This window comes from Meriones unguiculatus, chromosome 10 (assembly GCF_030254825.1).
Source record: "Meriones unguiculatus strain TT.TT164.6M chromosome 10, Bangor_MerUng_6.1, whole genome shotgun sequence".
NCBI lineage: Eukaryota > Metazoa > Chordata > Mammalia > Rodentia > Muridae > Meriones > Meriones unguiculatus.
In genome coordinates this window covers 3,980,514-4,034,757 of record NC_083358.1, presented here as the reverse complement: position 1 = coordinate 4,034,757, position 54,244 = coordinate 3,980,514, and the positions used below count along the sequence as shown (strand labels likewise).

Below are 54,244 nucleotides of genomic sequence, written 5' to 3'. Positions count from 1 at the left end.
CTCTTCCCAGTCCCCTCCGTACCAGCACAGACAGACTCTGCAGTGCTCCTGTGGAAACTCCCCTAAGCAACCAGCACTAACGGGAAGAAAGAGATGAAGGTAGACCCGGGCTGAGCTGGGGTTAGCCTCTGCCAACCCTGAGTGGGGAGAACAGCCGGGAGACAGGACAAGTTCTGTTTTGTCAAAATGGCATTCCCACATCAGAAGGGAGCCACACTTCTCACGACTCTTCTCCTCTCACGACTCTTCTCCTCAAGCTCTCTTCTCACACACTCGGTGAGGCTGCACACGCAGATGACTCCTGGGGCCAGCTGGCCACCGGAGTCTCAGGAGAACCACAGATTCGGCCGACACATCTGTTCATGACAATGCCGTGTCGTGGTGTCAGAAGTTGGACAGACCTGGTTTCCCAATGCCACGGTGATTACCGGAGCCCTGGGCCCCACTATGGCACCTTCTGTTGGCCAAGAAAGCTAATTCTTCGTGTCTGGCAGGCTCCAGGGTCCACCTCCCCCTAAGAACTGCCCCAATCCTGGAAGTGGACATTGATCCACACTCATTCTTCTAGAGTAAAAAGGATTGGGGTTTTTAGTTTTGTTTTGGTTTGGTTTTTGGTTTTGGTTTGGATTGGCTTGGGGTTTTGGGTTTTTTTTTTAATAGGATCTCTTTGTGCAGCCTTGGCTGTCCTGGAACTTGCTCTATAGACCAGGCTGGCCTGGAACTCACAGAGCTCTGCCTGCCTCTGCCTCCCTCATGCTGGGATCACGGGCGTGCACCACCATGTCTGGGTCCAGACTTCCTCCTGAGAATCCAGCTGTGCCACACATTCCCACCATCCTCTTCCTGTGCACACGGGGACCTTGCTTCCTGGTTTGCTTCTGTCTGAACAAGAAGAGGCAGTGGGTCCTCAGCTGCTGCCTCTGAGACTGGCCTCCTCTATCCCCGTAAGTCATGCCCACCCCCAACCACGCTGCAACACCCACGCCCACTGTGATGCCCTGCTTCTAATCTCTGCACTTATTTCTGACCCACTAGACCTCCCAAGGAGGCTTTAACGTCTGTGAGTTTGCTCCTGAGTCCTTGACTGACATTTATCCAGTAAGGATATGCTCAATGTGCTGGCCATAGTGCATGGGTTCTCTACAGCTGTGCAACAAATTACCTTAGAACTTAGCAACCTCAAACCACGAGTCACTGTCACTGTTTCTGGTCACTGACGCACCGGCAGTCAGCTGGCTGACTCCCTCTCAGGGTCTCCTGTGAGGTGCTGTCAAAATGCCTGTGGAAGTTGGATGCCTCCATCCAAGCTCACTGTGTGATTGCCAGCGAGCCCCCGTTCTCTGCAGGCTGAAGGGCCTCAGCTGCTCACCAGAGAGGCTCCTACAGGACTGGCAGCCTCCTCAGAAGCTGACATGAACCAGGGTTCTCTCTTTCACCCTCTTTCTCTCCCTCTCCTTCTACACACACACACACACACACACACACACACACACACACACAGAGGGTGGAGAGGGAGAGAGATTGAGAAGGTGGCAGCACAGTGTCCTTTAGCTTGAGGTGACCTCCTGTCTGCCACACCCAGTGTGGACAGCACCCTATGGCACTAGCTACAAGGCACAAGAACCTCTGGGGTTCTCCTGGGCCCGCTGTGTGGCTCGCGCTATCGTCTCACCAGCAAGAATGACGTGGCACACACAGGATCCTTCTGCAGTAAAGCTTTAATGCATCTTGAGAGGGAGAGCATAAGCTTACAGCGAGTAGAAACGGAGACCCCGAATGGCAGATACCCATCCCTTATATAGGAAACTGTTCTCCGCCTAGGATGTGTCAGTCCCTGATTGGCTGTTGCTCATCACCCCATATGACGCCCTGGGCTGGGCTCGTGACGACGGTTGCCCAACGGTCATAACGGTCATAATGGTTTACCAGTTTTGAGGGCGGAAGCCAGCGCCATGGCGACCAAACCCCGGCTCTCCACATCTCCCTCTTTTTTATTTTGTTTGAACAGTAAGCTTCCTACTGTCAATACAGCATTATGCCAGAAAGCCAACGTCTGAGCCTGGTGGAAGGCAATGCTTCAGCTGTTGCCCGTCATTGGAGCAACCTCCTCACTGTGAGGCTGTCCTGTCTTAGGTCGGTGAAGACTTATTTGCACTCTTCCGTCACTGACTTTCCAGATCGTTTGGCAAGAGAAAAATTGTGATTTACACCCATCCCCGTGCAATGGGAAACAGATCCCCAGGGAGTGCAAGGGCTGTAAATCCAGATTGTGGCATGTGCCTGCAAAGACAGAGGCAACCTTGTCAAACATTAATTTTTCAGCATGGATAACCAAATATCGGGGGAGGTGCCTTGCTCCAGAGCGGCTAGCGCCTGTACAATCACCACCTTGTCACGTTTTTGTTGGGTTTTGAGTTTGCAGAACAACCAGAGGACAAATATTAAACCACAGCACAGGGCAGCACCAAACATCCCAACGCCCACCCATTCCTTAAAATAAGAAAAGGCGGAAGAAACCCAGGATAATAAGCCATCTGTGAGCGATAAATCCACTTGAGTAGAATTAATAGTCGCCACCGCCGCCCTTAGCTCTTCATTTCTTCAAATCCTTCTGACCAATTTCCTGCAAGATATAGGGACAATTTCCTGGACAAATTAGCGGCTCGGGTAAGATTTTCATATTGTACACTGGTAATACAGAGTGCTCCTATTTTTCTTTCATACCCTAATTGAGCCAATTGAGATAAAATATCTATTCTTTCTTCCACAAGATCCAGACGCTGGTTAAGAACCATCAATCTGCCTTTTAATTGTGCGCTAGCAGATGCATGAAGGTTTATGGCTTCAGCCACACCTGCCATTGCCAAGCCGACTGCAGTCAGCGATGGCAGTAACAACGGCTGTGGTGATGCCAAAATCTTTCTTCTGTCTAAACAGGGAGAGGGTGGATGGAGTCTCCACAGGGATTGGGATCCACTGCGGGACTCTAACAACCAGGGCACGAGCGTAACGCCTGGCATTCCAACATTGCAACATCCAGCATGTCTCATTGGTACAATTTCTAAAAGAATTATTGGACAAAACAAGTAAAAAAGGGGAATAAACACAGACAGGACTAGGTGGAAAAACCGTTTGATTTGTATTGGACGAGAAAAATTTAGGAAAAACCAATGAATTATGTCTGACCGGCATAGGCTTTGGGAATGCAGACATGATTCCCCAACGGTGTTCCCCTGTCATGAGTGTTACCATCTGCATCATCATAACAAGATGATTCCACATTCTCATCATCTGTTCTCTTAGTGGATTCCACAATCCTCCTAGTAAGTCTTTCAGGTACCCAGAATGGATTGTCTTCACCCTGTGGAAAAACACAAACAGCTCCCCTGGATCTTATAAGAATAGGATCCAGTCCTTTCCATGTGTTACTCAGAACATCTTTCTATTTAACCATCTCTTTTGGCCTATTAGGCTCTGAGTAATGTCTTTCTGCCGCAGTATGGCCTTTATCATCCAAGTTTAAAAAATTTAGGGTAAAGAGTGCCATAGAGACGGCCACTCTTGGTACTGAGGGAAGAACATCCTCTATCCCCTTTTTGTTTTATTAAGTAAGATTTGAGCCTGCGATGTGCACGTTCTACAATCCCTGGTCCTTGAGGGTTGTAGGGAAGGCCAGTCAGATGAGTCACGTTCAGCCGACGACAGAACTGCTGAAATTTTTGTGAAGTACATGCAGGTCCATTATCAGTCTTGAGAGTCTTAGGCGTTCCCCAAGCACTCCACGCCTCAAGGCAATGTTGTATCGCATGTGAGGATTTTTCTCCTGTCAATGGTGTGGCAAATATAATGCCTGAGCATGTATCAATGGAGACATGCAGGTATTGAAGTCTTCCAAAAGAAGAGACATGAGAAACATCCATTTGCCAAATCTGTAATGGTCTTATGCCCTGTGGGTTTATTCCTACATGAGGTACGGGTAGAAACAACAGTTTTTACATTGAGTCACAATATCTCTGGCTTCCTTTCTGGTTATAGAAAAGCGGCGGCGGAGAGTCTCAGCCGTCACATGGAAGCGTTGATGAAAGTCTTTTGCCATATCTGCCTGGGAGGACAGTGCAACAGCTACAAGTCGAGTAGCTTTGTCTGCCAAATCATTGCCCCGGGACATTGGGCCTGGCAGACCCGAATGTGCCCTGACATGGGTAATGTATATGGAGTTCTTCTAGTTTGTAAGGTCGATTGTATTTGCTGAAGAATAGAAGCGACCTTACTAGAGGGTTTAATGACTCCCGCGGCCTCCAATAGGTTAACTGCATTAACCACATAACAGGAATCTGACACTATATTTAAGGGCTCTGAAAAGGTTTTTAGAACTTCTAAGACTACCAAACACTCTACCACTTGAGGTGAGGTTTCTTTATAGTCTTTAGATATTACCCTGTCATTAACCACATAAGCACCAATTCCTGTTTTTGAACCATCTGTATATACTATTAATCCATCTTTGAGTGGGGACTTAACTGTTATTTGTGGAAACACCACAGCTTGATTTAGTGCAAATTGTAGAATAGGATGTTTTGGATAATGATTATCAATTTTTCCTGTAAAGGAGGTAATCAAAACAGCCCAATCATTAGAAGTGGCCGCTAGGGTTTGAACTTGTGCAGCAGTATAGGGTACAATTAGGAGTTCGGGCTCTCGCCCAAAATAGGTAATTGCTGACTTTAATCCCCTGAGGGCTAATTGTGCAATGGCATTGGGATACCAATCTATAATCTTAGCAGGAGATGCATTTGGATGGATCCATAATAGTGGTCCATTCTGCCATAACACAGCAGTTGGCAGCTGAAACGTCTTGAAGACACATAAATTAAAAGCCTGTGTATTATCAATGCGTTGTAATTGTGCATTTTGTAAAGCTATTTCCACCTTTTGCAGGGCTTGGCTAGCTGCAGGCGTAAGACTCCTGGGAGAGGAAATATGAGGATCTCCCTCCAGGATATCAAACAAAGGCTTTAATTCAGCAGTAGGAATTTTTAAGAAAGGTCGAAGCCAATTAACATCTCCTAACAGTTTTTGAAAATCATTTAAGGTACGGAGATGATCTCTCCTTATTTCTACTTTTTGAGGCACAATTTTTGTAGAGGACACTATGGATCCCAAGAATTGTCCAGTATTGGCCATTTGCACTTTGTCTGTAGCAACATGTAGACCCCATTGTTTTAAAATTTTTAGCAAAGAAGAATAGGCTTTTTGAAGCATTGTCATATCTCTATGGCATAAAAGAATATCATCCATATAATGAAGCAGAATTAACGAAGAATATTGCTTTCTTAACGGCAGCAATGCTTCTTGAACATAAAGTTGACACATAGTGGGACTATTAGTCATTCCCTGTGGCAGGACTTTCCATTGATAGCGCTTATCAGGCTCTGCATGGTTAATGGAGGGAATGGTAAAAGCAAATCTAGGCCTATCTTTGGGAAATAGAGGTATGGAGAAAAAGCAATCTTTAATATCTACAATAATTAGGCTCCAGCCCTTAGGTAGGGCAGACAGCATAGGAAGGCCCCTCTGTACGGGGCCAAACATATTCATCTGTTCATTAATGGCTCTCAAATCATGTAACAATCTCCATTTGCCTGATTTTTTCTTAATCACAAAAATTGGAGTGTTCCATGGAGATGTAGATGGTTCAATGTGACCCAAATTTAATTGTTCTTTTACTAGCTGGGTCACCACTTCTAGCTTTTCAGAGGATAGTGGCCATTGAGGAACCCACACAGGGTCCTCTGTTTTCCATGGTATGGGTCATGCTGCCCCAATGGCCCCTAGGAAAAACCCAAACTTTGTCTGGTTTGGTTTCCTGTGGGTGAGATAGGTTCTGTTCTTCCTTGCTCTTGTTTACCCAATCCTTTTCCTATCTTGTACCCCATCTTTGACATAATGCCTTTTGCTTGCGATGAGTATCTCCCAGGAGGGGCACACTCATTTGATAGGGTCAAACCCATATGTTGCATAATGTCTCTTCCCCAAAGATTGACTGGGAGAGGGAGCACATATGGTATAAATTTTCCTTGCTGACCTTCTGGGGTTTCCCATATTAAGGCAGCAGAGCTGATTGAGGGGCAGGATTGATACCCCAGCCCTTGTAAAGAATGGGATGATTGAGTGGTGGGCCAGGCTTTAGGCCACCAATGAGAGGAGATTATGCTTTTATCTGCTCCTGTATCTAGAATACCTTCAAACGTTTTGCCATTAATTTTTAAATGGAGCCTGGGTCTCTCATGTAAAGGGACCATCAAGTAGGCCGAATCATTGCCTGAAGAGCCCACTTTGGCAATTTTTGGTCTGGAGGATCCTCCCTCTATATCGGGGAGGAGTAACAATTGAGCGATTCTGTCTCCTTTCGAGATTGAAAAAACTCCTTTTAGACTAGAGCATAAAATTTGAATTTCTGTAGAATGTTGATTATCTACAATTCCAGGGTATACTATTAGACCTTGTAAGGTAAGTGCGCCTCGACCCAGTATGAGGCCAACAGTTCCTGGAGGCAAAGGTGTTATGGTCTCTGCAGGAACTGGTTGAACACTCATTTGTGGCATCAGTAAGAAGTCGGAGGCGGCACGCAGGTCCACTCTTGTGGAGTGTCCTGAGCTGTGTCTCTGTTGTCCTCCTGGGTTCTGACAAACTGGTTCCCATATCTTTGAGGGCCCTGGGACCGAGGGCCCGACGGCCCGTTTTTTGGTGCGTCAGCAGCCTGATTATTATCAGTAGTCTGATTGTTGATGGGTGGGAGGAGTCTCCCCTGGACATCTCTCACCGAGCGGCATTGACTAGCTTTATGATATCCTTTGCCACAACGGTTGCAGAGGGTCGGTGTTTCCCCCCTCCTATTTGAATTTTTGCAATCTTTTTTAAAATGTCCAGGTTTGCCACAGTTATAGCAAGTCCTCTGGTTGGTCTTACCAGCAGGATGTTTTTGAGATTGGAGGATAGCAGCCGCTAGGCCCGCATTGGTAAGCGGTCCTCCGAGGTCTCTGCACACTCTGAGCCAATCTTGTAATCCCTTGTTCTTTCTGGGGGCTATGGCTGCCCTACATTCTTGAGTAGCTTGTTCAAATATCAGCTGTTCAATAAAAGGTTCAACTTGTTCTATATCTCCAAAAATGCGCCCTGCGGCCTCCGTCATTCTGGCCACAAAATCTGAAAATGACTCTTGAGGTCCTTGTACAATCTTTGTAAGCTGCCTATTGGCCTCTCCCTTACAAGATAGTGCCTTCCAGGCCTTAATGGCCGTTTGAGAAATTTGAACATAAGCTCCCCAATGATAATTTGTTTGGTCCGCGGTAAAGCGTCCTTGGCCTGTCAACAGATCAAAGGTCCAATCTCTCTGTTCAGGGGTAAGAGCATAGGCATTTGCTTGAGCTTGTGTTTGGGCAGCCTCAAACCAGAGGGCTCTCCATTCCATGTACTGACCCATATTTGGGAGGGCGGCCTTTGCCACCATTGGCCAATCAACAGGAGTTAACGCATTATTGGCAAGTCTATCTAATTGCACCAAAGTAAAATTTGCATTAACTCCATATTTGCGGACTGATTCAGCCAATTCTTTTAATTGATTGTAATCTACGGGTGCATGCACTCTTCCTCCATTTTCTGTTTCGAAAACAGGAAAGGTCATTTGAATCTTTTTTCTAACCTTATCTGGCACAAAAGAAAAATTTGGAGATCGTGCCTCGTAAGGCGGAGGTGCAGTAGGCACTGTTCGAGGAGGGGAGGTGCGAGGGAGTTTTTTATTTATCCCTCGCTCTCCTGGATAGTATCTCTCCTCCTCATATTTGGCCGCTTCTTCATCTAGTTCTGCCTCCTCCTCTGAATCAAGAGTCTCTGCGTCAGAGGTACCGGGGCTGGAGCTCTCAGAACTGTCGAGGTTCAGTGCTTTTAGCTCCTTTACAGGATAGAGTCCATGTGGTCTTTCCTCTAGAGGATTAAACGGGGGGCTGGACTCTTTAGGGGGTTGCACTCCTTTTTTTGGAGGGTCCTTAGCTTTTTTGTTTTTATGGGTATCCTTTTTCTTGCGCGCACCCAACCTCTCACTGCGTTCAGTTTCTGACATGCTGTCCTGAACTTCCTCAAGGGCGACCTGTCCTTCATCAACCGCCCTTTTGCAATTATCATCTTCTAAGCAGTTCTTAACAAGTTTCCAGATTGCCTTGGTGCCCAATCTCAAGTCATTGTTCGCTAGGTGGCAATCAAGATCTTTGCCTAACTTATTCCATGATGCAACTGTGAGGGACCCTGAACATGCGTACCAGGGAGCCACCCGATCCACCTCTTTTACAAAGTTCTTAAGGGTTCTGTGTGCTATCTTAATGTCCCGTTGTTTTAAGACTGCCTTGAGTGTGGTTACAACCGATTGCGTGGATCCCATGGCAGTTGCAGCTTATTTACGTCTGCCTTATGGCCACCGAGTAAAACGAAAGTAAAATTACCTCGCTGGCGGCTTATCTACGTCTGTCTTATAGGCTGCGTTCTACCCACTCTGAGAGGCTTCTCTGCTGCTCCTTTATCTACAGGAGACTTATAACAGGGTTTTAGGAGGTCTTGCCACTCATGTACCTCGGTCTTATAGACACCCTCCAAATTTAACAATAGCCACCGCGAAAACAAATGAACAAGAGAAGTACAACCATAACAGTAAATATCATAGCAAGGATCAGCTCAAAAATTTCAGAGACCTGCATACCTCTCCGAACTTAAAACCTTTCCCTGCAGTTCTGAATCCTCCTTGAAATCAAGGGGTCTCCGAAGGTGCTGACGATGTTGTGGTCAATATTCCCGGGTTTCGGCACCAGATGTGGCTCGTGCTATCATCTCGCCAGCAAGAACGATGCAGCACACACAGGATCCTTCTGCAGTAAAGCTTTAATGCATCTTGAGAGGGAGAGCATAAGCTTACAGCGAGTAGAAACGGAGACCCCAAATGGCAGATACCCATCCCTTATATAGGAAACTGTCCTCCGCCTAGGATGTGTCAGTCCCTGATTGGCTGTTGCTCATCACCCCATATGACGCCCTGGGCTGGGCTCGTGACGACGGTTGCCCAACGGTCATAACGGTTATAACGGTTTACCAGTTTTGAGGGCGGAAGCCAGCACCATTGCAACCAAACCCCGGCTCTCCACACCGCTGTGTGTTTTCCCTCCACATTCCAGAATCTCTGAAGAGAGGATACAGCTTGTGACCAATGGCAGGTCACAGTTTACCTGAGAGAGTCCCCTGGATTTGCATGTGAAGATCTTGAGTGTGTCGTGACATCCTCTCCAGGGGCCACGGCCATGCCCCTTCAGGCCCTAAGGTGTTTTGCAGACTCCCAGCTGCTCGTCAGTCTGTGGACACTGCTTTGGCCCTGAGTCTAGACTCTATGCAACCTCTTCCCAGCAGCCATCGTTCCACCTGAATAACCATCCTGGTGACAGCCATATCAGACCTAGCCCCACTGGGTATGGCCTCTGCGTCCCCGGTTCTGGGCCTCCTCTCTGTTTGTTTGGTGCTTACGGTCTCCTTCTGGCTTATGGCAACAGACAAGTTCTCATGTGTGCAAACATACTGGATACACACTCATGTACAGCATATGTTGCCATGCTTGCTTACAGCTCTGTACTTTTATTTTATTTTTTAACAGGGTCTCCTGTAGCCTAGACTGGCCCTGAACTGGCTGTGTAACTGACGATGACTTTGACCTTTTGATCCTCATCACCCACCTCCCAGGTGGTGGGACTGCCGATGTGCACCCCCATGCCTGATTGGCACAGTGTGGGGACCAGCCCAGGGCTTTATGCACGGTAGGCACGCCGCCGACTAAGCCACACCCACCTCTGAGCTCTTAACTTCTTTAAACAGAATTCTCAACTCTTCACACGGTAATGACCATCGTTTTCTGCTTCTCAGAGAAAGTTTTATAAATAATCTGATTCGCAAAATTATAAGCATCAAAAAGGTTTGGCTGTGCACAGATACATCTATTGGCAAGCGTGAGCCAAGGAGGCAGAGGGAGGTCGCGAGCAGCCAGGCTTCCCCAGCCCACCCGGCTCGTGGTGGTCTGGTCTCTGCAGCAGCCAAGGTCTCAGACATACTGAAACATGATTCCTGGTTACTCCATTATACCCCAGAATAGGAGGCGGGCTGACTGACTTTTACCCCCACCCCCAAATGAGGTTTCATCTGGCAGTAGAGTTTGAAATAAAAACTCCTGTAAGTGGTTTAATGTGTTCTAATATCTTGGGGTTTAATTTAAACAAGTAAATTGATTTGATCTGCAGAAGAGAATTGAAAAGCAAAGGGGGGTACAGAATGCATGAACTTCAATTAAAGCTAATTAGAAATCTAGTTGAGAATATTGCTAAGTTTAGGAATTTTCTCTCAGTTTCTTCTATCGCTTATCTGTATCAGGCCTCTTCAGAAGACAAATAGTACTGGAAATGGCAGGGGTCCATGTCATTGCAGAGCTGCATGGCTTTGTAGGGGTGCATGGCTTTGCAGGGGTGCGTAGGCACAGAGCTGCTGGCACCTTCTGAGCTGGCTAGTAACATCTCCTTCCTTGGGTAAGCACACAGGAATGAGTCCTCACATACACCTGCAACACTCACAAAGGTTACTAAAAGTGGACCACAGATCCACCTGGAAAACTGGAACTCTAAGGCTTCCCACGAAGCTTGGAGGGAAATTGTCCCCCTTTGCACAGGCAGAGGGCCGAGCAGAGGCCCTGCCTCTCAGCCCACGCAGGAAGGGTGGAACCTTGCTCTAGTCTCGGGGATAGGATCACTGAGCACTAAGATCCACTCATTCTGACTCCAGCATGTCTCTGTCCTCAGTCTAGGTTGATGCTTCATTGCAGAAATGACTCGGTGACTCCCCACCCTGACACCTAGCAACACACAGGACCGCCATTACTCAGGCTTCCCACATGGGTGGGAGCTGTGTTTGTGGGGTACCCTGTGCCCTGGGAGTGAAATCCTGGGACTCAGTGAGGCCTAACAGGAGCCACTCACCCTAAGGCTACTCAGCCCAAGACTAGCATGCTTTGGGGGACACATTAAAACACTTCTGGCTGGGGTCCCCACAGCCCATCTTTGACCTGTCTGGGAATTTCTGATGTCTTGGCCCATTTATGGTTGTCTTACAGAATCTGCAGGCTGCATAATTCCACACAACTGCATAACCAACAGGGATTCATACCTCACCATTCTAGAAACTGGGACATCCCAGAGGAAGGGATGCGTCCTTGTAGGCACCTTCTTGCTGTGCTGCCCCCTGGTGGAAGGCAGAGGGCAAACTGGGCAGAGACCAAAAGAAAGCCTGGCGCTTCATCTTAACTGTCTGTCACTTTGGCGGGGTTAAGAGTCGCCATGAAAACGGGCGTCTGGGTTTGCCAGGAGGGTTAACTGAGGCGGGTTAACTGAGGCGGGAAGAGCCACCCTGTGTGTAGGTGACACATTTCATGGGCTGGGGTTCTAGACTGAAGAGAAGAGAGGAAGTGAGCCAACACCAACCCTTGGCTCTGCTCACTAACTCCTACAGCCACGCCTTCCCACCACAGCCACCCTCCCTAAACCACAGCTAACTTAAACCTTTCCTCCCTAGTTTGCTTCTTGTCAGGTATTTGATTGCAGTGATGACAAAAATAACCACACACACACACACACACACACACACACACACACACACAGACCCGTCCTTCTGTGGGAACCTACTCCAGCAATTCCAGAACTACCCACCTTGAGGCTACAACCTCAGGTCCAATAGCCTCTCCCCAGGCCCCACCCCTCTCTCCCTAGACCTCCTTTTCCTCAGGCCCTGCCCCTGTCCACCCACACCCCTCTACACCCACCTGTACCAAGCATCACATCTCCAACACAGGCTTTTGGAGTACAGCTTCTGCCTTTAAACACTCCCAGGTTATTTGTGGCTTAGAGTAAGGTGATGGGCCCGCCAGCCCCCCACCTGGCCTGCAGCTCCCCACGCCGCCCCTCTCTGCTGCCCTGCTGTGTGGAGAACGAATGCCTTGAATAAAGCAATCAAAGGACTCCTGTGAGCTCGGTCCCTGTCCCTGCGTGTCAGAAGAAACAGACAACTGTGTTAGGCATGAGGAGTGACCCCAGCTTTGAGATGCACAGACCTGCCCCCATGCACCATGGGAAGCACTAATTGTACTCATTAGGGACCTGGTGGGAGAGCATACATTATGGGAGGAGGACAGGAGTGAGGAAAAACAATTACAAAGGAGCTAAAGCAATCACAGGCCGCCTGCTGAGAGCCGGGCTGGCAGGATGGAGCTGCAGAAGGGTCCAGAAGCCTCAGCACAGGTGAGTGGGCTGACACCATTTGCAAGCAGAGCCTAAAGAGGGCCTGGTGACACACCCTAGGCTGTGACCCTCCAAAATCTGAAAGCCTGGAGACCTTGTAGCAATATCCAAAAGAAGACTACTGGGAAGGATGTTGAAAGCCTTTGAGAACTTCCTAAAAATCACTGCCCTTCAGAGTGTTCCTTCCAGTGTGAGGTACATACACACACACACACACACACACACACACACACAGACACACACTTTCGAGGTGTTCGGTCTAAGTTTCCTTAGCATGTACACCCTGTGTTTGTGTATAGTTTCCAGGAAACCCACGATGTTTCAGTTATTAAGAACTTTTAAAGATTTAGAACTTTAGGGGTTTGGAGAGATGACTGAGCAGGTAGGAGTCCATAGTGCTCTTCCACAGGACCTGAGCTCTGTTTCTCACATCCGTATGGGAGCTCATAATGCCTGTGACTCCAGCTCCAAGGGGGGGGGGGGGAGTCCCTCGCCCTCTGCTGGTCAGCATGGACACTGCACTCACATGCTCAGGCCGAAAACCAGCTGGGCAAACTCCAAACTCTGCACTCCTGTCTGCTGCCAAGGCGCTCTTCGTGTCTCCAACTCCTTCCAGCTTTGACTGCAGCACACGTCTTTCTCTTGGGCTGGTTCCACACTTGCTTTGCAGCTTTTCTAGGCAGGCATCCAGGGCTCTGGCATTTCCACCATACTGGGTTTTCCAGGGTAATCCAGGTTTCACCTCCACAGCTTCACACAGTAGCCTCTCTGGGCTTCCGTGCAGGGATGCCCCTGCCACACAGGGCCTATGCTTTCCTCAGGCTTGGAGGGAGATTCCACAATCCCTTTCTTCTACCCTTGACTCTAAAGCCAGAACCACATGGCCAAAGCTGTCAAGTTCTTCTACTTGCTGGGGCTGGAACATGGCCCCCTTCTTCAGATACATTTTCACTAGTTTTCTGTTTTTGATGGTTGTCTTCACTGCCTAAACTTTTCCTTAATTCCTGTTCTCAAGATGGAAGCTTAGCTGAGTAGGATCTTGTCCTGAGATCAACACTCACATTATTCTATTTAGCATCAGACTTTCCTTTAAACGTTTTTATCTCCTTGAGAACTGGACTTAGCTCCATCATGCTTCCTGGTGCCCCCTTTCTCCTCAGACGGTACAGCTTGTATTTTTCCTTCGTCACCTGCTCCTTTAGTAAAGGTCTGCCTAAGAGTGTTCAGTAATAACCAAGCAGCAGAGTCAACACTAGGCTGTCCTGAAACCTCCTCTGCCAATGCCACCAATTCAAAAGTCTTCAATTTAGCCTCAGGCTATTTTTTTGGACAAGGGAAGAAAGTAGCCATATTCTTTGCCAAAATATCACATGAAAGGTTTTTAGGCTTCTTACTAATATTCTCCTCTGAAACCTCTTGAACCAAGTCGTCATATTCTATATTGCTCTCGACACCACTGTCTTCCACACTCCCAACAGTATGGCCCTTTAAGCCCCACTAAAAGCATTCAACTGATTCCTAGTCCACAGTCCCAAAGTCCACACTCTGCCAATAAGCAGTGTGGTCAGGCCCGTAACAGCAATGCCCCACTCCTGGTACCAATTTTTGTCTTCGTCTGTGTTCTATTGCTGTGAAGAGGTAGCATGAGCATGGCAACTCTTGTAAAGGAAAGCGTTTCATTGTGGCTGGCTTATGTTTTGGAGGTTTAACCCAGTATCATCATGGCAGGAAGCATGGCAACATGCAGGTAGACATGGTGCTGAAGAGGGAGCTGAGCTCTGAATCCAAAGGCAGCAGGAAGAGAGAGAAAGAGAGACACTGGGCCCAGCTTGAGCTTTCGAAACTCCAAAGCCCACCCCCAGTGACACACTTTTTCTCCAACAAGACAACACCTCCTAAACCCTCTCACCTCGCTAGACAGCACACCTGACAGTGTTGGTCTCATCGCTTTAGCAAAGAGTTATAATAGCAAATATTTCTGTGACTCTTGAAGGTACATTAATGTGTTGTGCTGTACACCATGAGTATAAAATAAGTCCCCACATCCACTCAACCTAAACAAAATGCCTCTAGTCCTTCCCGTCTTCCCAAAAGAGATTAAAGGTCTATAATTCCTGGGCTGTGAGTTGGGGGACTGCAGCTGCTGCCTTTGCAGGGACATTATATGCTCACGGATTATGGAACCACAAGGACAGATGGCTAAGCCTGATTAAAGGGAAAAGGCTGAAGCTGCCAGGAGAGACTGTGTGGCATTCTGGTGCTTTCACAGAGAGCTGGAAGGATGTGCACAAGATAGGGTGCCACCATGGACAAAGGAACAGTTCACCCATGCCTAGCTTGCTGAAGCAGTGAGTCCACCGGGGTTACAGAGGCTCGGACAATGCCAAGGCAGCCGCATCACCAAAAGGCATGCTGACAGCACAAACACACTGCAGCCCTCATGCTCCCTGAACAGCTAACAGGCGACTTCCCCAGGACTTCCTCTCCCCAGCAGCTGTTATTGCTTTCATAGCCTATTAGTAAAAAGTTATCATTTATTAACTTACCAAAGTAGGCTGGGCACACATGCAGACATGGGTGTATTAATCTCATAGGGGAGAAAAGCTTGAGAACTTACCAGGTCATCTGACAAAGGGTGCCACACGTAGGGCCCATACAATGGATACCTAATATTGCAATAGTGCAGTGGTTTGAAATGAAATGGCCCCCAAGGGCTCATAGGGAGTGGCTCCGTTAGGAGGTACAGCCTTGTTGAAGTAGGTGTGGTGTTGCTGGAGGAAGTGTGTCATTGAGGATGGGCTTTGAGGTCTTAGATGCTCAAGCCAGGACCAGTGTGGCACTCTCTTCCTGCTCTCTGCCAATCCAGACATAGAACTCTCAGCTACCTCTCCAGCACCACGTCTGCCTGTGTCCTGTCATGCCATCTGCCATGATAACAAAGGACCAAACCTCCGAACTGGATGCCAGCCCCAATTAAATGCTTTCCTTTATTAGAGTTGCCTGCTGTGGTCACGGAGTCTCTCCACAGCAATGGAACACTACCTAGGACAAGCAGCAGCAGCCTGGCCTGTGGCTGAGCCACCTGGTGTGTGTGTCGAGGGACTGAAGTTTTCCAGCTACCCTGGTTTCTAGCTCAGTGTGGTCCCCACTGCCTTGTGTGGTCCATTGAATTACCACCCCGCACCTCACAGGCTTGGCTCCTACATCAGGCTCCCCAGGGAGTTAAGTTTGAAGCTTAAATTGAAACGGGTAGAACTTGTGATGTCAGATATGCTAGAACTGTTGGGCAGTCTCTGACAGAAACTGCAAATAGCCTGGCTCGGTGCAGAGGCAGCATGTGCCACAGGCAGTGGGCCTGGAGAGGCCAGCTGCAGATGATGTCATTAGGAGCTCCTGGTGCCAGGAACAATCTGTGTGGCTTGGGTCTCTCCTGCTGGGCAACAGCCTCACTCTTGGCTGCTCTTGCTGGCCTGTGCTTCCTTCCTGTCAGAACGGGGAGGCTTGCTCTGTGCCGTTCGGTATTGGAAGGATATGCCTTGTTTGAAAGATTTCTTTTTCTAAATGAGTTCTGTATCTATGTTTCTGTCGTGTGTGTATGAACACATGTGAATGCAGGTCCCTCAGACATGCAGAGTGGGGCTGAACCCCCTGAAGCTGGAGTTATAGGCAATTGTGGGCTGCTTGCCCTGGGTACTGGCAACTGAGTGCAGGCTCTCTGCAGAGCAGAAAGAATGCTTAGCCACAGCCATCTCTCCCATGTCTGAAAGTGCCTTGGTTTTCCCTAACTCAGATTTACAGTTAAGAGTTTGCCTTGAGTCACAGAAGAGACTTTGGGATTTTGAACAGGGTGGCCCTATAAAAACCTGAGGAACTTTTAAAGGCTGGCTCAATGCATTTTATGTTACAAAATAATAGTAATAATAATAATAATAATAAATAAGACCAGAAGTGGAATGTTATAATTCGGAGACAGTTGATATTGATAAGGGCTGGAGTTTGTGATAGTGGCTTTCCACTGTCAATTTACTTGGATTAAGAAATTCCTAGGGTCAGGCAGTGGTGGTGCACACCTTTAGTCCCAGCGCTCAGTGCTCAGGAGGCAGAGGCAGTCAGAGTTCAGGATCTCTGAGTTCAAAGCCAGCCTGGTCTACAAAGTGAGTCCCAGGACAGCCAGGGCTACACAGAGAAAACTGTCTTGAGGGAAGAAAACAAACAATGAAAGGGAACAAGAGAGAGAGAGAGAGAGAGAGAGAGAGAGAGAGAGAGAGGAAAAGAAAAAAAGGAAAAATTAAAAACTACCAGCCACGAAAGCACGGGGCTCTGAGTTTGGATCCCCAACATCCACGAAGGTGTGCTAAGACACAGCTGTGACACGGAGGGGGTGCAGAAACAAGCAGGCGGCTCATTGGCCAGCCAGTCCAGCCAGTCAGTGATCGCCAAGTTCATAGAGAGGTCCCATCACAAAAGCAACGTGGAATGAGGAAACCAGCCATTATCAACCTCCGGCTTCCACATCACACACACACATGCATGCTTACCCAGTCGAATGTCTGCACAAATACGCACACACACATTTCCACAAATGCACTAAAAGAAGACATGCCTATGACATTAATGAGGCACGTGTTTGGGTGTGTCTATGAGGGCACCTACAGAGGGGAAGTGGTGCTATCCCATACGATTCCAGACTCAATAAAGGGGGAGTGTCCTTCGGCTCTTTCACCCACTCACATCGTCAAGAACGTTTTCTTTTTCTTAAACTATTCTGAGAGGTGGTATGGTGGGGGCGGGGGCAGGGCACAGGGCACAGAGATGGTGGGGTGGGGACAGGGGCGGGGCGGGGCGCTGAGTAGCCTGGTTGATGGCAGTCTCGGGGTGGGCGAGCACCCTCCCACTTCTCCCATCACAGCTGAGAGCCGAACTGTCTCAGCCAGGACTGACTGTCTCCTCAAACTCTTAGCCAAAATAAACTCTCCCTTCCGTGCTCCTCATCAGGGACTTGGCCACAACCGCAAGAAAACCAGCCAGTCCTCAGCTACAGCAAGTGCCGACGGTTTTCCTGTTTGTTTGTGTTTCTGAAGGTTCCTCCTCAGAGACATGGGCCCCGTAGGAGTTGCTGAGTGGCTTTAGGCACAAGGACACCGAAGGACACGTATTGTAGGATCGTCTCTGTGGAGTCTGCGTGGGGAATGGATTGATGCAGGGAGAGGCAATGGAGGCAGATGGCCGGAGGCGGGAGGCAAATTGCAAGTGCGGAGTCATTTGGCAGAGGTGGCGCTCGCCTGAACAGAAGGGGAGAGAGAATGGCTGGAAACCATTAGGCTAATGGCTAGGCTTCTCCGTGCACTTACTTCAGAGTTTAACATTAAAAAAGGTGTAAAAACTAAAAACAGTTTCATCTGGGGGCGATGACAGTGCCATGGGGAATGGGGGAGGGGGCTTTGGGGTGGGGCTAGTGGGACCTGGCTGGCAAACAGGCAACTGAAGAACAGAAAAGGACATCAGACTATTCTCACTGTGTAGGCGAGAGCTTCTTCCGTTGCTTTTCAAAAGGTTTGTTTGGCTGCTTTGTGAGAGTAGACGGGGTAGAGGCAGAGCCAAAGCAAGGAGGCTGGCCACTGGGCAGCACTGGTGGGCACCTAACGGCACCAGCTGTCACGCAGACTGCAGAGGAGGACAGGCTGGCGAGGGTCAAGGTGCCATCTGGCAGAGCTTTTATTCTATGGAGGTGTCAGACAATTGGTAAACAAACACCCATCTTTCTGTCTGGCAATCACTTACCTGTCCAGCTGTCCATCCATTATCTGTCTATCCCATTCATCTCTCTATCCATGCATTTATCTGTCTGTGCATCTGTCTGCTCACCTATTTATCCTCTATCTATCCATCTGTCCATCCATCTACCTATCCATCCACTCATCTATCAATCATCCTATCTACCTATCATCTGTCTACCATATTTTCTGTTTTGTGTGGCAGTGTTGGAGATTAAACGGAAGGCCTTAAGCAGGTCTTAAGGCCTTCTGAATGATGCCTCCAGCCCCGTCTGACATCTACTACCCTTTATGTCGCTATCTGTATATCTTTGTCTACGTATGTATGTACCTGTCTGTCTGTCTATTTCCTATCTCTCCCCTATTCAGGAGTTGAAGGGAAAGGAAAGCAGAACTCAGAGGCAGTGAGGGTGGAGCACAGAGAGCAAATAGAATGGATTTGGACGTTTCCTTCTGTGCTCCTCACACAAGGTCCCAGGGAGCTAAGGTTACGTCATCATGGTACCTGGAGGAGCACATCCCAGAGCGAGTGGCAGAGATAGGCCGGGGAAGCCTGCACGTTTGATGGAAGCCACAGAGGGCACTGCAGCAGAGACAAGGGAGCCAGAGAGACGGTCTGGGAGCAGGAAAGAGAGGAAGAAATGCCATGGAGGACACTGTGCTGATTAATCCCCAAGGGTGACGGGTGAATGGGGTGAAGGCTGCCGTGAGGGGTTAGAGTGTCCTTCAGGTTTCTGTGGAGTGCTGCCCTCCAGGGCAGGAGCTATTCGGAGTTTACCCATCTGCTATGCTATGGGACTTATGGGTCAGGCATTTTTTTCCTCAGGGGGCCTGAGCCAGGATCCCCGGCCTCTGACCTCCCAGCTGTGCTGATTCTAAACATCTCCAGTCTTTGCCCAAACTGTGGGGTAGGATAAGCTCCCGTTCCACTGAACACCCCTGATCCAAGCATCCGAGCAGCATGGAGCAGGGGCAGGAGCCACAGTGTGTGTGTGTGGGGGGGGGGGGGCGTAGATAAACAGGTTGGTGAGACTCCGGCTGTGTGCTGAAGGAGTCTCACAGAATCTGGGGACCTGTAACTAGAGGAACCTGTGCACGAACAGGGCTGGGGTGGTTTTAAGGTCTCGAGTCCTGAGACACTAGAGAAATGCAGTTTGTTTACCAAGAAGGGAAGGCCTAGGGAAGGAGCGACTACAGGGGAGGCTAGGGCTCTGTGCTGGTGACAGTTTAAGCTGGTCTTTTAAATATTTTTATTCTTTTTATCTTAAATTGTGAGTCTGTTTGGGTGTGTGTACGCAGAAGTGCAGTATCTGGAGAGGGTGTCTGGTCTCTGGGAGCTGGAGTTACAGGCAGTTGTGAGCTAGTTCTCTGTCTCTGAACCATCTCTCCACCCACTAAGGCGAGTGGGCTACAGCTTTAAACATGAGCTGTACCCTAGGGTTTGCTTCTGGGACGTGTAAGGTGAGGGTGATTTTACCACCCCAGTTCTCTCTGCCAACTGGAGGAGGAACGCTCCAGCTGGCCATGAAGAAAAGACAGGGCCATGGTGTCACTGCTGTCACCGCTGCCGGGAGGAGGGCATTGCAGGAACCACAGCTGTCAAAGAGGCGGCATGTGGACCCTGTGAACAGCCAGGGGGATTCTCGGCTCAGCCTTGAATGCCAGGATGTAATTCTGATCACCGAGGGTGTGTGGGGTCACAGTCTTTCTTGGCTGGACCTGCAGATGAGGACATGTCAGCCTCTCAGGAGCTCCCGAGTGGTTCCATTAAGCTGTGTCAAGATTCAGGATATGCAGAAACTGGGACAAGAGGTGAGTGCCAGTTCAGGCTGTGTATATAGCAGCGCAGGGAGGTCTGGGCACCCAGGGCTGAAGGGGAGTCTTAAGGGCAGGCAGCCCACAGGCAGGACGGGGGGGGGGGGGGGGGGGCTTCCAGCACCCAGGGTGGAGCCAGAAGCTAAGGAGTGTTGTTAGGAAGACGCAGTTGTTGCCGAGTCGCTGAGTGTAACCGGAACGCTGGCATTCATGCCACCCGTCATCACAAACATGGGAACTGAATCCTTGAGCTGCATTTCCGAGAGCCAGAGATCCCAGAAGGCAGTGCACCAACACCCTAACAAGTGCCTTTCAGCTCAGCTCCGGCCAGCGGGCTTTGTATGGGCGGGAACAAAGGCTGTCAATCATCTCAAAGTTTAGTCCCGCCCCCTGGTCAGGTGGTCAGCCACGGCTCTGCGATTTGAGAGCAGGAGCGCCTCCGCTCTGTGTCTTCACTGCTGCCTCTCACTTTGTGTGTGGATGGATCTGCACAGTCCTACTTGCAAAGTCCAACGCCACCTAGCCTTGGACCCTGCCCCACCCCGCAGTGCCACCAGGGGTTAATACAGAGGCATTAACTCAGGACAGATGGAACTGTTTAGGTGGTAATGTGCTGGTTCCCTCCGACGATATGAAGAAAAAGTGTGTTCTAATAGCACAGAATATGAAATACACCCCTTGCCTCCATGCTTAAGAAGGATGATTTAGGTTCTGATACAACCACGCAGAAGGCTGTACACAGCCCTTGCGGTATAGCACCAGACTGGCAGCTGCGTGGCCCCAGGAGCAGGAGGCATCCACAGTCAGGAAGCAGATGGAGACCGATGCCGGGGCTCAGCTCGCCTTGTCCGTTGTTTTCAGTCAAACCCAGCCCATAGGATGGTACCCGCACATTCAGGTTAACCCTACCTCAGTCAACCTTGTCTAGACGCTCCTCACATGCCAGGGCTTTGTCTCCAAGGTGAGTCTAGATGCTGTCAATCAACAATTGACAATACTGACTAACATAAGAAACTATTATTTTAGCAAGATGATAGGAAAAAAAATAACTTCATTGGAATAAAATGTTCCTAATATCAACCTGTATTTCAATTATTTCATTTGCTGTACCACACTGACTTTGAAAAATATAAATTGAAATTTATATGTGAATTTTTTCTACTGTATCTGAAAATACAAAATAACTCGATAGTCCCTCAAAGCGAACAAAATAATTCATTTTCATTTTGAAAGGCCACTATCTATGACCTGAATCAGAGCTCTGAATTTGCCTCTGAACTTTCAACCTGAACAAATCAGAGATGCAGAATTAGGAGCCACCAGAACTACTGCCACCCTCCAGAGCCATTTACCTCAAATGCACCTCACTTCATCCTTTGTATCAGCCCCAGGAATGAGCTGGAATGACCATGATTCTGGAAAGAGGGAGGATGATCAAGGCTTGTTCTCTAGCAAATCCCTTTGTTGTTTCTGGATTCCTTTTTTTTCTTTCTTTTTTTGAGACAAGGTCTTTCTCTGCAGTACAGGACGACCTTCAAATTCACTATGTAACTCAGTCTCAACTCCCCATTTTCCTGCCTCATCCTCCTGAACATGGCAACTACAGGTGTGTGCCACACACACACCACACACACCCAGCTTTGTTGCTGTCAGTTTTCCTGACAACCACACCTAGGATCTCAAGTGGGGCTCATGAAGTTTGTCTACACACTGGATCCTTCTGGGAGCTTGTCAAGCCCAGCTTGGCAAGGACAGCCTAGATGCCTGTTTTAACAGTTGCCCTGTGAGGAAATGGGCCGGAGGGAAATGCAGGAGTTACTGGGAAAAGGTTCAGGGTGTGCTGAGACCAGCTACTGGGGAGGTGGGGAGATCACAAGTTCTAGGCGGCCTGTGCTACACAGTGAGTTCAGGCTGGCCTTGGAAACTAGTGCAACTTTGTCTCAAATGGGGAGTTGTGGGAGTTGGAGAGACAGATCAGTAGTTAAGAATGCAAACTTCTCTTGCGGAGGACCTGTGCTCAGTTCCCAGCACTTAGCTCCCGGCACCCATGGCAGAGAGCTCTCAACTGCCTGTAACTCCAGCTCCAAGGGGGCCCGATGCCTCTAGCTTCCTTGTACCCTTTCTCTAGCCTCAGTGAGTAACTGTACTCATGTGTACTTATACCACAATTAAAAATAAGTTACTTTAAAAAGTAGAGATAAGACTGACAATATAGATACAGTGTAGTGACAGAACACATAAATTCACCAGGGCCTGATTTAATCCCCAGGGCTGGAATGGGGTGAAGACCTGGTAGGATCAAAGAAAGGCTTTTAAAATATTGATTGGATACATCCTCCTGCTTAGCTAGTCTTTGCAGACCTGGGAGCTGGGAGTGATTCTTCCTCCCCTAACAGCCCCATGTGGTGGTTTGGATAGGAATGGCCTCCATAGATTCACCTGTCTAAATGCTTGGTCAAAGGGAGCATCACTATTAGGGGTGTGGCTTTATTAGGAAGTGTGTCACTGTGGAGGCGGGGCTTTGAGGTCTTAAATGCTCAAGCTATGCCCTGGTGAAACGCACCTGGTCACCTTCCAGTCAAGACTGGAACTTGTGGCTCCTCCGGCACCATGTCCGCCTGGACGCTGCCATGTTTCCCATCACGATGATAATGGACTAAACCTCTGAAACTGTGAGCCAGCCCCACCAAATGTTTGGCTTGGTCAATGGTGTCTCTTCACAGCAAGAAAACCCTAACTAGGACACTCCATTTTGTCTCCTTTCTTCTAAGCACCCTGAGGTCAGGCTACACACTCAGTCTTCAGGGTAGGTGTGTGACCCCTTTAAAACTGGAAAGTCCTTGGCCATCAGCAATAGGCGGACCTCCCAGTTCTGTGTGGTGGCGACTAAAGAAAACGCTTACATGAGTTTCCTGAGTGTGATATTTCTCTTTGTAATTCTTGAGAGTTCTGTGGCACACATGCCAAAAAAACGGGAAACCTATAAATAGGGCAGAGTGGGAAGAAAGAAACGGGACTTGTCACGATGCCACTGGAAGTAGGGAGCAAGGAATTTTCCAGAGACAGCAAGTGGAAGCAGGGTGACTGTTTACTTAGAAATGAAGTAGCAGGTGCGTGTTCCATAAGAAAGGAGGACAGAGCGGAAGAGACTTCCTAAGACAGGAAAACGTGCCATCACAAAGTCTCCCGAGAAAAACGTAGATCAGAGAGGGACAGGAAACAAGGAGTGTCGACCACCCGCCCAGTCTGGCACTATTTGGCTTCCTTCGTGGTCGTGTCGCATTTACTCTCTCTTCAGGTTCCATGAGGGGGGCATCATTACTGGAGATAGTCCCCGCAGCCATCGATTTTCTTGTGATATTCTGTGACCAAATATGTAATAACAAGTAACTAAAGAAGGAAGTCTGAGTGTTTGCTCCATCTTGGCAGGGAAGGTGTGGTGACTGGACCACAAGGCCCTGGTCATGTCCCATCCACAGGCAGAAGGCAGAGACCAATACTGGCACTCAGCTTGCCTTCTCTTTAGTTGGTTTGGGAGCCTCACCTGTGGAACGCTAAACTAGAATTCAGGGTGGGTCTTCCCTCCTCAGCCAGCTCTCTGTGGAAAGACCATGACAGACATGCTTGGGTCATATCTTGTAGGTGACTGCAGATCCAGTCAGGTTGACAATGAAGAATTAACTTAAATATGAAGCAGGAGATGAATACCTAAAGCACCAGACAGTGGGAGGCGGGCTTGACCCCCAAGCAGCTACTCACAACAGGAAGAATGCAGCCAGCTCAGAGAGAGGCTGTTCCCTGACCTCTGAGGAGGGGCCAGACACACTGTGTGACAGGGCAGAGAATGGTCAGCTCTGAGTGGAAGCCAACACCCCGCTCTCTGGGCAGCTCTTGTCTCCACCTTCTCCCACTGTCACACGGGCTCCATCAGCACCAAAGTTGATCTGCCACTCTGGCTGGGGTGTGTTGAGACGGAATGGCAGTCCGTATGACCGGCTCCAGGATACTCCCTATCAAATCCTGGGTGGAGAACACACACCAGGACCCTTGTCCATTCTCTGGTGCCACTTGTCTTAGTCAAGGTTCTCTCTTGCTGCAGCAGAACACCATGACTGAAGAGCAAGCTGTGAAGAAAAGGGCTTATTTGACTTACAATTCCAGACCATAGTCCATTATTGGAAGAAGTCAGGACAGGACCTCAAGCAGGGCAAGAACCTGGGGGCAGGAGCTGCTGCGGAGGCCATGGCTGGATGCTGCTTACTGGCTTGCTCCCCAGGGCTTGCTCAGCCTGCTTATAGCATCCAGGACCACCTGACCAGGATGGCACCACCCACCCTGGGCTGGGCCCTCCCCCATGGATCACTAATTAAGAAAACACCTTATAGCTGGATCTCATGGAGGCATTTCCTCACCTGAGGCTCCCTCCTTTCTGATGACTGTAGCTTGTGTCAAGTTGACACACAGAACCAGCCAGTCACCACCGAATCCCTTGAGCAATCCCAGGCTTATCGCACCAGGCTGCACCTTTTCAGGTTACTTTCTTTGGTAAAGCGTGGGGAACAATGTCAGAAGGGAATGCAAGTTCTAGCTCCAGGCTTCCAAGGATCAAGCAGTTTTCCCAGGAGTCTTTGTTTCTTCCTCTGCCAGCACCGGGGGCCCTCCCTTGGTGCTTCCAGTTTGGCACTCGGGAATTACAGCAGCCAGGGCCTGAAGGCCGCACCGCTCAGTCCAGCAGCAGCAGAGAGCTCTTCATTTTGTTAGGTGTGAGGATGGTACTTTGAGCTGGCGAGAATGGTTTTGTTCTTTTACATGAGCAATCGATAAATAGGGTGATGGGGAAGTGTTCTAGCAATATCTCCCAATGACAGCTAAGACGGTGGTGGCACCCAGGGTAAAGAGGACCTGGAGATAGGCCGGGGTTACTGGAGCCTGGCGGGTGCATGGAGAGATCACGGTGTCTGACATGTGTGGGCAAAAGACTTCGTAATAAGAATAAAATATTAAAAACAAAACGAGCATATCCCCCCCCCCCCCAAACATGTTAGGGACACAGGCTGCAGCCCACTCAAGTCTTCTCTAGGCAAGTGGAGTCCCTTTTGTAAGGCCTGCCTGCCTGTCCACTGCAGGCTCTGGCAATGGCTTCTCTGAATTTTACCCCCACATTGAGTTAGAGGGATGGTTTCAAGTTTGGGGTAACCTGAAACGCAGAGGGACCATCTTCCTTTGATTATCTTCACTGCCCATCTTTAAGGGCGGTGACGTTTTCTCCTCGAAGGAGGAGGCTTGGGACTCTACCTAGCGGAAAGAAGAACAAGGCTGTTCTGGCTCTTGACCTTGCTCCAGGGACAGCGGCCTCGGAGCGTGCGTGAGGCTGCAGTACCGACTTCGGCCACCGGAGGCAGTGGCGCCCGGCCGCGAGTGTCTGGCCTGGCGCTCGCCGCTCTTGCCGCCAGCCGTGCGCCTATTGGCTGCCGCGCGTGTCCGCCATCTTGGCGGAAGCGGGGCGGACGCGGCTCAGGGGCTGGGCTGCCGCGTCCCTCGGTGCAGCCTGCGTCCTCGCCTGCCCCTGGCGGAGTCGTGGCTTGGGGCTGAGGGCCGGCGGCCGGCGTGATGGAGAGCCGCAGAATGAACCTGCCCACCGGGCCGGACACGCTGTGCTTCGACAAGGACGAGTTCATGAAGGTGAGGGGCACCCGGCAGGTCGGAGGCTCGGACGGGTCACGGGGACGCGGGTGGAAGGTGGCGCGGGGTGTCCACGCTGAACCTCACTCTGACAGCCTCGCCGCCCTGCAGTAACCCGGCTTACAAATCCAAACCGAGAACGCTTCGCTGATAGCATTTCACCAAGCTGCACAGCCTCGGAAAGGCGCAGGCTTTGCGCCGGACCCGGAGGAGTTGGCCTGTTAGTGGTGTTCCCTCCGCTGTTGTCATTTACAGCATCCCCGAGCATGTTTGCACACAGTTCCTTTCTCTTTTGAGATCTCGATCATCCCGTCTCAAGCCTCCCAAGGGTCGAGATTACAAATGTGAGCCAAGAGGTTGTGCCATTTAGTCTCTTAAAGTTGAGCTTTGCGGCACCACTTCAAAGCTGGCTTCAAGGTTCGGAAGTTAGAAATTTTGTCTCTACGGCACATAAAATATTGAGCAAATGAATGTGAGGCTTATGGGATAGTGTGTGTGTTCGCGTGTGTGCATGCACGCGCTTGTGCTCCAGACTCTCCTTTCACGTGGTAATTTTTTCCCCATGACTTAATTGACATATCTCTATTTTGGTGTTTGCATTCAGATTATATGGCCAAAGCTCCGGGTTTGGTGTCTGGTTTTAATGTACCTGTGTCTTCTTTACTGTGCCCACATACTTTTCCATGCGTGGGAGGCTCCCCTACAGCAGGATGAAGCACTCTTAGTAGTGTAATTTGGAGATTTATTATTTTATGTGTCTTTGCCTTCCTGAGTTTCTGGGCAGAAGCCCTCAGAGGCCAGAAGGCTGTCAGATCCCCAGGAACCAGGATTACAAGTGCTTGTGAGCTGCCATGTGGGTGCTGGGACCAAACTCTGGTCTTCACAAGAGTAGTAAGTGAGTTCAAATGTGATGATGCCTGAAAGAGGGTAGAAGAGCCAAAGGTACAGGTGACTGGAGGAAGAAAGTTCTCCCAGGGGTCATGGCCTGTTTTGACTTGAGGTGAGAAAACTTAATGTGGTCACCTTTTAACTCAGGCCTCCTGCAGGCCCAGTGCCAGCAGCCTTCCTGCTTCATTACCTCCTATGGCTTTCTCACTCACCCTGACAGGGTGCCTCTGCTAAATGCAGTGTCAGAAAGTAGATGGCACAAAAATGTGAGTAGTGAGACAGCATACAGCACACTGGGGGAGTGAAACAGCATGGAGTGGCTGCTGGCACTTCCATGCTGTTTCATGCAGTCAGATCTGAGAACGCCAAGCAGTTCGTACTTCTGCTCATGTGACCGGTTCAATAGTAGAGGAAAGCACACAATACAGCCGTTGTGTGTGCAGTGTTGGTTTTTCTAGGTGGAGTCGATAGTTAAGGTTCTTTGTCTTGTGTGCTTCCCGTGAAGAAACATGAGTAAGTTTGGTGGCAGAATGGGCAGGAGGAGTGCCTGCTGTCCAGACTGTATGTATACATTTGATTCTTGTTCAACATGTTTTTCAGTGGCATAGATTTTTTTTTTTTTTACAGGGTTAGGATATCAGACATGTGCTAGGAGAGTTGAGGCTACATGAGTTAGTCATTTGGGTCAGACACTGCTTGGTTAGCGGTGGTCGGAGTGTGGAGGAATGTCACGTCAGGATCCAGACTGGAAAGATAGATGGGGTGGGGTGGGAGTTGAAATGTGTCCCGGTGTCGTCTGAGGGGTTTGTGGTCCATGCAGTGTTCATCGTGAATTTGAGGTCAGCTTTAAACAGGCTATTACAGGATTGTATCACTATATTAGAACCGCTGGTGGAGGAAATGGGTGAACTGTGATAGAAGATGTGGGCAACAGTGCTCTGGCAGATAAGTCAGAGCACACACTTGGGCATGTTGAGATCACATCCTTCCCTTCTGTCCCAGCATGTGACTTCATTCCTGTTCAGGACACGCTCACCTTGCTAATGACTGCCTCGGTCCTGCATCTGTGCCTTCGCTCCCCTCCTAGCCTGCTGTGGCCTGACCTTCTGTGTGCTGTCAGCTGCCCTCAGACTCCACGCTGCTGCATTTGCAGACTTGATCAGCCCTTCCCACTGGTTTGCAGACTCTGACTCCAGTCATCTTTCCACTCACGTCTCTACTTAGTAACCCCATCACACAGCTTTTGGGTGTTAGAGCTCTCACTCCTGCGACCACAGGATGACCCCTCACGGACTGCCCAGAGATTTGTCACAAAGTGAGTCTTGATCCTCAGGGTGACAGTGTCAGCCACTTACTCACTTTCGGTCTTAAAGTCACAGCGCGTGGTCATTGGTCCATCATCCCCCTGCCTGGCTCCAGTACAGGCAGCGAGATACTTCTTTTTGCTCAACCATGCAGACCAGATGCTCTCTTTCTCTGCTTTCTTTTTCTTTTCCTTTTTAAACAGTGGCTTGCTGCTTAGCCCAAACTAACCTGAACTCTTGATCCTGCTGCCTTAGCAAACTAAGTTACTATTAATTTTTTTTAGCCTTTTGGCTAAGATCAAGGATAGAGCCAAGCTACCTGGACACCTTTGATTTTCCATCTCATAGCTTTGCTGTGACAACAAGCAACCCTAAGTAAAAGTCACCTAGAATAAGACATGTAATTCACTTATCTTGTCCATGGTCATATTCCTGCTAATACAGCATGGGGTTGCGGGCCCCGTGTCCTGCCAGAAGCATCCAGGCTGGTTGTGACTGCCGAAGGAGAAGCAGATGGCTTTTCCATAGGTGGCTGTGATGCTTTCGTTTGGAGGGAGTCTCTGACGACCATGGCAGGTATTTGGTCGGTTGACTAGAGTGTTAACTGGTGCGTGAAGAGATGCCGGGTGCAGACCTTAGTATTTCGTGTTAAGATAGTGCATGCGCACTTGTTCCTCCCTGGCGTGAGTCTGGGTTACTCTGCTGGTTCCAATTCAGGATGGTCTCTTCTGTGTTCACTTTGGCCTGCGGCTTTTTGCAAGGGTCTGCTGCAGTCTTCTGGATCTGTGATTTTCCCATCCCCACCCTCCTGGGTTTACATCACCCATGTGTAACTTAATAAAATTTTGTCTTAGCAAATTGCCTATTTCCAGTCTTTCCAAAGCACCTGCTTCACTTCTCATGGAAATGATCTCCTCTTTTCAGTCATAGTTCTCTGATTTATAGTGTTTAATGGAATTATGTGACTATAACAATGTGTTCTCAACAAGTTTGGGACCTGTTAGACCTGAATCGTGGAGAAGGAGCAGTTCCATGAGGGTGAGGCTGTCACGGTGAAATAGACGGTACCATGCTGGCTGTGGTGCATCAACCGACCAAGAGCTTCTGGTGCCGGGAGGAGGAACTTAGCCCGGGAGACTGAAAGGGGAAGTGCTGGCCTCCACCTGTTCCATGGAAGCCCACGGTGTAGACGTGTCAGTGAGCACTCAAGTGTGTCATGAAACACAGCAGAGGTGGTGTTGTCTGGGAGAAGTGTTAGGCGCCTGTGTGCAGGAGCAGGTGTGCATTAAAGTAGCACATGAGACACTCCGTTGAGTAGTGAAAAATAGACAGTGCTACATATTTATGAAGAATGAATGTTTCATTGTCTTCTTCCTTCTTTGCTGTTTTTCATAGTCTTTGGCTTGAAGTTTTACACTGAACATATAACACTTGTAAAGTTAAGGGAATAAAGCTGTTTCTGTTCTTAGATGAGCCTTCACTGAACTGTGTTCCTGTAGAGTAAGACCACAGGAGACTGCCTGTGCCCTTGTGGGCACCTGTGTGAATGCACAGGCACCTGTGTCACTCACATGACCAGGAGGGGCTCTGGAGTGCACAGGCTGGGTGAGGGTGAGCGTCCCTTCCTCCTCCTTCCTGTCATAATGGGGCTCCCGCCGTTGCAGGAGGATTTTGACGTGGACCACTTCGTGTCTGACTGCAGGAAGCGGGTGCAGCTGGAGGAGCTGAGAGCCGACCTGGAGCTGTACTACAAGCTGCTCAAGACAGCCATGGTGGAGCTCATCAACAGGGACTATGCGGACTTCGTCAACCTGTCCACAAACCTGGTGAGCCTCCCAGCCCTGCCTCGGGTGGGACACGGCCCTCGTGGGCTAGTTCTCAGAAGTGCAGTATTGTAGAAACATGGAGTTTCCAGGTTCGAGCCCTCATTAATGTCAGTCACAGAAGAACTGAACTTGTGCGCTGTTTTTTATTTAATTCTTGCTCACATAAAACTGTTGTGCTCTTATTATTTGCTTTGTATTTTTGGTTTTCCTGAGATGGGAGTTTGTTGTCGTTTTGAGGCAGAGTCTCTCTATGTGGGCCTGGCTGTCCTGGCACTCTATATGTAGACTACACTGGCCAAAAACTCAGAGATGCACCCGCCTCTACCCCCAAGTGTGAATTAGAGGTGTGTGCTACCATGCCTGACTTTTGAAACAGGGTCAAGTCTGTCGTCCTGGCTGTCCTGGAACTTACTGTGCAGCCTAGGCTGTATACAAGCTTGCAGCCGTCCTCTGCCTCTGCCCTGCTGGGTTATAGGTATGCATCACTGTGCCCGGTGTGGTCTGGTTATCCCTGTCAGTATTGGCATTAGCTGTGAGTGCGGTGAAGGAAGGGGCAGCAGGAGGCAGTCTTTGTTAGGCGCTGACAGGTTCACGGAAGTCCCTTTGGTTAGGCTAGTCTACACTAGCGTAGAGCCAGAACACATGACAGCCACTCTTGAGGAGAGCCTGCTCACTGGCATGACACACGTGCACATGTCAGCAGGGAGCAGGGCCAGCACCGATGTGCAAGAGGCTGGTCTCCATGAATGCTGAGGAGCTTGCCGCTCTATGTAAGAGCAGTGTAGGAATGCAGGCTTTGAGAGCTCCTTCCTTCCTCCCTCCCTCCCTCCCTCCCTCTCTTCCTCCCTCTTTTCCTCCCTCCCTCCTTCCTTCCTCCCTTCCCTCAATCCTTTCTTCTTTCTTTCTTTCTTTCTTTCTTTCTTTCTTTCTTTCAAATTTTGTTTGTATTTTATTTTGCTTTTAAATATCTGTCCAAAGAAATATAGAAAGTATAAATATAATATAAAAAATATACCACCTCTGGGAACTTTGACGAACATGAAAATGAACTGCTTTGTGAGTGTGCTGCCGTTACTAAGGTGCGACTGTTCGGTAGACACAGAAACTCAGAAACGGTCATGTCTTTGTGCTTAATTTGTGTTTTCCCGAAGAGTTATCGGACTGAGGTGAGATGGTCTTTCTCGGATTGCCACCAGCCAGCTGAGAAGCATCACTTTCAGATGACAGATTAAAACCTGTGCTCATTAAGCTTGCAGGGGGCCAGGCTCAGTGGAGGGGACTTGCCCTCAGTTCATCCCAGCGCCACAAAACCCACGTTGTCCAAAGATAACTGTATGTAAGGAGGCTTTCTGGACTCTGATGTCCATTTTTCTCATGCGTGGCCACAGGCGTTTCTGTACTCTGACAGCAGTCATCACAGACACTTCCGTCATTACACTGGGTTAGGGCTGATGATTCTGAGCTGTCATGGTTTTCCTTCTAGGTTGGCATGGACAGAGCCCTCAACCAGCTTTCTGTGCCTTTGGGACAATTAAGAGAAGAGGTTCTGGTAAGTTCCCCAACTCCTAGTAAGTGGTCTGATGTAAAAGCATGATATGCTTGTCTGCCTAGAAATCCAAGCATTCTAGTCTGTCTACTGATTTTGAATGGTCCGTCGCTGGAGTTTTCATCTCAAAAGAAGTTGCAGATAAATGCTTCTCTGTTTTTAGTGTGTGCAGTTACAGTCTGTGACGTGACTGATGTGAAGACAGCAGAGTCTTCAAGTAGGTGGCTTTGACATGGCTGGAGGAGGGAAGGCTGAAGAGTTAGCCTGTTGGTGGCCTGTCGCTGGGTTAGGACTGGCTGGTGTCCTGAGTGTTGTTTTAGAAGTGTTTTTCCAGGTGATAAATGGTGCATGGTTAGGTTCCCAGCTCACGAAGCTCTTGAAACCCAAGCAGCTGACGGATGACAGCAGTTTGACAGAATACCCGACACTCCAGAGTTTCAGTGTTTCATGGCATGCTGTGCAGTGCAAGGAAGCTGAAGGGGGTGGACTTCCGGCTGAACATTAAAGGGAGATTGGTGTCTTGTCAGTAGCTCACTGTCAGCCCATCCTTTGCCTGCTGATCATCCCCACAGGCTCAGGTCCCCTGCCTGCCAGCCTTTTGGTACTGTGGGGCTTTCACATACTTGGTGTTCTGTCCCAGGGTGACTTGTCTGTGTCACCATGTCTGAACATGTGACAGGAGGACATCATCACCTGTGCAGTGTTGGGGAAACAGTGTCAGTGTCAGGTGTCTTCCAGAGGGGACACAGGAAGGAGGCCTGCTGTGTCACCTCCTGAGCTGGTCACGAGGAGCGCTGGGCGCTAACGTCCTGCTTGAGTTTTCTGAAGCTCTTCCAAGTCACTTTCCACAGAGCGGAAGGCAGTGATGTGTGGTGCTGCGGAGCTCCACGTCCCTATGACCCTCTCTGCAGCGCCCTGAGCCCGTCTCTCTGCTCTGTGGGTTCTCTCCTGTGGCCGGCTCTCATGCTGGCTTGTTCATTTGTTCTTTGCCGCCTTCAGCCTTCTGTCTGTTTTACTGTCTGGCTTGCCACCATATCCTGGTCACATTAGCCAAGTTCTGCTGGTTTTGATCTTCAGCCCTGAAGCTGGCCTTTGAGCTCCTTAGGTCACGATTGGTGTCTATGGCTTGCTGGTAGCCAACAGTATTTTATAGCAGTTATTGAGTGAGTGAATTTCCTTTTCCATACAATTCTTTGTGATTTACTACCCACTTTAGTCTAGTTTCCATTGCCTTCATTCTGATTGCTCCTGGTGCTAATTCAGTAGCTTTGGCTATGTTTTGGCTCTGTTCTTCTGGCCTCCTGCTCCTGGCTTCTTGGTTCTAATTTTCCCTATTCTTATGCTGCTTTATTCATATTTAGATAGACTAGTAGATTCTAGTCTAAAGAAGGCAGCACTCCACTCCAGCTTCTCCTCCTCCTCTGAGGGAAGCCTGCAGATACCAGGATGTGCTCACATGCCCTGACTGGGCTGTCCTCGTCCCTTTGGCCTTCTTCGAGTCTCCCTGTGCTGTGTGCAGGTTCTCGGGGTCTCCTCATACCTGCCCTCTTTAAATCCCGGTGCTCCACACACAGGCTTCGGTTGCCCTTTGTCTGCTGCAGCTATCTCTCTGGCAGTTAGCCTGGCTAACTGTGAAATAGAGTTGAACGTGTCAGTTTTATAATGTTACATTTTATTTTTGCAAAACATTTTCTTTGCTGTTTTCAAGAGTCTTAGGTCATCTGTCAGTGAAGGGATTTTGGCAGTAGATGAACGGATGTCTAAGCAAGAGGACATCAGGAAGAAAAAGGTATGCTGTGGTGTCTGCCCCGAAACCTAGTGCCTTATCATGCCACTGTGGGGCCTGTGGTCCGCTCTCCCCGGGTATTTGCTGACAGGAGCACAAGGACATCAACCTCTGTGAAGCTGGTACGGGCAGCGCCTGGGCTTCCCAGGCCTGGTCCGGGACCAGGACAAAGAAGGAACGTTTTAGGGCAGCGTGTCTCATGCCACAGACACCCTCCCAGGCTGCTCGTGCCCACAGACACCCTCCCAGGCTGCTCGTGCCCACAGACACCCTCCCAGGCTGCTCACGCCCACAGACACCCTCCCAGGCTGCTCACGCCCACAGACACCCTCCCAGGCTGCTCACGCCCACAGACACCCTCCCAGGCTGCTCGTGCCCACAGACACCCTCCCAGGCTGCTCGTGCCCCAGGCTGCTCGTGCCCACAGACACCCTCCCAGGCTGCTCACGCCCACAGACACCCTCCCAGGCTGCTCGTGCCCACAGACACCCTCCCAGGCTGCTCGTGCCCACAGACACCCTCCCAGGCTGCTCACGCCCACAGACACCCTCCCAGGCTGCTCATGCCACAGACACCCTCCCAGGCTGCTCGCGCCCACAGACACCCTCCCAGGCTGCTCACGCCCACAGACACCCTCCCAGGCTGCTCACGCTCAGGCGCCTCTTGCTGAAGTAGGACAAGATTGCCTGAGTGGTCGCTAGATTGATGGCGTAAGCAGTGGTACCCCGCCTGAAGCTTGGCTTAGCGTGCCCTTCGTCCCAGCACAGAGGGGTTCTCGCGCACACTGTCTGCCAGCAGCTCAGCATTCTGGGGAGTCTGGGCAACAGTGCATTGCCCCATGTGTCTCCCTTAGTCCTGCTGTGGACTTCTGTCAGTAGCATCTTCCATGAACTGACACTTGGGTGTGGAGGTGTGCCGTGCACGTGCAGTTAAAGAAGATGAGTACATTGGAAACTAAACATGAAAATGTATTAAGAACGTAAGCGTAAGGGCTGGCAAGACAGCCTGCCGGCATTCAACTGTGAGCGTATGCTAGAATTGTGAAACTCACTGTAGGAAAGCCCAAATTGAGCTTGCGTTCTTGGGAATTAGGGTTACGTTAAGAGTATTTAAAATGTACAATGCTGGCCTCTGTTCTTCTTTATTAAAATGAGGAAATAAAGTAATTAAGAGTCAACAAATGTTTTTCTTTCTTTTGCTTGAATCCTTTTTATAGATGAGTGTGTTGAGACTTATACAAGTTATTCGATCAGTGGAGAAAATAGAAAAAATCTTAAACTCTCCAAGTTCTGGAGATGCGTCTTCACTGGAAGCAAGCAGGTGAGTGTTCTTGCTGAGCGCTTCACATCCGGGCTGCAGCTTTCTTGAGTGAGACTCCTTTCTGGAAAACAGAGAATCTGAGTCTGATTTAGTGTTTTTAAATGTGACTCAGCCAGGTGTGGTGGCACGTGCCTATAATTACATTTCCATTACACTCTACCCTTAGCACACACCCCGGCCTCATGACCAGGGACACTGAGCTTGAGCCTCACGTGGTGGCACGGGCCAGCATTTGGGAGATGGCTGCCATGCTGAGGGCATGCTATTGACTTTGCTCTGCTGTGCCAATCCTTCCAGCCTGTCCCCAGTGGGCACTGACACTGCACCAGCTTCTTTCCTGGGCACCTGCTCTATGCCCACCGTCCCAGTCCTGTTCTACTGCAGAGCTCGTTTTTAAACTCTGCTTTACTTGGGGTTCCTTAAAGCCGCTCCCTTCCAACCCCCAGCCCGAGGTAGGAGAGAGACAGTTAGTGGGGAGAGGGGCCACAGACCCCTTTACTCCTCCTGGTGTTTAGAGCCAACGGCTTCCCCTGGGGATGTACCAGTCTGTACCAGCGGCAAACGCAGCGGACAGTTGTGTTTCTCTATCCATCTCTGGTCACTGTCACTCCAAACTGCTACATGCCACATGCCACACCCCAACACAAAGGGCCACACCGTCTCTTCCTAGGCTCTCATATTTATGTCCCTCAGAGTCCTAGACCATGCCCTTCTCTTCAATGCATGAGGCAGGTTGTTACAGCTGGCAAAGGCCAGGTGCCACAGTTATTAGCTGTGGACAGACTAAAGCCCAAACTAAAATCCACACTTGGGCCTAAAACAAGAATATTTACATAGCATCACTGAGCTTACAAAGAAACCAGAGCTTCTATTACACTCTTCCCTTAAAACACACCCCAGAGGCCTCATGGCCAGGGACCCTGAGCTTGAGCCTCACGGGAGCTCTCCAGCCTCAGAGTGGATCAGTCAGACCCACCAAAGCCTCTTCAGCTGCTCTTCAGACACGCACACTCATCAAGTGAGCAGTTGGCTCTCGTGGTTTTTTCCTCACTCTCTCCAGGGCACAGAGCCCCACTCTTCCCCTTTCTCGCTTCTCTCAGGAAATGAGTACTGGGTTCTGTCCCCTGCTCTGTGGGCTAAAGTGGCTCTTTCCCTTTTCCTTCCCTCTGTCGTCACTAGAACCAGGCCTCCTTTACCCTACAGCCAGCTCGGGTCTTAGGGGAGTAGTCTCCCCATAGTGTATGAGGCTGGCACTGCAGGCTGCTGCTGCACCTTCTTCCTCACATTCTCCTCTCAGCCAGAGTTAGGCCTGGCCTCCCAGCTGTCAGCGCAGGACTCAGCCATGTGGCCCTTCAGTTCTGTGCTTAGTCATTCTGTGCCAGGCCTCCCTTTGTCACTTCTAATTCTCCAGAGCCCAGTGTCCAGTCCCACCTGTCTTACTACAGGCTTTTCTCTCATCTTCACCTCCTTTTACTGCCCACTTCACTCAACGTGTTTCTAAATTCACTCAAAACCTGCATGAGGCATGGAGAGGTGGTGAGGCACCGTGCAGAGTGGAAGTAAAAGTTAAAAGTATGAGGCTTGTGGCGTTCGCCCCATTGTCTTGGAGACTGTTGGTCTCTCCTGCTTGTGAAAGTTTCATGCTGCCCTGAATCACAGCGCGCAGGCGAGACATGCAGAAAGCCTCCCCTGACCTCCACCTCCTGCTGCCCTTCCCTACCAGTGTCAGTTGCTGATAGGCTCCCAGTAAAGGCTGCAGGCCGTGCCGCTAGGCTGGAGAGCTGCGCCTGCCGCATTGTGCCTGCTCTGCTCTGGACCACCTCTGGGAGCTTTGCTTACCTCAGACCAGTGCCTGTCTGTGGCAAAGGAAAAGCCAGGGCATACTAGTGAATAGTTACAGTGGGCAGAAGCAACCCAGGAGAAGAGCTCCAGGAGAAGAGCTGCAGACACTAAGGACAGCCTTTCTCCTCCATTCTGAGCTAGCTTTGGTGGGACAATCCAGGGCCTGGTGTCCAGTGGCCTCACTGTGGAGTTCCCATGTCCTTGTGCTAGGGACATTTTTCCTGGCTCAGCATTCCTGGGGTGAAAGAGTACACTTCTCCTTTGCTGTTTTGCTCCTCCTTGACTGGCTTTGGTACTTCATAGCAGGTTTTAGGGGTAGGTGCTCGCTGACTGCCTTCTCTCTGGACCTGCAGCATACAGACAGTGCTCTTCAGCTAGTGGTAACATTACTTTTAAGTTGTTATTTAAATTGAAAGGTACTTAAGAGGTTTTATTTATTGCTGCTACAAAGCCAGCTTTATTAAAATGCTCAAAGTACTAAGTGTATAAGAAGAATTAGAGGTATTTCAGAAGGAGGCGGAAAGAAGGTTCAGGGATCACAGGAGAGAGATGTATATCAAAACAGGTTGGGAGTGGTCCTTCGAGAAGGTGAGGGGATACGGTACTCTGTTACACTGGCAGCCCCGAGGCAGGAAGCCTACCAGCACCAGTCACACGAGGAGACAGACAGCAAAGATTGATGCTGACCTTGTGGCCAAGTGGCCTCGGTCTGAAAGGAGCCCTGGGGTTTGAACCCAGAACCCGTGTTCTGGGAAGTCAGAACCTAACAGTTAAATGCTCTTCTTGTTGTCTCTCCCAGCCCACTCCTGACTGGACAGGTTTTGGAGAGAATCGCCACAGAATTTAACCAGCTGCAGTTCCATGCTGTGCAAAGCAAAGGCATGCCCCTTTTGGACAAAGTGAGACCTGTAAGTGTGGGTTGGTGTCGGGCTGTGGATTGCGGAGAATCTCACTCATTGTTTTTTATCTAGCAGCATGCCTTGGACTGACTGTGAATTACAGTGTGTTGACCTTAGGCTTGGTCTTGGTTTGGGGGCTCTTGTATTCCAAATGTCACTCTGCAGATTTAGTAAAAAGACTAAGTCACATTCTCTAAGTTGTAGGGGTAGCACTCTAAATCTGACTCCAATTCCGACTCCATATGGCACAGGAAATGTTGACTTTTCCCAAAGCCCTAAACAGAGCTCCCCCACTTTTTTTTAAGTGTGTGTGTGTGTGTGTGTGCGCGCGCGTGTGCGTGTGCGCGCGCATATGTGCATGAGAGAGAGCTTGTGCTTCTTGCATGTCTGCAGATGACCATAGGGGCCAGAGAAGGTTTTAAATCTCCTGGAACTAGAGTTAGAGGTGGGTGGACGTCACTCAGTGTCGGTGGGAATTAAATCTATAATGCCTGTCAGAAACCAATTTAGTTTGTACCTTCAGAGAAAAATGACATTTTTTCATTCTGCTAGTCTCTCTGTAAATTCTTTTTTGGTGAGACAGTCATCTACTTGAAGAAAACGTAGGAGAGGAGACGGGCTCTTAACCCATGTGGGTCTCTCCCCGCCCTTTTTTCAAAGCTGAGGACCGAACCTAGGGCCTTGCACTTGCTAGGCAAGCACTCTGCCACTGAGCTAAATCCCCAGCTCCAGGGTTCCCCTTTTCTGTCCACACCTTGCCCTCTGTGGGCTCAAGCAGCAGTATGTGTCTGGCCCTTCGGAGTTTGGAAAGTACTGAACGTGAGCCTTCTGGTGGCTTTCCCCAGCGCATAGTTGGCATCACAGCCATGTTGCAGCAGTCTCTGGAAGGCCTCCTGCTGGAAGGCTTGCAGACCTCTAATGTGGACATCATCCGGCACTGTTTGCGCACCTACGCCACCATTGACAAGACACGGGATGCAGAAGCGCTAGTTGGCCAAATTCTGGTGAAGCCGTACATCGATGAGGTCTGTGATTCTGGCATGGGGAACTACACAGAGCCACGCTGCGCTGCCTGTGCGTGGTGTTGGGTAGGGATGGGTACAGCAGAGATGGCAGGAGCTTGTCTCTGTGGGCTGGCTGAGGGGCAGGGTCTTGTTGCACGGCCGGCAGCTGGAACTGCAGGCACTCTGACGGGTGCTCATGAGGCAGCTTGGATGTGTCTTCAGTTCTGGTGCCAGCTCCCCGCGAAGGCGTGAGTCAGACGTTTCCGCTCTGGTAATGTGGTCAGTTGTAACCAAATAAGTCACTAGAAAACAGTTTAACCACTGGCTTTGTGGATTAGACTAGGCAGACAGCTGGTACAGAGCAGGGAGGCTTACAGAAGCTCTTCAGGGACTAGAGACATTGGGCAAGGCTTGAGAAATGGGGAGCAGTTGTGGGTGCTATGAAGATGGGAATGTTCAGATATGGAGGACTTTCACATCAAGCTGGCAGAGGGGCACTTAGAAGGTCCTTCATCCATTGGATCAGTTCTCAGGTGAGTTGTGTGTTGCGCCAAGAACTGCCTGCATTTGTGATGGGAGATGGCTGGTGGAGGCCTGTCCTCCAGCCTGCTGCTGTACACCTTTGAGATTAAGTATGGAGATTAATTTTAGGCCTGGGCAACCACAGAACTGCTAAAATAAGTTTTCTATTTCCCACGTTCTTCCCACGTCTTGCAGGGAAGAGAGCAAACTGTACTGGCATTTATCAGTAATTCAGTTTGGAGTGCTGAAGTAAAGAAGCATTTGAAGTCTGGTATATTGATGTATTAGTTTGCTTTTTGTTTCTGTGATAAAACACCATAACCAAAACAAAAATACCATAACCAAAATCAACATAAGGAAGAAAGAGTTTATTGTAGCTCACAGTTCCAGAGGGAGAGACTCCATAATGCCAGAGAGATATAGCATGCTGGCAAGAGCAGAAAGCTGGCTTTCACCTTTTATCCATACACAGGAAAGAGAGAGCAGGAACAGGAGGTGTAGGGTAAGGCTGTAACCCCTAACGGCCATACGTACTGAAGTTCTTCCTCCACAAGGCTCTGCCTCTGAGAACCAAGCATTCAAGCATGAACCTGGGGCGACATTTCTCATTTGTGGATACCGCTAGTGAGCTGTAGCCCCCGTCTGTTTAACTTACAGATTTTTGTTATATAAGAGTTGTAATCGTATAACCAAAAGTAAAATATTAACATGAAATATATTTTCATTTACCTGCCTCACACCCTATCCTAAGCCCAGTAGCGGTAGAAGAGGCCGGGGTCAGGCTGTGAGGACCTGTAATGGGCCCCTGCTCTGACCCACAGCTGTTCTGGGGGAAGCAGGTTCTATAGCCTCAGGACAGCCTCTTCCACCTCCCAGCCTCCTTCCCTGCATCAAGTCAGAGCTAGTGAACATGGCAGCTGGTTCTGAATGTGATCGGTGAGGTTTTACTGTTAAGAAAATATACCACTGCCTTGTGTATAATGACACACACCTTTGGTCCACCAGCGATGGGGGCAGAGACAGGCAGGTCTCTGGGTTTATGGCCAGCCTGATTTCCTTTGTAGCTACACAGTGAGACCTTGTCTCAAAAAACAAAAACAAGAAGAGTGGCCCAAGTTTCCCCTCCCACTTCTGTCACATCTCATTCACGATTTTCCTGTGAATGCCATTTTTAAGTAGTTTTCATTTTTCATAGGTGATCGTCGAACAGTTTGTTGAGTCTCATCCCAATGGCCTTCAGCTCATGTACAACAAGCTCCTGGAATTTGTCCCTCACCACTGCCGCCTTCTCCGGGAAGTCACAGGAGGAGCTGTGTCAAGGTCAGTTAAAGGGCTTAGCTGAGCTCACCCCAGCGCTGCCATAAGCCTCATGTGCCTGCCCTCCCTGGCTGCGGGAAAGCAGGTCTGAGGGCAAGCGCACAGTGGAGCCAGGACTAGGCTGTGTCTCTGAATGGAGCCTCCCTCCCCTTCTCTGAGCTGCCTTCTTCCAAGTCGCTTAAACCAAAAGTATGTTCTTTTCGTGGTCCACATCTCATATGAATAACAGTTGTTTCTGGTTTTGTGTGCTGGACTTCAACTCTGGCCTTGTCCATGTCAGGCATTCAGATCCTCCTCTGTGTCTAGCAGTCAGTTCAGCCAGGTTTATGCTGACCCTCACGCTGTCTTTAGTTCCCATCCTTTTGTTCAGTTTCCTCTCTTCAGTAAATACCAGTTTGCTTTAAGCATTGCTGTCTGACCATTCTATGGTCTGGCTCAGTAGCAGGCTCAGGCCTCAGGCCTTTTGGCAGCCATAGAAGTTCTCAGACCTGCATGCTGAGCCTTCTCTCGGTTCTCAGAGCTTCACAGTCTCCTTGGCACACTGGAGGAGATCTTTAGTGCCAGCTGACCTCTGCATCCTTCAGAAACCTCTGAATGAGCTGATGTGTGTGCTTTTACCTCACTAATTTGCTAAATTTGCAGATAAGAAGTTCATTGTCAAGTGCCACACACAAACACACACAAACTTAGCATCTTCTTATATCAGAGTTTGTGACCAAGATTTTACATGAGACATCATAGAATTTTAGAGCTAATCACTTAGGGTGTGAGAAGCATAGACAAGTTGGTGAGCCTGAGTGTCTCATGGTGAGGTTCTTGAAAGCAAGGGCTACTTCCCTGTGGTATGAGCCTGCTGGGTTTCGTACCAAGTCTTGTTATGGGTCCCTGGCTGGCCTTGAATTCGTAATTCTCCTGTCTCAGCTTTGTGAGTGCTAAGAAAGCTGACCTGTGCTACTGTGCCTGGCCCACGGCTGCTATTTCCCAAGCTAAGAGTCTGAGTGATGGCCTGTGCCTGGGAGACTTGTATCAGCTTTATGCAGCGGCTTTGCCTTCTCCCTGACAGGATGGGGAGTGTGTCACTGAGACCCAGAAGTAAAATCGAAATAATCTAGACACAAAATATGGTCTTTAGAACAGTGGAAATACAATGTGGCCGAGGTCTTTTGGTAAACACGTTTAGTAAGCAGAAGGGAGGGTGAGCTGACTCTCTCGGCTCTTGTCGCACAGTGAGAAAGGTACTGTCGTCCCTGGCTATGATTTCCTGGTGAATTCAGTGTGGCCAGAAATAGTCCGAGGACTCGAAGAGAAGCTGCCATCGCTCTTCAACCCTGGGGACCCCGATGCCTTTCACCAGGTAATGCCTTGTCATCGGTTCTTGAAAAACATCCTATAGCGCCAGGAGCAGCGATGCACACCTGCAATCCCAGCGCTCTGAAGGCAGAGGCAGGCACACCTGTGTGAGTTCAAGGCTGGCCTGGTCTACAAAGTGAGTCCAGGACAGCCAAGGCTGCACAGAGAAACCCTGTCTAAAAAAAAAAAAAAAAAAACAAGCAAAATAGGAAAAATAAAGGAAAGAAAAAAAAGAAAAATGTTCTCTAGTGTAGGGAAGTCACATTTTCACTGACGTTTTGGTCTTCAGGGTAATGAAAAACCTGTGATTGTTGACCACATACTGCTTCTTTCAAGTGTGGATTTGGTACTTGGAGTGATGAGAACACTCTCAGCTTATTTTATGACTTTATATCTGTGTGTGTGAGTAGAAGGGAATGCACACTTGAGTGCCGTGTCTGGAAGAAGGCATCAGATCCCCAGAGCTGGGAGCTGGAGTTATAGTTGGTTGTAAGCCTCATGACGCGGGAGCTGGGAACCAAACCCGGGTCCAGAGGGCTGGAGAGATGGCTCAGTGGGTAAGAGCATTGGCTGCTCTTCCAGAGGACAGGGATTCGAATCCCAGCACCCACATGGTGGCTCACAACTGCCTCACAGCTCCAGGGAGCTGAAGCCTCTTCTGACCTCCACAGCACCAGGCATTTAAGTGGTCAGAAAAACTCACAGGCAAAACATTTATACCTGTTAAAAGAGAGAGAGAGAGAGAGAGAGAGAGAGAGAGAGAGAGAGAAGAGCAATATGCAGTTAACTGCTGCTGTCTTTCCAATCCCCGCTCTCTCCTTTGATTGTGACCATAGTTCAGTCTAGAGGCAGTTATATACAGATAGAAACAACAATCCCTCCATTCCTTCACAACTCCCTAAGACTGTAAAGCCAGTATCCATGCAGGTGGTTTTTGTGAAAATTCAGCTGTGGGCCAGGTAGGAGCTCTTGGTGTGGGAAAGCACGAGAACTTGGGTTCTGGTTCCCAGCACCCCTGCACGTGTGCCACGCGGGTGCTGGCTGCCCACTGTCGTCCCTGATAGCGCTGCTCACATCTTGGGTGTGAGCGAAAGCTGGCTGCTGAGTCCCACCCTGGTGCTTGCTTCTGGCGCTCGCTCTACTCTCTCCTGACAAGCAGCGTTGGTGTTCATTGTGTGGCCGTAAAGGTGTAGCAGGCGTATGCTCTTCTCTGCCCTGCTTGCTTGCTTTTTCTTCCCTCTCCCCTGGCCTTCTCCCTTTTCTTGCCCTTTTGTAACTCCTGCTTTGGGGGAGATTCTCTCCTTTATGCTGTGCTTTTCTTTCCACTCTTCTCATTGTTTCCATGCAGGTGAAGTTACAGAGGCAGGTGTGCCCTCCCTCGTCCCATGATAAAATTATAGGTGAAGTCATGCTCTATGCCCTCTTCCCCAACAGGACTGGAGCTCCCAGTGCTGCTCCCAGCACTTCCTGTTTGATACGATTAAAATTAGGGGTTTCCTGGCTTCAGTAGCCATCACTCTGCAGGTGACTCTCGGGCTAAACCTTTCTGCTGCTTGTTCACTGTTGCTTCCGGCAGGATGTCAGCACATTCTACTTCCTCATCTCATTCCTTGGAAGGCATTATAACAGCGGTTCTCAATCTGGGGGTCTCAGCCTCTGTGGGGGTCAAGCGACCCTTTTACAGAGTCACATCAGAAATCCTGCATGTCAAATATCTTCGTGACGGTCCGTAACAGTACCAAAATTGCAGGTGTAAAGTAGCAACACAATACTTTTGTGGTTGGGGTCACCACATGAGGAGCTGTATTAAAGGGTCATGGTGATAGGAAGGTTGAGAACCACTGCTTTACAGTAAGGCTCAATAGCCAGTGTGTCTGCCAGCGCTGGCGCTGCTTTTCTTCCGTTCGCCAGGAGGCTGAACTCTCTCGGACTCTCCCGGCAGGCACTAAGCTGCCGTCTGTGCTGCCGCCAGGATCGTGACTCCCTGACTTGTGGACTTCTGTGTGGCTGCCCAGGGCTCTGCACTGAGGACGAGGACTTTGATTCATTCTGATATTCACGCGTTCCCTCAGCTCTTACTTTCTTTCATCCCTCAAGCTCTTATCCTTTTCTACCCCTTCGCTTTTGCCACACCCCAGATGCTGCTGTTCGCGCCCTCTCTGCAGTTGTGTCTGAGCGCTCTCGTGAGCGGTCGGGGCTCACTGTTGACGACCGGCGTGGTCATTTTTAGGTCTGTTGGTTTTCAGGGTCTCCTCTGATGGGCTTTGTCTCTTTCCCGGTTCCTTGTAAAACACTTTGGCTTTGAGAGGGGTGCGGTGAGTTATTGCGCTTAATCTGTGATGCCGCGCAAAGGTCAGGGCTGCCCTGAACCAGAGAGTGCCATTTGCACAGTGTGTAGGGCAACGCTGGCTTTTCCCTGAGAGACCTGGGGAGGGGCCCAGAGCCACTGGCATGGCTGAAGCGCTAAGGAGCTGGGAGTTGGAATGACGAGGAAGCTGCTGAGGCCAGTCAGCTCCAGCCTGACCCTGCGAGGACCTTCGCTGTCTTGGCTGCACTTTTCAGCATATGCTCCCCACTGTCTAGCTCGCTGACGGAGCAAATCCCACCCTTTGTTCTCCTCCTAGAAATACACTGTAAGCATGGATTTTGTGCAGAAGTTTGAGCGGCAGTGTGGATCCCAGGCCAGTGTGAAGCGACTGCGAGCACACCCGGCCTACCACAGCTTCAGCCATAAGTGGAACTTGCCTGTTTATTTTCAGATCAGGTCAGTCGTGCACCCCATCCTGCCCTTCCACATGGTGGAGGCATAGTCTTGCTATGTGGCTCAGGCAGGCCTTGAACTCACAGTCCTCCAGTTTCGGCCTCCTCGTGCCTGCCACCACTCAGCTCACTAGCATTTGCTGGCTAATTAACATTTTAAAGCTTATTACTAAGGCTTTTACTGTTGTTGGGGGTTATTACTCCAGTAGCAGCTCTCTGTGGGCAGTGGAATGGAAGTGAGGAGGTGCGTATGTCAGGGATGCTGAGCTTGCAGGAAAAGCGAGTGTTTCTGGTAGTAGGAGGGAGAGAAACTGGACTTGAGTGAGCTGGGCTCAGCCTGGCTTCATGGCCACAGTCTCTTCATAGTTGTGCCGAGAAGCACTTGATGGCAGTCACCATCAGCCTCCAGTCCTGGGCCTGTGTTTGGTTCTATGTGCTCCCCTTCAGCCTGAGATGAGCAGGTGTTTATTTTCTCCTCTCCTGCCGCTCCCTGTGACCTTCGTGACCTCTGTTCCCTGGCCTGGAAGACAGTGAGATTTTCCTTCCAGATTGCCCAATCTGACCTATGTCAATAAGCAACTCTGTAAAATGGCTGTGAAACTCAGACTAGTCATCAGCAGCTTGTTGCCCTGAGCAGCAACCAGAGCAGAGCATCAGTTTCTGCAGTGTCCTGGGGGAGGTGGCCAGTTCCTGCCCAGATGAGCATTGCTGAAGCTCATGAGTGGAGTGTTCCACAGAGAGCCTCAGGCTCTTGTCCGGGTGGCATGTGCTTCACATTGTGATGTGGTCCTTTCCCGAGAGCTCGGAAGAGAATTGCAGAGCAGAAACATCAAGAGCAGCTGCCCTGGTTGTCAGAGCCCCGCCCCTTTGCTGCTGAACAGCAGTCACAGTGCTCCGAGCCAGCCGGGAGGCTCCTTGTCACCTCTGCTATCTCCAGGAGCAGCCTGCTATCATTCTGTGGCTCCTGTGCACTTCATTCCCAAGGAGTGACTCGAAAAGTGTCCCTGGGAAGAACTCCTTGAGCGTTAGTCAGGGCTCCTGTTAGTGACGGAGTTAGCCAGTGGCTGCTGCCGTGACGCCGTTTCCAGGTAGCAGCCAGTTGTCAGGCACTGTCACGCTGCAGTTACGGAAACATGCTGCCTGTGTTAGTGAAACCCAGGCGTGATGGGCAGCTGGATGCTGGGGCTGGCCGGCATCAGGATGTAGGCAGCGCAGGGGATCTACAGAGGCTGAAGGCCTGCACAGCAAGCCCAGGGTTGACTGGAGCTTTGGGGGTCCTCGTCAAGTGGCAAACACAGGTGCCGAGCCAGCTTTCTCGTGTCTTAGTTTGGGGGTTTCCTCACTGTGGTGTTGCTGGCATGGGGGTTGGAGATGGCACTGCGTATGTGGCCTTGACTGTTAACACAGAGTGGAACTTAAGACATCCTCTCAGTAGGGCTTGGAAGACATGTATGCGAGACTAGCTGCAAATAGCAGAGAACCCTGCAGCACAGCCATTTCACCGAGGACGTGATGTCTTACACAGTAAAAAGAAAAAGGGCGTCTTGGACATCCTTGAGAACCCCGGGTGTGAGCAGACAGGAGAGGAGGCCAGGCAGGAGAAGCATCTTGCTGGCCAGCCAGCATTGATCCATGTTCTTCCTCCCCAGGTTTAGAGAAGTGGCCGGATCCCTAGAAGCATCACTCGCAGCCGGGCTAGAAGACGCCCCAGGTAACCATAGAATGGAGACAGCAGGTGTCCCTAACAGGGCCAGCTGAGCTCAGCAGTCAGTCCTGGGCCTGGCGGTGCTCCTGCCTTTTCTCCCCATCCAGTGAGTTGTGCTGGGAGGACACTGGCTTAACATCTTTGAAAGATTCCTTTTTGTACTGCTGAACCCAGGACCCCATAACATGCTGAGCAGGCATCCATAGAAAGCTAACTTCTCAGATAATTTATCATTTTTTTTTATGCAGCAAATAGAAAGCAGTGTTTTGGTTGAATTTCTTGCTTTAGAGAGATGATGACAAGGGACGCTTTACAAAGTTCAAAACGGACCTTTTCTGTCCTGAATGTAGCCTGTCCAGGCCGTGCCCCTGTGTGCGGTCACTGCACTCCAGTTTCTGTGACCAGCTCCGTTGAGGTTGGCTGTGTTCCGTGTGGAATGGCTGTAGCTTCATCAGCTATCTGTAGACTTCAGCAGTTCACCTTCCTTCCTGTCCCAACCCAGCTACATGCAGGCTGCCCATGGGTCGACGTGCTCCTGCCCTCCAGAGAACGGCTCAGCTGGAGCCCAAATGCGGCCTCGTGGGATAGTTTTGAGATTCACGACATGGCATTCTTGATAGCCATTGGGGTGCACCGCACTTCTGGCCACGCAGCTCAGGGTCTCCTGCCTGAGCACCTGCTCCAGCACAGCCAGGGCATTCCTAGCGGAAGCTCCTTTCGAGTTGTGGAGTTGCTTCTTTGCCCATCTCTGCAAAAGCATTGTAAGGGTTGACCTCCTCTGTGTGGATAGTACCAGGCTGAGGTAGGAAAGAGGAAAAACTGAAATCGAAGCCTTGTAAGGGCCACACACCATTGTGCGTGTTGCCGTGGTGTTGAAGGACCTGCTCACAGACAGTTCAACACCGTGTTTGGTGCTGCCTCTCATGCCTGGGAGTGGTGTCAGTGAATTACTAACCCAGCACACTGAACACACGTGGTCTTGGGCTGTTCTGGCATCTCCGTTGGCCTCAAGCCCCCAGTGTGCCCTGCCTTTACCTGGAGTTTATGCCAATGCTAGAGTCAGACGGCAGCTGTAGCCAGGGTTGTACCCTGAGTCAGTGCTTTCTCTCCAGCTGGAAGTCCGTATTGCCTTTTGGCTTCTCACACGACATGGAGCAGCCTGGAGAGATGCTGGTCCACAGAGATGTTCCTGCCTTTGCTGGCACACCGCCTGTGGAGGCTCACGCTGCAGATCCTGGCCCGATTCTCCGTGTTTATCAATGAGGTGAGTGGCCGCATGCAGCCGTCTCTCAGCAGGCAGTGCTGGCAGGACCTGGAGAGGCACGTGGCTGAAACCCATGGGACATTCCAAGTGTCCCCTGGTGTCAGATCAGCTGGCCGCTTGCTCAGGGTTAATTACTGAGAAGGCCCACCCTGAGAGTGTGCTTCTCTTCTCAAAATCAGAGTCCTCAGGCACCCTGAAAGTGAAGTGTTCACTTTGATGGAAATTAGTGGAAATAAAAGTAAGGAGGTTGAAGTTCAAACAGTCACCTGATCATCAAAATAAAAGCAGTCACCTCCAGTCTAGGCTCTGCAAATCTTCAGCAGTCAAATGTGTTAGCTCTCCACCCACTCTGCTTGGTTATTGGTGCATGGTGACGCTGTGGCTCTTGTCCCCAGGGCGTTAATACTGCCAAGAGCCGAACACCAGCTTTAGGTCCTTCAGACAACAGTCTTCAGAGCCATCAGGGACACCATCATCCTCAGTGACAAATACACAGCCAGGCCTCGTGGCGCAGGAATCCAGGGCAGTGCAACGACAGGCACACCCTGCTCTGGAGCGGAGTGGCTTAGAGCAGCGAGGTCCTGCCACAGCTCTGCCACCTTTCCCTGGGGGCTTGGAGCAGTAAGCCCCTGAGTCTCTTTTTCTTTTGCGACTTGGCCGAATGGCTCTGTGTGTGGCTGTGGTGAGGATTTACCGTGAGCTGAGGTGCCAGGAGGAATGGGAGCGCTGTGAAGTCAGGGCGCCTCTCTCCTTCCTCTCCTCTGCTCACCGGCTTCTCACACTTTCCTGCACCACTGGCTGTCTCAGAAGACACAATTCCAAGACACCAGGGCCAGAACCTGCCTGGGGTAGACGTGCTGACTTTCTCCTGGAGTGTCGTACACCTCTCAGCTAAGTGTGTGCACAGAGCTCCTGGGCACACAAGCGCCCTGTGCCATAGAGTGAGTGTTTGAGCCTTGACATCCTTTTCAGCTTTCTGTCAGGCCCATCTCTAACGAAAGCACAAAGGAGACTAAAAAACCTTCGGCTGGCAGCAAAGAGCCTTCCGAAGACCCGGGCAGCCATCCTTCAGCAGCGGTGACGGCGGCAGCAGCGGCGGCGGCAGCAGCAGCAACATCCATTTCCAGCACTCAGCTGGTGTATGTGGTCTCAGACCTGGACAGGCTTCAGGAGTGGGTGAGCTCACTGCAATGCTGGGCACAGGGGTCTGTGAACTGCAGGGTCATAGGCACTGGGAGGACACTCTGCCCTCCGTGTCAACCTCGGAGTGTGCCGTCTTTGCGTCCGGGTCCCTGCTGTGCTGTACTCTGCCCACGGCTCCTTGCTCTCAGGAGACACCTAACCTTCAGTTCAGGGTCAGGGTCTGCTTCTCTCCTCATCAGTCACCTCTGTTCAGGCAGGCCTGTGGAGGGCTGGACCGCAGTTAGTTTTAGGTCACGGCCCCAAAGGTTTGAGAATGTTGATGGTGATGAAATTTCCCCATCTGTGTTCCCTGTGGGGCCCTTGTTCTGCTCAGCATTCAGAGAGCTTCATGGGACACTGGGGTTTGACGCCTTCAGTTAGATTTGCTGTCTGTAGTTTCTATTCTGTGTGGCTAAATACATGTGTACTCTGAGAAAGTGTGCTCTGCTTACTGTAAGCAGTTTGGGTGTCATGAGGAGCTGTCGAAGGAGATTTTGCTTTCCTTCTGCCTGCAGCGGCCATGGAGCCAGCAGTCCATGCTGTTGGCTTCTGTAGTGAGGGCACGGCCCCCGTGATAGGACTGTCACCTGCCAGCTCGGGCTTAGCTTTCAGTACTGGGTAGTCACATCTGAGTTTATGGGTGCAGGGCTGCTGGTTCTGACTGACGGGAGGCGCTAGTGTACAAAATGTGTGTTTCAGCTTCCAGAACTCCTGGAGACAGTCAAGCCCAAACTGGAAATGATCGGCTTTAAGAACTTTTCATCTATCTCAGGTAAAAAATGAACTCAGACTGAGAATCTTTGAGTAAGAAGTGACGTAAAGTACACAGACTGCAGGGAATGTTTGACCCGGCACCTCAGCTCCAGTCGAGAACCCTTAGCTGTTTCTGTGTTTTGCACTTTGATTTTACGTCTGTAAATGAGGTGGCTGGTTTGTACTAATGACCTGATTCACTGAGTGCACTCTAAACGCCATGATGGTTGCCCTAGCTGGCCCAGTGACCCCTTCCACTGCCCTGTGTCCACAGCGGCCCTGGAGGACTCCCGAAGTGCCTTGTCTGCCCATGTGCCGGCTCTGAGCAGCAGGATTGTCCAGGACCTGAGTGAGTCTTGCTTCAGTTATCTGAAGAGTGCCCTGGAGATCCCCAGGCTTTACCGCAGGACCAATAAGGTCAGTGTCACTTGTGGGAGAGCTCTGTGGGGTGTGGGCCACAGGCAGGCCTCGATGTGCTGAGATTAGGGAGCCGGCTGCCAGCACAACCCACAGTGTGCAGTTAGGCCCATGGGCTTTGGATTTCAAGAAAAAGTACTTTTTGTATGTGTGTGTGAGTCCTGACTGGCCTGGAACTCACTGTATAAACCAGGGTGGCCAGGGGTAGCCGCCTCTGCTCTGGAGTGCTGGCACGAATGGTGTGCAGTGTCAAGCCTGGCTGGGAAAGTGCTTTCCCGAGAAAAGAAAGCAATTCAAAATGTTCATTTACTCGCTGCGTTGTCGTCATGTCGTCCTTTATTTTTCATTGATCTCACTCTGCACGCTGTTATTGGAGATACCTGCTTTCCCGTGTTCTTTTAGTGAGACAGTAGAAAGAATGTGTTGCCAGCCAGTGGGGCAGCTCAGCGGGCAAGGGCGAGCAGCCACGAGCACGTGCTGGCTGGTGCCAGGGAGACTGTCTCTCTCTTGGTAGTGGAAGCTTGTCTGCGTGCATCTCTTCCTGTTCTTGCTCTGGCATGGTTGGGTCTCCCTCTGGTTGTCTTTCACAGTCATGGTTAAGTTTTAGACTTACTTTAGCGCATCTCAGTTTACTTACTGTTCCAAACGCTCAGAAGTATACAAATGATCTGTGGCCTTCCATCTCCTCTTAGCATTACTCTTCCATTGGTTGCAAGAACTTGGGGTACAGGAAGTGATTCCTTGTTGCTGGGCTTGCATTGACCACAGTTTGACTGGATTCTTTCCTCTTGTTTATAGTTCTCATCGTCATCATTATAGCTATTGTCATCATCACCATCACCTTCTGTAGTTCATTATTCATTATTGCTGAGGCTACCCTCTAACTCATTGCAGTCTTGTGCCTCAGCGCCTCCTAAGTGCTGGGATTACAGGTACGAGCCCCCATTTCCAGCTGCCCCTTCTCATGTTAAAGTTTGGATTGGCAAAGCCCTGTGTGGTAGTCACACTGTAATCCTGGCACTTAGCAGGCTGAGAGCAGGATCATGGTTGTCACCATCTGGAGCTACAAAGTCAGACTGACTCAAGTAGACAAACAGGGCAGATTTCAATGTTAGGTGCAGGGGAATTACCCCTTGTGTCAAGGTTTCCTGCTGTGCTATTTGTTGTTGGACCCGAAGCCTACACTTGGGTGGTAGGGGCCTGTGCACATTGCCAGGTGACTTCCTTTTCTTTTTGTTCTGTGGGCATCGTAGAGGGGTGTGTGTGTGTGGTGTGTGTGTGTGTGTGTGTGTGTGTGTGTGTGTATGGGTGTGTAAGAGAGAGAGAATGCACAGCACATCAGCCCCTGCTGAGCACTGGGCCAATCTTTACCTAAAAAGCAAGGAACCATGTGCCTTGAGCATCTCCTAGTGGGAGGAGTCAGGACTCAGCCCTTTGCATCCTGCCTCAGCCTCAAGCCTGACTTGGAGCAGAGGGAGGGTCTTGTTTGTGGTACACTGCTGCCCCAGGCACTCTCTGGCCCTCTGCTTGCTTTCTGGGAGGGTAGAACTGTTTGCTAAACATTGATGGTATGATGACTCAGTTTTTGTTTCCTGTGTCCTTAATCCCTTTTGACAATGGCTTTCCAGGAGGTCCCCAGCACGGCCTCTTCTTATGTGGACAGTGCGCTGAAGCCATTTTACCAGCTTCAGCGGGGTCATGGGGACAAGGTGAAGCCAGCTGTGATGCAGTGCTGGCTGCAGGAAGCTCTGTCTGAGAGCACACACAGGTGAGCTGTGACTTCTGGAGAGCTGCCTGTCTCCACCTGGGGGCAGCGTGGTAGAGATCACAGTGGGCAAGCTGTGGGCCCTCAGCCCCATCCCTCCCTCACCTACCCTTCCTCCACCTGCTTCACTGTCAGGCTGACCACGGTCCTGTGAGCGCCGGCCCTGAACCCCAAGGGCACCTTACTGCCTCCCCGCTTGGCCCTACCCAGTCCTTCCTCTCCTTGCTGTCACTCCAGCTATTCCCCCTAGATGCTGGGAGGGCTTCTGCGGGGAGAAAAGGAAGCACGAGTTACAGCGCAGTCACCAGGGGCCCCAGGCAGAGCAGCTAATCCACTCTTCCTAGCTGACTCGTGGCCACTTCTTGACTCTTTGGTGGAGTGTTTGCCTGGCATTCTTGCCGTTCTGGGTTCCATCCCTGGCTCCACAAAAGAGAGAGGAGGCGTATTTTGTTTTACTGTTGACTTAATTGTTAATCACCGTTTTGCAGTAGAGTTTTTTTTCGTTTGAGTTCTGTCCCTTACCCCCACTTGTGGGTCAATTTAGAACCCATCAGGCCTACTCCTGTGGTTTTGTAAACAGGTAAGTTCCAAGTGCCAACCAGACAGCCTGTCACCTAGGCGAGGAAGTGACTAATTTACGGTGAGAGTTTTGGTTAAGTGAGATGTTTGTGCTTTAGGAGGCAGAGTGCTCAGCTGCTGTGGGCGTGCTGTGGAAGCCCTGCACCTGGAAAGGATGCTGGCCCTCCTTGTTTGGTTTAGGACTGGGGGTTTTACTTGTATGGACACAGGGAAGCCAAAGCCCAGTCAGTGTCTCCACCTTGTTGAGTCAGGGTCTCACTGAGCCTGTAGCTCACCAATTTGGCTGTGTTGGCTGGCCAGGAAAACCCCAGTGAGCCTCCTGTCTCTGAATTCCAGCGCTAGAATTACAGGCACACAGCACTGGAACTGGGGGTATGAGCCCAGGTCCTCATGCTTGCACAGCAAGCTGTTTGCCTGTTGTGCTATCCCCTCACCCCAGGACCAACAAACCCTGTACCCCTGTTCCTTAAGCTTTCGGGAGCATTACCCTTGGAGACTTAGGAAGCATGGCAGCACATTTCCCAGTCAGGCTGTTGTGGTGTTGCTGTTGCCATCTTAAGACGCTCTTGCGTACAAAGCAAATTCCTACCTGGTGTCACCACTGTTTCTCTAGTCACCAACCCTGCATTACCTCTCGTGCCCAAGGTACTTTGAAACTGTGTCAGATGTGCTGAACTCAGTGAAGAAGATGGAGGAAAGCCTGAAGCGCCTCAAACAAGCCAGGAGATCCCCTGCCAACAACCCTGTCAGCTCCAGCGGTGGCATGAGTGATGACGACAAGATCCGACTACAGCTGGCCCTGGATGTGGAGTACTTGGGAGAGCAGGTACCAGCGGCCTGAGCCTGGCTGCAAGGGCCTGGTTGTACTCAGGGCTGTGTGTTCACCCCGCTAGGCTAATGACAGAAGAGTCAGGCCCACCCTGCTGTGAAAGGGTACGTGTCAGGAAGTGGGCGATAGACAGGGCAGAGGGTTACAGGGCACCCACCCAACAGCGGGGCATCCTGCTGCTTCAGCACTGGCTCAGGCACACCTGCCCTCGCTGCCCGCTGTCCCGAGGGCCTGCAGCCTCCTACCGGGCCTATAAAACACTGTTTTTCAAGTCATGGTGAATGCCTGATGGCAGCTGATGCCTGATGAGGGGCTGCAGTGACATCCTCAGTACCCCAAATCTCCAGACGTAGGGCACTGCCTCTCTTGATAGGCTGGGTTTATACTTAGCATGCTATCCCAGCATTCAGAATGTCTAGGCAGGAGGATTGCCACAAGTTGGAATGTAAGATCCTGTCTCACAGAAGAGTGAGACAGGCAGCCTGCAAACATCAGCTGCCATGTTTATTTTGTGAGAAATCTGAAGTCTCCCCAAGCAAGCATGGGCAGAGCAAGACACCAAGCGCTGATACACTGTCCCTGCTGCTGCTTTGGTGGGGTAGCCACAGAGCGTGCTCATGCTGCGTGTCTTCAGGCCAACACTCTCTGAGAAGGGAAAGGGGAGCTCAGCGGGTGCCTGTGGAAAGCTCCGCAACTAAAGAATAAGTCTGCAGATGGGATTTCTCCCCAAGCATTCTCTGAGCCCACAGAAGAGCCTCCTCCCTGGCCGGTCTCGTGTGGTGGGCTGGGCATTCAGAGGCCAGCTTCTTAGAATGGGAAGCCTGTGACCCCAACCACGGTTCTGCAATAAGCCAGTCCTGCCCTTGAGCAGGAATGATTCCTCCTTCCTTTGGGAGCTCTGCTCTGGGGCGGGGCTATTTGTCCTGGTTGTGATGACGGCGTCTGCCCGCTCAGACCTCATCACAGTGACGATTGTTGTCATGGCCTTTGCAGATTCAAAAGATGGGCTTGCAGACCAGTGACATCAAGAGCTTCCCGGCCCTGGCAGAGCTCGTCCTTGCTGCCAGGGACCAGGCGACTGCAGAGCAGCCCTAGGCACCCTGGCAGGACCTGGAAAGGGTACACTTGTCCTGAGTCGCCAGCAACAGCCTGTACCTTGCCCAGTGTGTGTGGCCATCTTTCACCCAGGAAGAGCCAAAAGCCTTTCCATTGTATGGAAGATAGATTTTATGACACTTGAAGCTTTTTACTATAGTTTACAAAACAAGTTGTCTCATTTTATTGTAAATCTTAGTGTAGACAAACCGATTTCTATGAGAGGGTTAAAGTAAAAACACAAGGGTGGCTGTCCAGCTGTCCCGGCCCAGCACCGGCAGCGCTGGGCAGCGTGCACAAACAGTGCAGAAACTGTCTCCAACCCTGGAGACACTGTCAGGCCCACGCACATAAGAACAGCACTTCTGATCCTGCCGTCCACACCTCTGTCAGGAGCCAGAGATGGCAGTCAAGATTCCTTTCCTAAATAAAGGAAGTATCTGCTGCAAATGTGTAAGTTATGAATCCAGTCCAGGCGTCCCTCTTCACGCATGACTTCAAAGGCTCACAGTCCCTTGGCACAGATGAAAGGCTTCTGTCTGTGTAGCTCCCCCGCTAGCTCTAGAGTATAGCACAAGTAACTGTCCCACACAGAGGCCAGTCAGCCCCATCTGCCTGGCAGGCTGCTGCAGGAGCATGGAGTGGGCCTCTG

The 54,244-nt window shown here is 50.3% G+C and overlaps 1 protein-coding gene across 3 annotated transcripts; it reads left to right on the top strand.

The window, feature by feature from the left end:
• Window positions 1–25,438: 25,438 nt before the first annotated feature.
• On the top strand, window positions 25,439–54,042 carry Cog2 (component of oligomeric golgi complex 2). Of its 3 annotated transcripts, none has more exons than XM_021648647.2 (18): window positions 25,439–25,639; window positions 29,496–29,657; window positions 31,141–31,206; window positions 32,912–32,992; window positions 34,206–34,309; window positions 36,951–37,059; window positions 37,896–38,075; window positions 39,772–39,896; window positions 41,121–41,247; window positions 43,868–44,007; window positions 45,653–45,714; window positions 46,821–46,972; window positions 47,945–48,148; window positions 48,854–48,926; window positions 49,182–49,324; window positions 50,953–51,092; window positions 52,314–52,494; window positions 53,491–54,042. In XM_021648647.2, the coding sequence occupies exons 1-18, from the start codon at window positions 25,568–25,570 to the stop codon at window positions 53,590–53,592; spliced, it is 2,223 nt and encodes a 740-aa protein (XP_021504322.2). In that variant the 5' UTR covers window positions 25,439–25,567; the 3' UTR covers window positions 53,593–54,042. The 3 variants fall into 3 exon arrangements, with proteins under 3 accessions (XP_021504322.2, XP_021504329.2, XP_021504346.2); XM_021648654.2 differs by having other exon boundaries at window positions 25,483–25,639; window positions 29,534–29,657; XM_021648671.2 differs by lacking the exon at window positions 25,439–25,639 and having other exon boundaries at window positions 29,600–29,657; window positions 32,920–32,992.
• Window positions 54,043–54,244: the final 202 nt, after the last annotated feature.

Bases quoted from the DNA above. Each gene is read 5' to 3' on its own strand.
- Cog2 (XM_021648647.2), top strand. From the start codon at position 25,568: ATGGAGAGCCGCAGAATGAACCTGCCCACCGGGCCGGACACGCTGTGC. The intron at 48,149-48,853 runs GTGAGCTCACTG...TGTGTGTTTCAG, and splicing joins TGGACAGGCTTCAGGAGTGG to CTTCCAGAACTCCTGGAGAC. The intron at 49,325-50,952 runs GTCAGTGTCACT...ATGGCTTTCCAG, and splicing joins TTTACCGCAGGACCAATAAG to GAGGTCCCCAGCACGGCCTC.